The sequence below is a fragment of the Salvia miltiorrhiza genome, chromosome 4 (genome assembly GCF_028751815.1).
Source record: "Salvia miltiorrhiza cultivar Shanhuang (shh) chromosome 4, IMPLAD_Smil_shh, whole genome shotgun sequence".
NCBI lineage: Eukaryota > Viridiplantae > Streptophyta > Magnoliopsida > Lamiales > Lamiaceae > Salvia > Salvia miltiorrhiza.
In genome coordinates, this window is record NC_080390.1 from 15,135,940 (window position 1) to 15,199,898 (window position 63,959).

The window sequence follows — 63,959 nt, forward strand, 5'->3', positions numbered from 1 at the left end:
TACCAATCAAATTCGTGAGATTATTCTCTCTTGAGGATTTCGAGTTTTTCCTGAATTTTGCCCAAGCAAATTCAACTTATTGGCGTATCGGCGAGTTCATCATCCCTCGTCGTGTGTCATTCAACGTCTCCGAGTTGCTGCACCGATCACATCGTTAGGGTCTAGAGATCCGTTCTCTAGGAAACTTCGTAGATTAGGTCAGGGGTTTTGGGACAAACTTCCATCCTTTATCTTTACTTTATTTCTTGTTTCAAGTCTTCCGCGCATATTTATTTGTTCATTCTGGTGAAGTTCAAGAGGTTACAGGCGAGATTTATATCATCTGGTATCACAAGTTCTCGTTTTATATCATTTGGTATCAGTTTTCTAGGTTTCGTAAGGGTTAAAGTTTCTAGGGTTTTATCAGTTGGTGTTTGGCAGCGTTTCGTATCCAGGGAAGCTGTCCATGCCTCCATTCCAAGGGAGGAACGATCCAGACCTATATCTTGAGTGGGAGAAAAATTTTCGACGGGGTCTCATGAAAGAAGAAAAATCTTTCGGGGAAGACTTCGAGAATGCTCGTCGACAATTTTATGGCGGCAAGAGTTGGCGAGGTGGAGCAAGGGATCATGAGGATGATTGGATCTATGAGAATCGGGGCACTAGGAGGCAGTATCAACCATTTTCTAGCGGTTCCTTTGTCAAAGGGAATCAATGGAAAAAGGAGGTGCCGCCAAGTGTAGACAAGAAGCATCGAACAGAGGGTGTGAGTTCAGCACATCAGGGCACTCCGATAATTATTGATGGTTGCAATCGAGATAAGACGTGTCGTTCGTGTCAAGGGTTCAGATCCAATGAGAGTGAGCAGTGGGAAAATTTCTTTCACACGAGATGTCTTGTCCACGACAAGTTGTGCAGTGTGATCATTGATGGAGAAAGTTGCACGAATGTGGCGAGTAGGTACATGGTGGAGAAATCGGGGCTGACCGAGGTGCCACACCCCAAGCCGTATCGTTTGCAATGGCTGAATGAGACCGGCGTCGTCGAGGTTACCACGCAAGTGAAAGTGCCTTTTCGCATTGGGAAGTATGAAGATGAGGTTTTGTGCGATGTTATTCCCATGCAGGCGACCCACATTTTGTTGGGTAGACCGTGGCAGGTTGATAGACGAGCTACTCATAATGAAGTCACCAACAAGTACTCCTTCGCGTATAAGCAAAGGAATGTGGCACTTGTTTCCCTTAGTCCTAAACAAATTTATGAGGATCACGTGCAACTGCAACAACGGCACAAGGAGGCGGATGAGGTGATGTCTAGGGAGCAGCCGGTAGAGAAAAAGGAGATGCAGGTTGAAGTGGAGATTGATAGAGAGGTTGTTGCTCTCAAAGATGAGGAGACCGATCCCGATAGGCCACAATTGGAGGAGACCGACGAAGCAATGGCAGTTGTGGTGGACATCGATCGAGAGGTTGTTGCTGTTGAAGAAGAGGAGCCCAATCTTACATTGCTGAAATTGAAGGATTCACGTGAGAAAGTGCGTGAGGAATCTGTTCCATATTTTTTGGAAGCAAAGGCGTTGAATCATGATAAGAGCGTGGAACAGGAGCAGCGCTGTGATGTTGCTAATAAGTTAGGGATGTTCTTGTTACAACAACCAAAGCTAAAGTGGATGCATGGTATTGGAGATACCAAACTGCTGCGGTTGGTGAAGGTTCCGTTTCAAATAGACAAGTATAACAGTGCAGTCTTTTGTGATGAAGCGTTGATGGTTGAAACAACCATGGCTGAAGCAATTATGGCTGTTCAGAAGCAACCATGGTTGTTCGGACGCGCCCACGCTACATACAAAAGATTGAAGCCACCATAGTTGTTCGGACGAGACGTGAAGCATGGCAGTAGTTTCACCAACAAATTTTTCTAGTTCAAGGTCCAAGAACAATCAGTGTTAGCGTCGAAGCATTTGGTTTTTGATCCCGGCAAGATGAATGATGGACAAAAGAGAACAGCTAGGGTCCATCAATCATTTCTTGCAATAACCGAAGATCTGATTTTTGATCCCGGCATTGGCATTCACGACTTGGATTTGAGGACAAATCCTCTTCAAGAAGAGGAGAATGATGCAGCCCGGACTGAGCCAAGCTCGCGCTAGAGCAAAGATGAATCCCGCGCCAGACCAGAGCCAAGGATGCCAGAGCTGAAGTCGTTCCGCCAGAGCAGCGAAGTCATGCACTCGCCAGAGAAATCAAAAGGCCAGAGCAGAGAAATCAAAAGGCCAGAGCAGAGAAATCAAAAGTCCAGAGCAGCGAAGTCATGCACTCGCCAGAGAAATCAAAAGTCCAGAGCAGCGAAGTCATGCACTTGCCAGAGGAATCGTCCCGAGCAGAGGATTCGTCCCGACAGAGGAACCTCGGCTTTGCCAGAGGAATCGTCCCGAGCAGAGGAATCGTCCTGACAGAGAAACCTCGGCTTTGCCAGAGGAATTGTTCCGAGCAGAGGAATCGTCAGAGCGTACAGAGCTAGATTTCTCGCTAGGGTTATTTTAGCTTGCTGATTAAGTTTCTTTTGTTTCCTTGTTTTTAAGTTTCCTTGTTTTTACGTTTTTTCCTTTTTTAAATTAGGGTTTTATTTTGCCTATATATATGGCTGCTGTATGGAACGAAAAGAGAACTTTTATCATATATTTTACCAATCAAATTCGTGAGATTATTCTCTCTTGAGGACTTCGAGTTCTTCCTGAATTTTGCCCAAGCAAATTCAACTTATCGGCGTATCGGCGAGTTCATCATCCCTCGTCGTGTGTCATTCAACGTCTCCGAGTTGTTGCACCGATCACATCGTTGGGGTCTAGTGTCACACCCCAATTCTTAAAGGAATAAACTATAATCGAGGTGCGACTAAAATCATAGAAATAAACAAGGAAAGAGCCTTGTGAAATTCAAATAATAGGATAAAGTCGGGCAACGCCCTTTGAGTGAAGAAAGATAGAAATCAAGTGATACTAATCAATCAACAACATTCTACGTCTTAGGATCACAAGTTTTGTTTCATGCTTCTGATAACCAACGTTAAATAACATAGAGCTAGAAGTTGAGAGTCTAAGCTCGATAAGAAACATAATTCAGAATTTAACATAAAAGTCTTAAGTTGGGGAAACAAAAGACAAATAAGAGCTAGTGCAACAGCGGAAGACAAAATACGGAGTAGAACCCTAGCCTCAGCTCTGCCCCGTCAGCACCGACCAATCAACCTGAAAACATTTGAAAGTAATTTTGGGCTAAGTACTAATGTACTTAGTGGGCTAGCATTTTTATAAACATTTCATAATCATAAGAGCAGTTTATCCAATTATACTTGACATGACTTAGAAGGTTTTAAATTGAAATAACTTCTAAGCATGTTAAAACATTTTATTATGTTGCGCGCAATTGTCACACTCCCTTTCCGTTACTCGCTGTGATCCCGGACCTTTTAGCCACCGGCGGATCCATTACTCCTGCTTACTTGAACTGAGGGCGTAACCCAGCCAAGTTCCCATTTGGGACTCAATGCTCCGGAACACATCCCGTCGAGCACCCTTATAACGCCTCATACATGATTAGTGCCCGATGGAGATCAACCCACCAGGTCAGCTAATAGGTGTACACAATTCTCAAATAACGTGTTAGGTCAAGAGAGAACCTCGATCGATTCATTGTTGCGAGCCTTAAACAGAGCAGAGTGCACAAAAATATTTTATCGGATAAACAGTTTGCATTTTATTGAAACATTTAAGCTCAATAGCTAAATCATACATTTGTAAAATAAGCCCACCTGTATAGGCAATGCCTGTCGTTTATTCTTAACTCTGAATCGGTATAGCAGTGCTACTCCTCACGATCCACAAAGCCTACAAGAAATCTATAATCTTAATAGGTCTCCTGAATCTAATCTTAAGTCATGGTGTAGTGCTTATCATCCTATGATTCACTTAGCCGGGTTTTCAAAATTTAAATAAGTAAATAATTGAAAACTAAAATTTTGAGCTAAGAACACCAACAATATCCTTGCTCGATTTTCTTAAATAATTGAACTTATAAGTAAAACTAATTTAATCAAAATGATTTTATTTGCAAAATGGTTGATGCAAAATTAATTCATGCTTTAACTCATATAATTAAATAATTACACTTAATACATATACACATAATAATAATATTATGCAACTTAATCTTTAAAAATAATTAAAATAAATCAGTTTTGTCTAATTAAATCATCAATGAAATATGTAAGGCAATTCAATTAATAAAATTGCAGCCCATTTCAAAAATTAAAAGGGCCCAACTTCTTTAAAAACAAAACAGTCCAGACAAAGCCCAAACCCCCAACTCTATTTTCTCCCCTTCTTCTTTCTTAAACAACTCACGCACACACACACCTCACACAACACACGCACACCCCCACACAGTCGCCCAGCTCCCCACCCCTTCTCCCTCATCTCCGGCCAACGCCGCCCTCCTCCGGCGCAGCAGCAACCGCGGGGAACCCCGGTCAACGCCACGCCACCCTCTGACCTCTCTCTCTCGTCCCTCTCCCACGGAATACACACACGACGCACCACCTCAGGCCGCCGACTCTCTCTGAAATCCGGCGGCCGCAGCGGCATTGAAACCACCGCCACCGCCGCTCGCCCAAACCCGAAGCCCTAAATCACCTCACTTCCCTCCTAACCTTCCTCTCTCTCTAAATCCCACTGGAACCCTAGATCCCCAAAATCTAGATTGACTGCGTCCTACCTTCAATTTCCGGCAGCGACGACGCCACACACGACGCCGCCTCCGCCCCATCTCTCTCTCTCCCTCCCTCTCCCTCTCTGGCTTCGACAGACAGCAGCTGCCAGGCCGCTGCCGCCGCCGCCGAGCTCCGACCCAGCCAACAGAACACACGCACCCTCGGCTTCATTCTCTCTCTCTCTACGCGCTCCGGCCAGGCAGCAGCTCGGAGCCACCGCTGGCCGCCGCCTTCCCTCTCTCCCCTGACTCGACTCTCACCACAGCAAGCATACACTCAACATTCAACAGTCAACAATCAAGGCTCAAGTTTAGCACAGAATCAAGTTCGAATCTTTTTCCAACTTACAGGTCTTGATTTATTATGTAAAAACATTGTAAAAGCACGATTATGTAGTATACATGTTTATGCAGTTGGTACTCATGCTTGTTGGTTTGTAAAATCTTAATGGTGTTTAAATCTTGCTGCGTCAATGAAAGAGGGGTTTAAAGGCAAAACCTTGATTCAATGAGTTCTGCTATGGTGATCTTGTTTCTGCAGAAAAGATTTGCAGAAAATGGTTAAGAGCTTGTTCTTGTTGATTCAAGAGAAATAAGAGGAGAATGAGATCTTTACCTGTTTGAATTTCCTTGCTGGGGTGAGGAATAGATGAACAAGGGAGATATTTAAGGGAGTAGGATGAACAGGCTAAGGTGCTTGCTGCAGTAGAAAACATGGTAGCAAGCATGGGTGAAGGAGTGAAAAAGAGGAGCTAAGGCATGGGTGAGCTGTTGGATTTGTATACTGAAAGCAAGAACTTTATGCTTGTATACAATGATTCATGTTATTCACTATTCTTATCTCCTATCTGATTGTGTTCATGATTGCATATGTATGTTCTTTATCTCTGTATAAGTAGATTATATGGTGTGTTGTAGATCACAGAAGACCATATAATTGGAATAACCTTAAGAGATATAATATGATCACAGTCGAAATAACTCTAGGACAAGTTATTGGTTTAGGCTGCAGTATAGATGGAAGTAGTTTGTCTTGGCTACTTGTCTATACTGGTACGTCATTACGTATTGATAGGACCAACAGTTGAGATGTATTCTTCTATCTGACTTAAGTGAAGAATCAAGATCTCGGTGACTCATAAATCTTAATACTAATAAGTATTCAGATATATATGTTAATTCGTATATCACTTTGACTTACTATGGGCGAGAGTTAAATACTAACTCGAGTACTCTGTATCTTGGGTGATAGCGGTTAATATATGATATTTGATTATCTGTATTAGTACCCGTATCCGGTATAGGATAATGACATCCCCTTAAGGAGCCCAATAAGGTTTATTACGCTAAACCCTGCAGGTTGATTAAGTTCAGGCGTAATAATAAAGTTTGAGTGGTACTGCTTAAGGAATTATTAAGAGATTAATTAATTTAAGCTGTCAGAGCTTTAATTAATTAATGGATGTCGGATATTTTAAATACGGAGATTTAATAAGTCTAAATACAAGCCCCGACTCATCACCGGCAATAAAGGGGTAAGTCAGTATCGGTTCTCTAGTGGAATGAACTGATATTTATAAATTAATTATGGTCTGGGCTGACCATGGATGAATTAATTTATTTGAGGCCCATCTTTATTCCTTGTATCTGGTCCCTGGGCTGGCCCAATGTCTCCTAGCCCAAGAAGACAGATTTTCGGCCCTAGCACTTAATTGGCGCCTCCTCCCTCTTTTCTGTATTTTTAAATACAGCTGTCAGCTCTCAGGAAAATACACTGAAAAAATATTAGGGTTTGAGAGCAGAGGGAGGCGCAGAAAAACGTGAGGTGCCATTCTGTCTTGGGAGTTCTCATAGCTCGTTGTCCATCCAACGTTGGGAATTGAGCGGGATACAGTCGAGAAGATCAGAGCTGGAGTCTGAATCATTCGACGCGATTATCAACCATCTGTGCATCCGATTCTCAAGTAAGTTTTTTCCTAACACCTATGTGCAGCTGTTAAATTCATAGGAGCATGTTAGGAATTAATCGTTGTATGGCAAATTAATAATAACCAAGAAACGATCATCGGGCAAACGGAACGTTAATTCAATTTAATATTCCTTCAATTGGTATCAGAGCCCAGGATTAATTTCTTGGCTCTATTATTAATTTGTGTACGATTAATAATATGCGTTGTTTTTTAACTGCTGTTGTTCTTCGTGATTCGTTGATTCGTGGGATACGTCGTTTGACGTTGTAATCGTTTTTCACCACGAGAAAAATCCGTGGTTAGATTAGGATTTCAATTGTTTTTGTTTTTCCGTTGTAAATCTGTAAAATTGAAGAACGAGACGAGGACGACGACGAATCAACGACGAGGAAGGTGTAAGGAGGAGCAACGGGCACGGAGCGAGCAAGGCCGCCGGCGCCAAGGGCTGCGCGCGCGCTGAGCGCCGCGCGCCTGGGCAGGCGCCGTGCGTCCTTGCTGCTGCTGCTCGATGCGAGGCGAGGCGGGCTGCTGCTGTGCGGGTCGGGCAGGAAAGGAGGCTGCAGCCGGCAGGGGCTGTGCGCGCTCGGGGCCGCGCCTGCGCGCTTCGCGCGCTGCGCGCCCAGCGGGCGGCGCACTGCCGCTGCTGCCGCTGCTGCTGTCCACGCCGGGATGCCTGCTGGAGCTGCTGCCGCTGAGAGCGCCGGAGTCTGCTGCTGCTGTGCGCGCGTTGGAGGCGCGCTGGAGCCATGCGGAGGCTGCTGCCGCCGGTCTGCTCGCTCGTCGGGCGGCTGGGGCGGGGCTCGCCGATCGGCTGTGAGGCGCCAAAGGCGGCTGTGCGTGAGGAGGCAGCGGCGCCTAGGGTTCCAAACCCTAGGTGGCTGCGTTTCAAACCCTAGGGGGCCCAAACCCTAGCTTGACGGGCCCAAGTGTTCGGGCCGAGCTTTTTTTTTTCCAGTTTTTGGGCTTGTTTTTCTATTTTATTTTGTAATAGAATAGATGTTGGGTTTCCACGAATGGATCACGAAGAATTTTAATTCTTTTATTACTGTTCTTTGCATGTCGTGGTTGTTAATCCCTTATGCTCTTTACCTGCCTTTTGCACGTCTTTGCTTGTTAATATTTGTTTATTAATTGCGCTTAGACGAGCATGTTAGTAGGTTTGCCGTTTTCTTAAGCATGTTTTAGAATTCTGCGAGCATGATTTACATGTTGCGTTCTAGAGAAGCATGTTTAGGTTTATGTGCTTGAGCATGAACAAACCTTTTGAAAGAAAAAGACTAAGCAGTTTAATAATTTTTATAGTAATTAAAAATTATTTTAGACCTCCACATGCGGTCTCTAGACAAAGTGATTAGCAATATGAGTAAACGTCCACCCAACGTGGCTTACTTCATATTTGTTTTTCATAAGTTTGTCAGAAGAGGTTTCTATAAAAAATATTTAAACCATTAAAGTAGTGGGAGTTATGCAGTAAACGTCCACCCAACGTGGCTTACTTGTGTAATTTTCACAAGTACTTTGGAGAATGGAATTAAATAAGATAACCAAGAAAATTAAATTGAAAGCGGCATGGTCCTAGTGAGTATGCTAATTTCGAGAATTTAATTTTCAAGGTTAAAATGTGGTCATTGCTTAGATATCATATCAAGTACAATGTACAACTCCCAAAGGAGTCCCTTCTTGATGATGATATGGTCTAGTTAAGGTGCCAACTATTAATTTCCTTTGTCAAAAGGTTAAGTTGACATGGATGGAAATTAAATGACTAGGTAAATAGTCTGGTTGAGGAGTTCATGTGTAAACGTCCACCCAACGTGGCTTGCACATGGGATTCTTTGAGCCGTTGGAGGTTTCATTAATATTGTTTTATCAAAAGGTTACAATATTACTGTTACGAACTATATGCGTTTCATGTTCTTACATGTTTATTTGTTTACTTTCAGATATGTCTATGTCTCCGATTATTAACATTCTAGCCAACAATCCTCTCACCGGTCCAAATTACACTGAATGGAAACGCCATATTATGTATATTCTTGATGCTGATGAGCACAGCTTTGTGCTTACCACTCCACGTCCCGCGGCCTTAACTGATGAGTCGACTGATGCGGAACGTGAGGCGCATAAAAGGTGGCACAAGTCGAATAATATGGCCAAGTGCTATATTATGATGACTATGTCGCAAAATTTGCAACTCCAGCATCAGGTCATGGATGACGCAGCGACCATCATGTTAAATCTCAGTGAGGTTTATGGGGAGTCCGAGAGGTCTGCTCGTTTTAACTTGATGAGAGAAATCTTGTCTTGTAAAATGAGCGAGGGCAGCTCGGTGCACGATCATGTCATGCATATGACAAATCTGTTTGACAGGCTTGATCTGCTAGGAGGGGGGTATCGAAGGCGAAGCCAAGGTCGATATCATCCTCAATACTCTCCCCAAGACTTTTGAGCATTTCCGTCTCAATGTCATTATGAGCAAGGCCAACTATACTCTTAATGAGTTGTTGAATGCTCTAGTTTCGGCAGAGGGGGTCATGGGCACGCGCAATGGGAAAGAGGTCCTTGTTGCTGCCAAGGGATCTACTTCTTCGTCGAAAGGCGGGAAAAAGAAGTGGAAAGGTCCAAAGGGCAAGCATGACCATGAGGCTAGTGGGAGCGGTAAAGCCAAGGTTGATGGCCCTAGCGGCGGCGTGAACAAGCCGACAGCCAAGGGAAAGTGCTTCAAGTGCGGCAAGGTTGGGCATTGGAAGAAAGATTGTCCAGTGCTCAAGGCAAAGGGACAAGGTACGTCACAAGTTTTAGTAACAGAAACATGTTTAGCTTCGTTTTCTACTCATTCGTGGGTAGTGGATACGGGGGCAACTGACCATGTTTGTTACACCTTGCAGGGGTTCAACCCAACAAGGGAGCTGGCAAGTGATGAGATCACCATCTCCATGGGCAATGCGTCGAAGGTCGCAGCTGTTGCTATTGGAGATTTATCTTTATGTTTTGGTGATGACATTTTAGTTTTGAGAGATATTTTATATGTGCCGGAGTTTCGGCGGAACATAATTTCTGTTTCAAAGTTGTTTTTGAATGGATATTCTGTTACTTTTGATGGGGGTGTCTCTATCATGAGAGATAACAAGATTATTTGTTCTGGAATTTTGAACAACTCTCTCTATACTATTACATGTCCAATGAATAACTCTGTCCATGTTGCATCTACATCACAAATTCTTCCAAATCCTAATAAGAGAAAATATTACTCTCATGAACAATATACACATACTTGGCACCTAAGATTAGGCCACATCAATCTAAATAGGATCCAAAGGCTCGTTTCAAATGGAATCTTGAAAGACTTTCAAGCTGTGCCATTTAGAACCTGCGAATCCTGTATAGAGGGAAAGATGACGGCAAGGCCTTTTAAGGCAAAGGGGAATAGGGCCTCGGATGTGTTAGAATTGATTCACTCTGACTTGTGTGGACCGATGTCCACTAGAGCTCGTGGAGGATACGAGTACTTCGTCACTTTCATTGACGATTACTCAAGGTATGGGTATATTTACCTACTTCAACGCAAGTCTGAATGCTTTGAGAAATTCAAAGAATTCAAGGCGGAGGTGGAGAAGAGAACGGGTAAATCTATCAAGTCATTGCGGTCTGATCGCGGTGGCGAATACCTCGGGAACGAGTTTCTGCAATTCTTGTCAGATCTTGGGATTACATCCCAATTGACTGCACCGGGTACTCCCCAACAGAACGGTGTAGCGGAGAGAAGAAACAGAACTCTTATGGAAATGGTACGATCTATGATGAGCTATGCATCATTGCCTATTTCGTTTTGGGGATATGCCTTGGAAACAGCGGTTTATTTGCTGAATCGGGTACCGTCCAAATTGGTTCCTAAAACTCCTATTGAGTTATGGTCAGGGCGTAAGCCCAGCTTGAATCATATAAAGATATGGGGTTGTCCTGCATACGTGCTAGACAAGGAAGCGAGGAAATTGGAGCCGAGATGCGAACTAATGCTGTTTATAGGATACCCTAAGGAAACGAAAGGTGGTTACTTTTATAATCCGAAGGATCAGAAAGTGGTTGTTAGCACCAACGCACGATTCTTGGAACACGATTATGAAAGTAATCACAAGTCTAAGTCCGAGATTGTCCTTCAAGAAATCGAAGGCAATGGACAGGCGATTCCATCACCCCAGCCAAGTGTGCAAGTGAATGCACCACAAGACCCTGCACAAACCATTGTCACAACTGTACCACCACCGCTTCGTCGTAGTGGGAGGGTTGTAGTTCAACCCGATCGATTTATGTTCTTGGGAGAATCTTCGGATCTACTCCCTGTTGATGAACAGAAAGATGTCGACCCTGATAACTATAGACAAGCGATGAAAGATCAAGATGCAGATTCTTGGTACGAGGCCATGGTTTCTGAAATAGAATCCATGGGTGCTATGGATGTATACGAGAAGACCGAACTACCAGATGGCTTCCTAGCTATAGGTAGTAGGTGGGTATACAAGAGAAAGAGAGATTCGGATGGCGAAGTCGCAGCTTTTAAAGCTAGACTGGTGGCGAAAGGTTATACCCAGGAACAGGGTATAGATTATGATGAGACCTTTTCGCCGGTTACCATGCTTAAGTCTATCCGAATACTCCTTGCCATAGCAGCCCACATGAACCTTGAGATTTGGCAAATGGATGTCAAGACCGCTTTCCTAAACGGTTTCCTTGAAGAAGGAAGGGACATCTATATGCAGCAACCTGAAGGGTTTGTGAAGAAGGGCGAAGAGCATCTTGTGTGGAAGCTTAAGAAGTCCATTTATGGACTTAAGCAAGCTTCGAGGTCATGGAACAAACGTTTTGACGAGGTCATTAAATCCTATGGATTTACTCGTTGTGAGAACGAGAGTTGCGTGTACCGTTTAGATGCCAATGGTGACGTGGTTTTCCTTGCACTTTATGTAGATGATATCCTCCTCATTGGCAACAATGTTGAGCTATTATCGGACATAAAGAAGTGGTTATCCGAACAGTTTCAAATGAAAGACTTAGGAGATGCAGCGTACATCCTGGGGATCAAGGTCGTTCGTGATCGCCAGAAAAGGATGTTGAGCTTATCTCAAGCGTCTTACATTGATACTGTGATTGCTCGTTTTAGCATGCAGAATGCCAAGAAAGGCTTGCTACCTTTTAGACATGGCATTCCTCTGTCTAAGGACATGTGTCCTAAGACGCCTAGTGAGGTTGAGGAGATGAGGAAGATACCCTATGCTTCCGCCGTAGGTAGCCTCATGTATGCGATGCTCTGCACGAGACCTGATATTTGCTATGTCGTTGGCATGGTTGCAAGATATCAGTCGAACCCTGGACAAGGACACTGGACTGCGGTAAAGCATATTCTCAAGTACCTGAAGAGGACTCGAGATTATAGGCTAGTTTACCAGTCAGACAGTCTATTTCCTTTGGGTTACACCGATTCGGATTTCCAGGCTGACCGGGATGAGAAGAGATCTACCTCTGGTTATGTGTTTACCTTGGGAGGTGGAGCCGTATCATGGCGGAGTGCAAAGCAGAAGTGCATTGCAGACTCCACCATGGAAGCCGAGTATGTAGCTGCTTCGAAAGCTGCTAAGGAGGCTGTATGGTTCCGGAACTACCTCTTGGATCTAGGAGTGGTCCCTAATTTGCCTAAGAGTATCATAATTTATTGTGATAACTCGGGTGCAGTGGCAAATTCTAAGGAACCCAGGAGCCACAAGGCGTCAAAACACATAGAGAGAAAGTACCACATCATACGAGAAATCGTAAACAGAGGAGATGTGCTAGTAGAGAAGATTGATACATTGGAGAACCTAGCTGATCCTTTCACGAAAAGCTTACCGCAAAAGACCTATGAGAAGCATGCTCGAGGGATGGGATTGCGGTTGATGCCACCCACTTAGAGAAAAACTTTCAGTATAAGTGGGAGAGATGAAGTGAAGTTTTGTAATAGCTAGTATTTAGACACATTGTATACTAAAAGTTTTGCTTTAGTATAAGTGGGAGATTGTTGGATTTGTATACTGAAAGCAAGAACTTTATGCTTGTATACAATGATTCATGTTATTCACTATTCTTATCTCCTATCTGATTGTGTTCATGATTGCATATGTATGTTCTTTATCTCTGTATAAGTAGATTATATGGTGTGTTGTAGATCACAGAAGACCATATAATTGGAATAACCTTAAGAGATATAATATGATCACAGTCGAAATAACTCTAGGACAAGTTATTGGTTTAGGCTGCAGTATAGATGGAAGTAGTTTGTCTTGGCTACTTGTCTATACTGGTACGTCATTACGTATTGATAGGACCAACAGTTGAGATGTATTCTTCTATCTGACTTAAGTGAAGAATCAAGATCTCGGTGACTCATAAATCTTAATACTAATAAGTATTCAGATATATATGTTAATTCGTATATCACTTTGACTTACTATGGGCGAGAGTTAAATACTAACTCGAGTACTCTGTATCTTGGGTGATAGCGGTTAATATATGATATTTGATTATCTGTATTAGTACCCGTATCCGGTATAGGATAATGACATCCCCTTAAGGAGCCCAATAAGGTTTATTACGCTAAACCCTGCAGGTTAATTAAGTTCAGGCGTAATAATAAAGTTTGAGTGGTACTGCTTAAGGAATTATTAAGAGATTAATTAATTTAAGCTGTCAGAGCTTTAATTAATTAATGGATGTCGGATATTTTAAATACGGAGATTTAATAAGTCTAAATACAAGCCCCGACTCATCACCGGCAATAAAGGGGTAAGTCAGTATCGGTTCTCTAGTGGAATGAACTGATATTTATAAATTAATTATGGTCTGGGCTGACCATGGATGAATTAATTTATTTGAGGCCCATCTTTATTCCTTGTATCTGGTCCCTGGGCTGGCCCAATGTCTCCTAGCCCAAGAAGACAGATTTTCGGCCCTAGCACTTAATTGGCGCCTCCTCCCTCTTTTCTGTATTTTTAAATACAGCTGTCAGCTCTCAGGAAAATACACTGAAAAAATATTAGGGTTTGAGAGCAGAGGGAGGCGCAGAAAAACGTGAGGTGCCATTCTGTCTTGGGAGTTCTCATAGCTCGTTGTCCATCCAACGTTGGGAATTGAGCGGGATACAGTCGAGAAGATCAGAGCTGGAGTCTGAATCATTCGACGCGATTATCAACCATCTGTGCATCCGATTCTCAAGTAAGTTTTTTCCTAACACCTATGTGCAGCTGTTAAATTCATAGGAGCATGTTAGGAATTAATCGTTGTATGGCAAATTAATAATAACCAAGAAACGATCATCGGGCAAACGGAACGTTAATTCAATTTAATATTCCTTCATGAGCATAGGTGAATAGAGTGGCTGAGGGAGCATGGCGTGCTGGTGCTGCTGTACTTGGCAATGGTGACATGGTGACAGCAGCAAATGTGTTTTGTGGATTGGGCTTATCATGGAAGTTGATTGGACTCATTTGAAAAAACATAAAAATGGTTCTTGGGCTAGTTTATTTATCAAAATTATTCATGACTACAAGACCCAAATAAGACTTAATAAAACCCAACACATTCAAATAACATAGACTTTAATTAAATCATGTAGTATTAAAAATAATATTAGCATATAGAATTAATCACATATTCATATAATTCAATTTATGCAATGCACAAAATTTCAAAAGACTAAATTTTTATAAAGGCTTCTGAAAATAAATTTTGTTGGAATTTAAAATATAAATCATTTTTCATTTTTCCGGCGTAAATCATCCTAATCTAAGTTTAAAATAAATTCTAAACTTAATATAAATAGGCGGGGTGTTACATCCCTCCCTCCTTATAAAAATTTCGTCCTCGAAATTGCATATCTGGGTCATCTAGTTTGGATACTAGACTTCCATTCCACTCAACTCTTACACGTACTTAATTCCTAACAGCGCGACATCGTTTAGCAAACTAGAAAATTTTCCTCAAAATTTGGTACGTCGTGGAAACTTGTCTCGTCCTCTCCTAAAGATTGAAGAGGGATCTTTCTCTTGTTAAAAAGTATCGTGGCGCTGACTTGAGTAAGCCAACCAATTCGAGGATTGCGTCAAATTCTATCATAGGAATAACATGTAAATATGTCTAAATGTTTCGGCGCCTATATCGAGCTCTGAGTTCGCGGTGACGTCCTTAGCAGCAGTCTTTCATCGTCAATTGTACTAACTTCTAACGTTGTTACGGACGATTATAGCGTAAATTCTAATATCTTACAAGCAGCATATGAAATGAAAGAATAGGATACTCCAGTATTGAATAGAGCTATAATCGACATGTCGAAAACATTAATCGTACCTGCCAGGTTTCCGTGATCTCCTGCTGCTTGGTGTTGGTTAATGGCATAGGCCCTAGCATATTGTGGTTGCCCCTGATTTCCTCTAGGACCTTGGTTTTGTCGTTGTTGGTTTCCCGGATTTTGTTGTTGGGGTGCTCTTCCTCCCTTCTTTGGGCATGTCGAGACATAATGTCCGGCCTCCCCGCAGTTATAGCAGACGTTCATTCCTTTTAGACATTCTCCAGGGTGGAGTTTTTGACATTTTGGGCAAGGAGTTTGAACCATTGCTTGAGGTTGTGGATTCTGATGCTGATTCTGATTTTGATTTGCCACCCACGGCTTCTTCCCATTTCCAATGTTTCCACCGGTTCCTTCATTCCATTTTCTCTTTCCCTTACTACCATCTTGAGATGGTACAAATCCAGACTGTTCGGGGGATTTTCCTTTCTCCCTTGGCAGCAATGACTCAATAGTGAGGGCTCTGCTCAATGTTTGCGCGTAGGTGAGACCTCCTTGACTTGCTAGGGAAATTGCTATCTCGTGACGCAGTCAGTTTCTGAACTTCTCTGCGCGTTTCTCATCGCTGTCCACCAACGTCGGAGCATATCTTGATAGCTGATTGAAGGCTCTATCATACTCGGTCACAGTTCCCGCTTTCTGCTTGAGATTCCAAAACTCGTTCTGTTTCTTCTGTCGGTAACATCCCGGTATATACTTCTCGTACAATTCAGCCTTGAACTCTTCCCATGTGAAATTCTCCCACTGTTCGTCAGTCATAGTCCGCCTCACTGACTCCCACCAAAAGTCAGCTTCGTCCACCAACTGATAAGTTGCGCATGCCACTTTATCCTCATCATCACAACGGATGTAGTTGAAGATCCGTTCTATTGCTCTATCCCATTTCTCAGCATCTGTGGGTTCGCCCAACCCATCAAACGTTGGGGGTTTTTCCTTACGAAACTTTTCCTCAGCTGTGCGATTTGGTGCTACTTGTGGAACAAGTTCTTCGGGGATGAATCCCCTACCGCGCCCACGGCCACGTCCACGACCTCCACCGCGTCCTCTTGGTGCACCTTCCATTCTGATTGACGGACGAGAATCAGCAGACGAAGAGACTCATTCGGCATACACACACGCATATCGCTTCTATGGTGTAACCATGTGAAAGACTAGTAGTTCTATGTGGAAACTAATCTTAACTTAAGTGGAATAACTTAAGTGAAACCTTAATCTCATGACATTTCTTCTACGTTGTAACATATCTATGTTAAACGTTGCTATCTTATCATTCCTTACTTAAATCGATCAAGCGGAGCTTTCACGACTAACATTTCTAAAGTATCATTGGGTAGTACTCAAACGGTTTGTAAGAGGACTCATCATTCAAATCATATAGGCAGTGGACCTAAAATGATAACATAAAACTTTTCATTCATAAATCATTTGTTTCTTTTGAAACCTTAAAATATTTGGACAGTAAATGTCCCTTTCATGAAATTTTTTTCTTAAGTCGGAAAGATCAATGGAATCTAACTCGACCATAAATTCATTGTTTCGTTAAGGGCTCGGGTAGTCCCAAACACGACATACATACATACATTGGTTATATGAGTCAAAGGCTCAAAATAACAATATGAAAGCGATAAGCAATTCATATAACATCATACATTGAAAGCGCGCACTTCTTAAAAACTTTGAAAGCATTTAAAATCATTGAAATTTTTAAGTCGTACCTTTTGTTGCGGCAGTGTGACGGCGAGCTGAGGGTCAACAAATTTTCTTAGAAGCCTAGAGGTACTATTCTAGACTCGACATTAGAAGCTTACGGTTATCAGAGACATGAAAGAAAACTTATGCTCTGATACCATTCTGTCACACCCCAATTCTTAAAGGAATAAACTATAATCGAGGTGCGACTAAAATCATAGAAATAAACAAGGAAAGAGCCTTGTGAAATTCAAATAATAGGATAAAGTCGGGCAACGCCCTTTGAGTGAAGAAAGATAGAAATCAAGTGATACTAATCAATCAACAACATTCTACGTCTTAGGATCACAAGTTTTGTTTCATGCTTCTGATAACCAACGTTAAATAACATAGAGCTAGAAGTTGAGAGTCTAAGCTCGATAAGAAACATAATTCAGAATTTAACATAAAAGTCTTAAGTTGGGGAAACAAAAGACAAATAAGAGCTAGTGCAACAGCGGAAGACAAAATACGGAGTAGAACCCTAGCCTCAGCTCTGCCCCGTCAGCACCGACCAATCAACCTGAAAACATTTGAAAGTAATTTTGGGCTAAGTACTAATGTACTTAGTGGGCTAGCATTTTTATAAACATTTCATAATCATAAGAGCAGTTTATCCAATTATACTTGACATGACTTAGAAGGTTTTAAATTGAAATAACTTCTAAGCATGTTAAAACATTTTATTATGTTGCGCGCAATTGTCACACTCCCTTTCCGTTACTCGCTGTGATCCCGGACCTTTTAGCCACCGGCGGATCCATTACTCCTGCTTACTTGAACTGAGGGCGTAACCCAGCCAAGTTCCCATTTGGGACTCAATGCTCCGGAACACATCCCGTCGAGCACCCTTATAACGCCTCATACATGATTAGTGCCCGATGGAGATCAACCCACCAGGTCAGCTAATAGGTGTACACAATTCTCAAATAACGTGTTAGGTCAAGAGAGAACCTCGATCGATTCATTGTTGCGAGCCTTAAACAGAGCAGAGTGCACAAAAATATTTTATCGGATAAACAGTTTGCATTTTATTGAAACATTTAAGCTCAATAGCTAAATCATACATTTGTAAAATAAGCCCACCTGTATAGGCAATGCCTGTCGTTTATTCTTAACTCTGAATCGGTATAGCAGTGCTACTCCTCACGATCCACAAAGCCTACAAGAAATCTATAATCTTAATAGGTCTCCTGAATCTAATCTTAAGTCATGGTGTAGTGCTTATCATCCTATGATTCACTTAGCCGGGTTTTCAAAATTTAAATAAGTAAATAATTGAAAACTAAAATTTTGAGCTAAGAACACCAACAATATCCTTGCTCGATTTTCTTAAATAATTGAACTTATAAGTAAAACTAATTTAATCAAAATGATTTTATTTGCAAAATGGTTGATGCAAAATTAATTCATGCTTTAACTCATATAATTAAATAATTACACTTAATACATATACACATAATAATAATATTATGCAACTTAATCTTTAAAAATAATTAAAATAAATCAGTTTTGTCTAATTAAATCATCAATGAAATATGTAAGGCAATTCAATTAATAAAATTGCAGCCCATTTCAAAAATTAAAAGGGCCCAACTTCTTTAAAAACAAAACAGTCCAGACAAAGCCCAAACCCCCAACTCTATTTTCTCCCCTTCTTCTTTCTTAAACAACTCACGCACACACACACCTCACACAACACACGCACACCCCCACACAGTCGCCCAGCTCCCCACCCCTTCTCCCTCATCTCCGGCCAACGCCGCCCTCCTCCGGCGCAGCAGCAACCGCGGGGAACCCCGGTCAACGCCACGCCACCCTCTGACCTCTCTCTCTCGTCCCTCTCCCACGGAATACACACACGACGCACCACCTCAGGCCGCCGACTCTCTCTGAAATCCGGCGGCCGCAGCGGCATTGAAACCACCGCCACCGCCGCTCGCCCAAACCCGAAGCCCTAAATCACCTCACTTCCCTCCTAACCTTCCTCTCTCTCTAAATCCCACTGGAACCCTAGATCCCCAAAATCTAGATTGACTGCGTCCTACCTTCAATTTCCGGCAGCGACGACGCCACACACGACGCCGCCTCCGCCCCATCTCTCTCTCTCTCCCTCCCTCTCCCTCTCTGGCTTCGACAGACAGCAGCTGCCAGGCCGCTGCCGCCGCCGCCGAGCTCCGACCCAGCCAACAGAACACACGCACCCTCGGCTTCATTCTCTCTCTCTCTACGCGCTCCGGCCAGGCAGCAGCTCGGAGCCACCGCTGGCCGCCGCCTTCCCTCTCTCCCCTGACTCGACTCTCACCACAGCAAGCATACACTCAACATTCAACAGTCAACAATCAAGGCTCAAGTTTAGCACAGAATCAAGTTCGAATCTTTTTCCAACTTACAGGTCTTGATTTATTATGTAAAAACATTGTAAAAGCACGATTATGTAGTATACATGTTTGTGCAGTTGGTACTCATGCTTGTTGGTTTGTAAAATCTTAATGGTGTTTAAATCTTGCTGCGTCAATGAAAGAGGGGTTTAAAGGCAAAACCTTGATTCAATGAGTTCTGCTATGGTGATCTTGTTTCTGCAGAAAAGATTTGCAGAAAATGGTTAAGAGCTTGTTCTTGTTGATTCAAGAGAAATAAGGGGAGAATGAGATCTTTACCTGTTTGAATTTCCTTGCTGGGGTGAGGAATAGATGAACAAGGGAGATATTTAAGGGAGTAGGATGAACAGGCTAAGGTGCTTGCTGCAGTAGAAAGCATGGTAGCAAGCATGGGTGAAGGAGTGAAAAAGAGGAGCTAAGGCATGGGTGAGCATAGGTGAATAGAGTGGCTGAGGGAGCATGGCGTGCTGGTGCTGCTGTACTTGGCAATGGTGACATGGTGACAGCAGCAAATGTGTTTTGTGGATTGGGCTTATCATGGAAGTTGATTGGACTCATTTGAAAAAACATAAAAATGGTTCTTGGGCTAGTTTATTTATCAAAATTATTCATGACTACAAGACCCAAATAAGACTTAATAAAACCCAACACATTCAAATAACATAGACTTTAATTAAATCATGTAGTATTAAAAATAATATTAGCATATAGAATTAATCACATATTCATATAATTCAATTTATGCAATGCACAAAATTTCAAAAGACTAAATTTTTATAAAGGCTTCTGAAAATAAATTTTGTTGGAATTTAAAATATAAATCATTTTTCATTTTTCCGGCGTAAATCATCCTAATCTAAGTTTAAAATAAATTCTAAACTTAATATAAATAGGCGGGGTGTTACATCCCTCCCTCCTTATAAAAATTTCGTCCTCGAAATTGCATATCTGGGTCATCTAGTTTGGATACTAGACTTCCATTCCACTCAACTCTTACACGTACTTAATTCCTAACAGCGCGACATCATTTAGCAAACTAGAAAATTTTCCTCAAAATCTGGTACGTCGTGGAAACTTGTCTCGTCCTCTCCTAAAGATTGAAGAGGGATCTTTCTCTTGTTAAAAAGTATCGTGGCGCTGACTTGAGTAAGCCAACCAATTCGAGGATTGCGTCAAATTCTATCATAGGAATAACATGTAAATATGTCTAAATGTTTCGGCGCCTATATCGAGCTCTGAGTTCGCGGTGACGTCCTTAGCAGCAGTCTTTCATCGTCAATTGTACTAACTTCTAACGTTGTTACGGACGATTATAGCGTAAATTCTAATATCTTACAAGCAGCATATGAAATGAAAGAATAGGATACTCCAGTATTGAATAGAGCTATAATCGACATGTCGAAAACATTAATCGTACCTGCCAGGTTTCCGTGATCTCCTGCTGCTTGGTGTTGGTTAATGGCATAGGCCCTAGCATATTGTGGTTGCCCCTGATTTCCTCTAGGACCTTGGTTTTGTCGTTGTTGGTTTCCCGGATTTTGTTGTTGGGGTGCTCTTCCTCCCTTCTTTGGGCATGTCGAGACATAATGTCCGGCCTCCCCGCAGTTATAGCAGACGTTCATTCCTTTTAGACATTCTCCAGGGTGGAGTTTTTGACATTTTGGGCAAGGAGTTTGAACCATTGCTTGAGGTTGTGGATTCTGATGCTGATTCTGATTTTGATTTGCCACCCTCGGCTTCTTCCCATTTCCAATGTTTCCACCGGTTCCTTCATTCCATTTTCTCTTTCCCTTACTACCATCTTGAGATGGTACAAATCCAGACTGTTCGGGGGATTTTCCTTTCTCCCTTGGCAGCAATGACTCAATAGTGAGGGCTCTGCTCAATGTTTGCGCGTAGGTGAGACCTCCTTGACTTGCTAGGGAAATTGCTATCTCGTGACGCAGTCAGTTTCTGAACTTCTCTGCGCGTTTCTCATCGCTGTCCACCAACGTCGGAGCATATCTTGATAGCTGATTGAAGGCTCTATCATACTCGGTCACAGTTCCCGCTTTCTGCTTGAGATTCCAAAACTCGTTCTGTTTCTTCTGTCGGTAACATCCCGGTATATACTTCTCGTACAATTCAGCCTTGAACTCTTCCCATGTGAAATTCTCCCACTGTTCGTCAGTCATAGTCCGCCTCACTGACTCCCACCAAAAGTCAGCTTCGTCCACCAACTGATAAGTTGCGCATGCCACTTTATCCTCATCATCACAACGGATGTAGTTGAAGATCCGTTCTATTGCTCTATCCCATTTCTCAGCATCTGTGGGTTCGCCCAACCCATCAAACGTTGGGGGTTTTTCCTTACGAAACTTTTCCTCAGCTGTGTGATTTGGTGCTACTTGTGGAACAAGTTCTTCGGGGATGAATCCCCTACCGCGCCCACGGCCACGTCCACGACCTCCACCGCGTCCTCTTGGTGCACCTTCCATTCTGATTGACGGACGAGAATCAGCAGACGAAGAGACTCATTCGGCATACACACACGCATATCGCTTCTATGGTGTAACCATGTGAAAGACTAGTAGTTCTATGTGGAAACTAATCTTAACTTAAGTGGAATAACTTAAGTGAAACCTTAATCTCATGACATTTCTTCTACGTTGTAACATATCTATGTTAAACGTTGCTATCTTATCATTCCTTACTTAAATCGATCAAGCGGAGCTTTCACGACTAACATTTCTAAAGTATCATTGGGTAGTACTCAAACGGTTTGTAAGAGGACTCATCATTCAAATCATATAGGCAGTGGACCTAAAATGATAACATAAAACTTTTCATTCATAAATCATTTGTTTCTTTTGAAACCTTAAAATATTTGGACAGTAAATGTCCCTTTCATGAAATTTTTTTCTTAAGTCGGAAAGATCAATGGAATCTAACTCGACCATAAATTCATTGTTTCGTTAAGGGCTCGGGTAGTCCCAAACACGACATACATACATACATTGGTTATATGAGTCAAAGGCTCAAAATAACAATATGAAAGCGATAAGCAATTCATATAACATCATACATTGAAAGCGCGCACTTCTTAAAAACTTTGAAAGCATTTAAAATCATTGAAATTTTTAAGTCGTACCTTTTGTTGCGGCAGTGTGACGGCGAGCTGAGGGTCAACAAATTTTCTTAGAAGCCTAGAGGTACTATTCTAGACTCGACATTAGAAGCTTACGGTTATCAGAGACATGAAAGAAAACTTATGCTCTGATACCATTCTGTCACACCCCAATTCTTAAAGGAATAAACTATAATCGAGGTGCGACTAAAATCATAGAAATAAACAAGGAAAGAGCCTTGTGAAATTCAAATAATAGGATAAAGTCGGGCAACGCCCTTTGAGTGAAGAAAGATAGAAATCAAGTGATACTAATCAATCAACAACATTCTACATCTTAGGATCACAAGTTTTGTTTCATGCTTCTGATAACCAACGTTAAATAACATAGAGCTAGAAGTTGAGAGTCTAAGCTCGATAAGAAACATAATTCAGAATTTAACATAAAAGTCTTAAGTTGGGGAAACAAAAGACAAATAAGAGCTAGTGCAACAGCGGAAGACAAAATACGGAGTAGAACCCTAGCCTCAGCTCTGCCCCGTCAGCACCGACCAATCAACCTGAAAACATTTGAAAGTAATTTTGGGCTAAGTACTAATGTACTTAGTGGGCTAGCATTTTTATAAACATTTCATAATCATAAGAGCAGTTTATCCAATTATACTTGACATGACTTAGAAGGTTTTAAATTGAAATAACTTCTAAGCATGTTAAAACATTTTATTATGTTGCGCGCAATTGTCACACTCCCTTTCCGTTACTCGCTGTGATCCCGGACCTTTTAGCCACCGGCAATCTCTGAAAAAGTGGCCCTTCTGGCCACACTTAAAACAGGTATTACTGCCAGCCAAACATACGCCGCAATGTGACTTGGAGCATTTTGGGCATAAAGGTGCCCTGAGCTGGCCCTAATTGTTTCCAGCTGATCCTAGGTTAACTGGTCGTCCTTGCCATCCTTGTGGCATCATATTCCCCTGCCACGGTCTTTTATTGTCTTGGTTGTTGTAGTAGCCTCTGTTATTGTTGTTGTTGCCTTCCCATTTTCTCTTCCCACGATAGTTGTTTCCCGGAGCTTAAGTCTGTGTTGGGCGGTCTTCAAGCATGGCTGCTTCGACATCCAAAGCTCTACTAGGTGCCTCAGAATGGTTGAGATTACCATGACTAGTAAGCGCCATCTTGATCTCATGTCTAAGACCGGAACGAAACTTTTCTGTCATCTTTTCATCAGTGTCAATCAAATGAGGGGCATAACGGGACATGTCGCAGAAAGCCCAATCATATTCTGTCACGGACATCTTGTTTTGTTTCAGATTGAAAAACTCTGTCACATTCTTCTTTCTGTAGCTCTTGGGGATATATTTGTTGTAGATTTCTGTCTTGAAGTCTTCCCAAGTCAGGTTTTCCAATTGTTCGGGTGTCATTGCTCTCTTCTTGGTTTTCCACCAAAAATCTGCCGATCCAGTCAGTTGGAACGCAACACAAGAAAGTCGCTCTTGATCGGTGCAGTGAAGAAAATAAAAAATCCTTTCCATTGCTCTAATCCAGATTTCAGCGTCAGTTGGATTTCCAGTCTCGTTGAATGTTGGCGGGCTTTGTTTAAGAAAGAGTTCTTCAACCCTTCGTGGGGGTTCGTTTCCTGCTCCCACATTATTTCTTGGGGCCTTTCTAGGAGGCATTCTGCGGTTCAAGGACAGAAGCGATTATCAACAATTTTTGATCCGTGGTAAAACAGTAACGGGAATAATCTGTAAGAGTCATACTATCCTATATATATATATATATATATATATATATATATATATATATATATAGGGGAAGGCTAAAATAAGAACGCTTCTTAAAATATAAATTAGAAACCATTTTCAGCCCTTAGATCATCAAGATCTACGGTTGATTCATGACCCTGTTGGATAAATTCATGGTCCTGAGTTCGAATCACAAAGGTTGCAAAAAAATATTTTTCGCAATTCATACCTTTATATAGTTTATTCATGCGTGTTATACATAAAATTCATGCATTTTTGCTGTTCGTAATTCTTAAAATAACGGTGGTTTATTGAATAACCGCCCCCTATATATATATATATATATATATATATATATAGATATATAGATATAGGGTTCAATTCTAGTGAGAAGCTGTAAATGAGATTAATGAACTTTTCAATAAATTCTTTGAACTTTTCAATATAACTGACGAACCCACAAATCTATTTAATTTGTTAAAAAAGATGCTACAGCCAAGAATTGAACCCCAGATCAACCGCGAGTTCATAAGAATTTACAGTAAAGTTCATCAAAATGTACTAACTTGTAAATTCCTTCTCACTTCTCAACACATTTGAGCTTCTCAATTGAACTTTAGCCTATATATATATATATATATATATATATATATATATATATACCGGCAGAAAAGATGCCTCATCAAGGACTTTTATGTACAAGCCAACAGGCTCAAAAAAATAACCTATGCACAATGCTACGTCCTGCCTACCTAGCATCTCCATCGATGCCATGCTGGGTTACGGAGCAATACAAAAAGGAACCATGCTCTCGTACCTCAAAACGAATACCTCATACGGAACGATCCATAAGGGATAATTGTTTCCGTCTAACATACTAGCCAACTATGCAAAAAGAGTCACACTAGAAAACCTAGGTGCTCGAATGTCCATCGTCAGCATCATACTCGGGAACAGGCTGATGGTCGCCCTCTAAATACCGTCTCGCCTCATCCATCGCACGCTGAAGCTGCCCGATAGTATCAACGGTGCTAGTGCTCCCCCTACTCTCGTCACTAGTGAGCTGCAAGCTAGCTCTGTCTCCACCCCTCGCGGCATGCAGCAGTGTGAGTACCTCAGCACGTGTGCGAGCCCGTGGAATCTCCTGATACAACAAGTCTAGCGCCTCGCCTCGACAGGTGAAAGCCCTAGGAGGAAGGTAGGGACCCCTAGGTGCTACCCTAAAGATACAGCAAACGTGCCCTAAATGACCCGCGAACCTGAGTAAGTCACCCTCTAACTCAACAGCCCCATACTCTCGATAAATTAAGTCTCCAGAAACCTCTCGAGCATACCCTGAACAGTCAGGAGGTAGATGAACCACTAGACGCCAGATGCCCTCTAGACCTGAAATCCCAATGGCATGGGCAGCAGTCCAAAGACGGGTATACTGAGCTATGGCAACCCCTATGTCGTCGTCAGCAGCTATCCTGAAATCTCGATAGGCTCGAATAGTCGCAGGGGGTGTCAGACGCGGAGCCCTAACCACTGGAGCAAACCTGGATGTAACCATCTGTAACAGATGAGGGTAAGGGTGAATAATCTTATACGTAAGCAGACATAAAAATCTTAAAGGTAAAAATTATAAACATACTATGCATAACAAAACATAAGTTTTATTATGACAACTTATCTTAAGGTTCTCTATCCTATTGAACTCAAACCCCATACCCCACAAAGGCATACACACACATACAAATATATATATACAAATAAAACACACTATTCTTAAAATCTATCGTGTAGCAAAAGTCGATTCAATGTTCCATCGCGTGTGAACATTCGAACGTAGAGACTATGCTTAAACCCCTGATGCAACGTTTGCCTTGAATTTGTTTTGTATCGTCATTATGTGCTTTTTCTTCACCTTATACATATCTTTTTATTCGTCTCTGTGGTTCAAAAGAACCATTGTTTTCTTGAGGGAGCTGAAATCTTCTAAGTTCTCTTTCTCATTCTTCTAAATCATCACTTCAAGAATATAGATTGTAATCCAGCAGTCTATGTTCTTTTGAAATTGTGATCATGCAACTTATAGCAATCTATGTTCTCTGGGAAACATATGTCTATTTTCTATCATTCCTCTAATCATATTATCATAACTGCAAAGATATGCCATGGAAGGCAAAACATTCAACATTTCATTCATAGCATGCTCTTCACATAATCATATTCATGAAACAACTTAGAACAATAACATCTTTAAAACGTTGCAACAACATTTACATTTTTCTTGATTGAGCACGATGCAATGGAGTGTTGAGCGGTGTCGTACGAACTCATGTAAGCCTAGTGACTCGAACTAGACTTGGCTTTTAGAATAAGGTTTCTAGGGCCTGAGCAAACGAACTGCTCTGATACCATTATATCACAGCCCACTAGCCCTAACGATGGATTAACCGGGGTTGTGACTTGGGGTGGGAATTAAGAAGCGGGAAAGAAAGGGGATAGTCGAACATTTTAAGAAGACAACATTTAATCAACAACTAGTATTATATATATAACTGCTTGGGTAATTTACAAACGATCATGCCATAACGACTAGACCCAAGTGAAAGTTATTCGAAACAAAAGAGTATTAAGTTCAAGTAGAAACGATAACAAAGTTAGAGTGTTTTTAGCGGAAAAACGTGTGAGTTATGCATATGGAGATGCATACTCAAGGTTTCATTATATATCCATCAAGAGATAATCCGCTCAACACCAATCCATTCCATCGCCTGCTCAACCTGCACATTTAGAAATACATGCAGGGCTGAGTATAAAAATACTCAGTGGCATAAGCCGAAATACAAACATGCATACTTATATAAATTGAACTGTCAAACAGTAACACACAAGGGTTTTCTTGAATGACCTGTGCTTACTAAAACATTTCTTTCATTTTCAAAAAGGTGGATGTGCATCCCATTTTCGGTCTATATGATCCATATCTGTCCTTTCTATCACGCGCCGGGAAGAAGACCTCCTTCCACGGACGCCAAGACCGGTCTCAAGCGACTCGCGGTCTCCATGAGTATACACGTTAACCCGTACTAGCATACATTTGTCTAGCATAGGGTCCCAATTGGATTTCCTTTAAAGTTGGTGAACCAACACAAATATGATACATATAAAAACATAAACATTTTTTGCAGTCAATCATTTCATAAACATTTCATTTTCATAAACATTTCATTTTCATAAGAGTCATTTATCATGTGAGCATAATAATAAACTGAAATTAACAGTTAAAATCATCTCATTCATATATTCGTATAAGAGGCCTACGACACGCAAGGGGTCTCTATATACGTGGTAAAAGTAATGCCCACCTTATACGTTCTTAAAGCTGGCGTGGAGTCGTTTCTTCTTCAGCTTCACTTCATGTCGCCCGGACCTTCATTGATGAAGAGTCGGTAAGTTCGTGAAGAAATTGTCATAAGACAAAGTCTAATTCTACGTGTCTAGGGTATCCTTTAGTGTTTTAGGGTTCTAGCATCCATAAATCGTTTCGATTAAAATAATAAAAAACCAACATAACCTCGTGACTAACCAACCACATAATATCACGTAATCACATAAACAATAAAAAGAAAGAAATAATATCCTCAAACTTAGTATCATCAAAAACACAAGTTCACATAAGTATAAAAATCATGCACCATTTTTTTTATAAACATTCTATACATTTTATTTACCATGTAAATAAATAAGAAATTCCATTACTTATTTACACATAACTTAAATAAAACATTTTAAATTCCATAACAATGAAATTAATAATAAAACATTTTAATCCTTTAAGAATCCATGCTCATAAAGCCTTGAAAACAATTTATATAAATAATGAGGGCTTAATCCCAAAATATTTCATTTAAAAGTCCATCAATAATTTAAATAATAAATGGACTTCATTTAAAAAAAATATTCCCAACATCCAATATTTAAAATGTAACAAGTGATTAAAACCACTAAATAATTTAGTGAAAATTCAAACACTTTTAAAAAAAAATAAGGCCAAAAATTCGCAGCCTTATAATTAAAATAGGGGCCCAAGCAATTAAAAAAAATGAGCTCATTTATTTAAAGAGTAAAATTTTGAAGTAGCCAAAATGAAGCATAAAACACAATTTATGGTCACTCATTGAAAAAACATAAAATTTGGCCATTTTTATTGATTTCAGACGTTTTTACCCTTAATGAGGAGGACCGGGTAGGATCAGACACGCGGGTCGCGTGCCGGGCCGGGTTAGGCACTTATTAGTGTCATAAGTGTCAAGATTTTACTAATAGTGCCATAAGTGCCAACGGAAATTCAAAATAAAACCAAGTAAAATTGTCCTTTTGTCACTTATGGCACTATTAGTGCCATAAATGCCAACGAAAATTTAAAATAAAATCAAGTAAAATCTTGGCACACTATTAGTGCCATAAGTGCCAACGAAAATCCAAAATAAAACCAAGTAAAATGGTCCTCTTGGCACTTATGGCACTACTAGTGCCATAAGTGTCATACTTGCAACATAAATACAGAAACAGCAACAATAGAATCAAGAAATCATGATGTAAAGAAGATGAAGCACATGAAACAAACAAACAAATAAAAAACCTTAAATGGATCATCTAAACTCTAAATGGATAATCTAAACCCTAAATAGAATATATAAACCCTACGGGGAAGTGTTTAAAATGGTCATTTTGGCACTTATGGCACTAATAGTGCTACAAGTGTCATACGTGCAGAACAAATACAGAAACAACAGATAAATACAGACACCAAATCGCCGCCGCCGCCTTTACGCCCTCTCCCGTCCTTATCCCTACGACACCACTCCAAAACACCGCCGGCCACCGCGTCCCTCTCTCATTTCCAATCTGCTTTTCAGTAACCGCCGCCCGCATATGAGCGACGGCACCACCTCCAAACCCTAGATCCCCAAATCCAGCCCCCCATTTTCCTTTAATTTCATAACAACATCAACCCAACACCACCGGCATCGTCGCCGCCTTCTATCCCACTCGACACACACGCATCAAGATTCACGACGACCTCTGCTCCTCCGCCCCTAACGGCGTCACCTGTGACTACTTCTCCAAAACTAGACACCCAAACCAGATGTGAGAGGGAAAATCGGTGGCGGTCGCGGCGGCAAAGCCCTAGCCCCAAATTGGCGGAAAAGCTCTAGCCTCAAATTGGTTGCGGCGGCAAAGAGAAAACCCGTGCCGTCGACGAGGTGGGCGGCAGAGCCTTCAAAGAGAGAGAGAGAGAGATCTGCTTTAGTGAGGGTGTTGTGTTTTTGGAGGGAGAAGAGGTAAGAGACGAGAGAGGGAGTTGAGAGGGTGACGGGTGAGGGGTGGCCGGCGGTTGTGGCTGACGACGGTGCTCTCCACCGGGGAAGAAGGGGGCGGCGTCAGTCTTGGTGTGTGTTATGTTGTGTGTTGAGAGAGAGAGAGAGGGAGGAAGATGAGGAAAACACTAAAAGAGTAGATTATGTATGACACATAAAAGATGGCCAAATATTGTCATTTTTCATTTTGTGGCCAAAATTTAAGTTTCTATCTCCAATAGGACCATCCGGCTCTATTGTTTCTTATTTAAATAAGGCCCATCATCATTTACTAAACAAAATAGGCTCATCATATCTTTCTTTTTAAAAAAAATCGACCTAAGCAAAAGGAAGGGCTTGAGCCCATTGCCTAACCCTAATTCTCCGTACATACAAAATATCACCCACACACACAGCACTCAGCCGCTCTCTCTCTCCCTCTCCCGCCTCTCTCTCCCTCTCTGCTTGGTTGAGGGCGGCGCCGCCTCGCCGTCGTCCCTCGCTCTCCCCTATTCTCCCCTCGGTCCCCTCTTTGTTTCAGCCACTTCTCCCCCTATGTTCTCTCTGTTCCTTCGCCCTCGCCGGAATTCGATGCATGCGCCCCCTTGGATGACCACAGCCACCGTCCGGTCGCGAAAGAGCACGACCGCCATCCGCCCGGTCTTCCTCCTTCGGCCTTTGCTCGGAAAAGAGCACTGGGTAGCCTTCTCTTCATCCCCTCGTCTGGAACAAGGCATCTGCCCTCTCCGCCATAGGGAGAGCACGGCCACGGCTTGGCCGCTTCCTTCATCGCCGGACTCGCAGTAAAGAGCCGTGCATTGCCTCGTCGGAAAGGTAAGCCCTAAATCTCCCCTCATCCCTTTTTTTTAACCTTGAATCTGAGGTTTCCCATCCTTGGCTTCGTTTCAGGCGTAATTTGTCCTTCTGCTAGAGGCAGAGCTTGTCTCCGTCAAGTCGACTTCGTCGCCAGAAATAGGTAAGCTCATCTCCCTTTCTTTCTTTCTTTATCCGCCCCCCTTTTTTTAATAAAAACCCTAATCACCTCTTTCTCTCTCCTCTTCTCCTATCTCGTTTGGCAGAAAAGAAAAAGAAGGCGGCGACGTGCCGCCGCGCCGTCGCCGTCGTGAGCAGCCGCCGGCTGCTCTTACCCCTCTCTCTTTTCTGACACACACTCATAAGGCAGAGTACAAGAAATCACCCAATTTCAGTCCCGGATTCACATATTGCAAAATAGGGCTTTCAAACAAACTGTTCTTTCTCTTCTTTTTCTTTAAAAAAAAACCCCTGTAACTGTAATACACAAAAAGAATATAGTGATGATGAGTGTGTGTGTTGTTGTTCTGTATTTCTTCTTAAAAATTTAAATCTGTAATCAAACATTCATGTAATCAAAGCATATAATGAAATATAATCAACAATATGTGTTTTTGGTGGTTCTCTGATGGGGTAAGTTTGATACTTACTGGGATGGATCGAGAACTGGAATAATTTAGTTGTAATGGACTTGTTACAGAAATTTTGCAGAAATTATGGTTGGATGTAAAAACATGGTTCAATGGAAGGGCATAAAAAAAATGCTTACCTTGATCTTGATTAGGAGAGAACTTGGGGTTCTAAGGGTGGTGGCACAAAAAAACAGCTCCTTGTGTCCCATATCAGCGCCACATCAAAAGTTTAAACCTACCAACTTTTATAAAAAAAGTTTAAACCTACCAACTTTTATAAACTTATCTATGCAACAATAAATTTACAAAAGCAATTCATTTATGGGTCCTACCATATTTCTTAATATTATATATATACACATTTAAATGTATTATCATCAATTTAAATGTGTATTTCATTTAAATTATGCAAGATAATTATATATTTAATTTAATTTAATTTAATTATAATTTTATTTTATTTAATGAATAGCATATATTTGCGCATATTATTCATCAACATAACTTACAATTAAAAATTAAAGGAGAATTTTAATAATTGAAAATACATAATTCAGACGAAAATTACATAGATAAAAGTAGAAATAACAAAATAACCAATTACGTTTTGCTTTAATTTTTATTTTTTTTTGATCGGACAAAGTCATGTTAGATGTTAGTAGTTAGTTCCTCCATCCACTCCAAGAACCACCTTATCTCTCCATTCACCAAATCCACCTTATATCTCCAATCTCCAATTCGCTCCCAAGAGGGATCGAACCCAGGTCACTTCACTTAAGTGAGGACCTGGTGCCACAATCATGGAATGAATGTGGAGTTCTTCATTTGTCATTCCGCTAGTGTCCATTCTAATTGTTTCAAATTTTTTCAACATAAGCTCTCCATCTGCGCGCTCAATTTTTTTTGTTTTAATCTCCAACATTTGTTCTCACTTATTATTTGATTCTTCAACCACATTATCTTTTCCTTTTGATTTATCAAGTTTCTTTGCTCGTTGTTGCCCCATTGGACGTCTCCGAACTTCAGGCATGCCTTCTATTGACGTGTGATTTTTCGACTTAGATGTCTTAGCTTTCTTACTGGCATGACGAGCCATTTGTTGTGGAGCCCATTTTTCTAAATCTCTCATTATTTTCCATACATGCTGGTACTTGAACTCCTTTTTTGGATTTACGCTTCGCCACTTTTCTAGTGTAGCGTCTAGAACATCCTCGTCACTTTGGCCACTAGCTCGAGTTTCATAAAAGTTATTGTACCAACCTGAAAAAATATCAACATCAGGCATTATATGATAGTAATGAGATTTAATAGCTTCCCATTTTCGAGGTTCTGAGCCCTCTGGCCTTGCTCCGTTGTAATATTCGACAGTCTTCTCCCAGAATTCTTTATTTTTTTGTGCATTTCCAACTATAGAGGAATTGCTGATGGTGCCCTAAGCTTGTGCAAGACAAATCTCCTCTGAAACAGACCATTTTCTGTTTGATTTTTTTGTGCTTGTGGGAATTTCGACAACATCATCGTCATCAGTGAGGTTAATTTGTGTACAATGTGATGGAATTTGAGAGGCAAAGGGTTGAGAAGTGAAAGGTTGAGATGTGAAGGTTTGAGAGTTGAAAGAGAGATAACCAAATTGTTGAGGGTTGAAAGGTAGAGAACCAAACGATTGCTCGTTAGATGCATGTTGTGTTGTTGGGGAAGAAAAAAATTGAGATTGTGGTGGCATTCCATATTGGGGCATGAAATACGGAGGTATCATATTTGAACCAATAGAAAAATTTGGTGGATAAAGATACGGATTATATTGTGGGTTTTGTATAGAAGAAGAGTCAGAATTTTGGGAGCTTGAATTTTGAGAACTTGAATTTCCTTGCATATTGAGATGGAAGAATGAAAAGTTTGTTAGAGATAGATGTGGTGCATGGGGAATTTATAGACCTTGAATTATTGGTATCACATTCATAAATTTTCGAGTCAAATAATGGTCTATTACAATATCTTTTGCATAAGAAACACATTAATTGACTGGACTAATGCAAAGCTTTTACAGAGGTGTCATATGGTATTGTTTGAATTTGATTCAAAAGCTTTTGCAGAAGTATGACATGATATTAGCTTGACTAGTGCAAAGCTTTTGCAGAAATATGACATGATATGAGCTTGACTAGTGCAAAGCTTTTGCAGAATTAACATATGATATTGGCTTGTAGTGCAAAGCTTTTCCAGAATTAAAACATGATATTGGCTTGATTAGTGAAACGCTTTTGTAGAGGTATCACATGGTATTGCCTGAAATTCATTGTAACACCCCGTATTTAGTTACCTTACAATAGTATCAAAATACTATCGAGAGTTAAAGACTAACGGACTATAGTCGTGAGGAAATTATCGATGGATGGTGATATGAGTAAGATAGAGATGTTATGATATTTGTGAATAATGTTAGATTGAGATGGAGATGTTTGTTTTCGAGTTGAGACGAAGAACGAGAGATAGAGTAGGGATTGAGAATTTCTATAGAGAGGATTAAGTTAGAAGGACCATTAGATTAATGGCGAGTGATGATCTGTTATAATGTGATATTTTTGTGAGTTATTTGTTTGATGTTATATGATTTATATGTAATGTGCGCACTTATGTTATTGAGTCAGTATGATTTTCAAAATCTTGGCTTATATGATTTTATTGCCGTCGCACACTCCTACACTCACAATCTTATTTATATTTCTTTTTCCCACATGTGTGATTAGCCGGATGAGACTTGCTGATTAAGGGGAGACAATTCACTATTCACACATTTAATGCTTCTAATCCTTTGGGATAAGAATATTGTTAAAACCGAAGCGTCTCTCTCTCTCCGTCATTTCTCATCAGTCTCAGCCCTTCAACTTCTTCTCTCTCTCACGATCTTTCTCTCTCTCCTCCATTGGAGATTAAGCTCAAAGCTTCACCAGTCACCACTGAGACCAAATACTCCGCTAAATCTAGCCTTAAACACTTTCCACGTTTGTTTCAAGAAGATTTGTTGAATTCTAACCGGAAGAAATCGAGAAAAGACGCCCCTTTCTCTTGAAACTTTTGGAGTAAGTGTTCTGATTTTTAGAGTCTAGACTTGTTTGCGAGAAGTATGTGGTGATTTGTGTGAGTAATAAGATGTATTAAGCATGAGAAACTTCCCCTTCTTCTCTTTTCTTCATTTTCGAAAAACTTGGGTTTGTGCCCTGTAAAAATCCTTCTTTTCTTAAAACCGAGATGAAATGTGTTATATGTGTTGTTCTGTGTGTTATGTGATGTTTTGAAGTGATTAGCATGTGTTTTACAAAATTTAGTCTTGAGCATGAGTTTTTGCAAAACTGAGTCTGGAGATGGAGTTTTTACAAAATGAGTTTGATATGTGATTTTGGGAAAAATCTGTTTAGTGAAGTCTTGTATGATGTTTTGGTATGGAGTAAGGATGTATGAAGGAGTAAATGTTTTGATGATTTTGAGGTTGTAGAGTTCTTGAGTGAGTTATGTTGATGCATGCTAAGTTTTGATGTTTTTGAGTGTTTGATGATTTTTGAGGATGACAAAGTTGACGAGTTCTTCGAGTTGCTCTTTAGGGCACTGTTCTGCCTTGAGCTTTGTTCTCGAACCGAGAAGTCATTTCTCGGGCATGCCAGAGAATTCGTTTTCCCGCTGGCATGCCAGAGAAATCGTTTTCCCAAGTTTGCCAGGAAAGATGTTTTCCCGGGGTATCACAGAGAATTCTTTTCCTCGCTGCCCTGCCAGCGAGTCCTTTTCCTCAGAGTTTGATTCCTCTGAGCGTGATTCCTCTGAAGATTGAGTCCTCTGATATTCGACTCCTCTGACGATTGAGTCCTCTGATATTCGACTCCTCTGACGATTGAGTCCTCTGATATTCGACTCCTCTGACGATTGAGTCCTCTGATATTCGACTCCTCTGACGATTGAGTCCTCTGATATTCGACTCCTCTGACGATTGATTCCTCTGGCGACAGAGAGTTCGCCATTCCTCTGGCATTTCTCCATTGCTCTGCCAGAGAGTTCATGATCTCGCTGCCCGGGCAAGTTGATTCCTCTGCCCTGGCAAGCATTTCTCCGTTGTTTCGCCGAGCTACCCCGCTCTACTCGACTGGGTTTTTCCACTCTGACCACCGAGCATTCCTCTGCTCTGGTCTCCGATTCAACTTACGTTTCTTATTTGTGATATGTTTTTAAGTGAGTTATGTGCTTATGTGCTTGATTGCTTTTAATCTAGCCTTCTGAGCGTTATCTTGAGAATAAGATTAGATTTTGTTTATCTTAGAGTCGAGTGATTAGAAGGAGATAAGCTGGAGAATAGATATGAGGAGTGTTTTATAGGATTAAGGTTACGCTTTTTGTGAGAAAGTTTCTAACATATTCCTCGCAACTACAGAGACCCGTCGAGGACGCAAGTAAAGATCTCTCTGAGATACCACCTGCAACACGCCAAGTTACTACAGGTGGGCAGTATGTTGAGATTATGATGAGTATGAAAATTACCGAGTTTTCTAAAATGAATTATTGATGTTATGAGCTTATCAAATGTTGAGTTAAAATGATGCTTATGAACTGTTTGACTTGCCAATATTTCTAATGATGAACTTGTGTGTTACCCTCTACTGATGAGACGAATTCGGATCCTGCCACAAGCGGGGTTGTGTACACAGAGGTGACTGTGAGCCGTCTTCGGGTCGGCCGGTCACGGTGCTTGAGAAGGAGGCCTACTTCTCAGTACCTTGATGATGATAATTTGTAGATGCGGTACATACTTGTTGATTATTTGTCTGCAGACACTTTTATATGATGTTTGATTATGAAAACTGCATACACAGCCTCTTTGACGATTAACTTAATTTTTTTCTGTGTATTGCTGATGTTATGGCAAGCTTCAAACATATAGCTCTAAGAGCACTTTTCTTGTCTTTCGGCGCCTGCCCACTGAGTATTATGTACTCACGCCCTGCATATATTTCTAAATGTGCAGGTTAAGCATGGTCGGAGGATGGCATGGTGTTGGCAGGGATTGTTGTTTCGAGTGATCACCTTTTGATGCTTTTCCGCCTCTATGGCAGCATGATGCTTTTGAAGTCATTCTTGGCTTAATTAAGAAATATACTCTCGGCTATATGTCTCCATACATATAGTTCGATCACCTTTTGTTGTGTAACTCTGTGTATATATATATTAGAATCCTTGTACATGTATGAACTACGACCTTTTGGTTATGTTGAACCAAAGATTCCGATGCTTGACCTTTATAGAAATGCCAATGTTTATAATCTGGAAGAATGTTAAAATTGTTATGAGTTGTTTACGCTTCCGCATAAAGACGAGATTAGTTTTCCACCTTTCGTTTCCTACTTTCATTTAGTCGTATCGATACCCGGTCTACGCTATCAATGGCTAGGTAGCGGGCTGCGACATTCATTTAATAGCTTTTGCAGAAGTATCACATGATATTGTCTAGACTGGTGCAATAGCTTTTGAAATGACATAAAATATTTGAAATTACATAATTAAAATTGGAAAAACATAACTAACGTTGAAAATACACAATTAACGTTCAAAGTACATAATTAAAGTGTCCAAATATGCTCAACCAAATCAGCTCTAAGTTGGTGATGTGTTGCCCAATCTCGTAACTTGGAAAAACATAACTAACGTTGTAATTACTACCCATGGCTATTGTTGCCGAATGAGACGTGTCTCCGTCAAACCAGGTGATTGCTTCGTCTCCCTCATCCTCAATAATCATGTTGTGTAAGATAATGCATGTGAGCATAATTTTTCTCATGTCATGGACGTGATAGGAACGAGCAGGATTTCTAATTATCGCCTTTCGAGACTGGAGCACTCCAAACGCGCGCTCCACATCCTTTCTTGCAGCTTCTTGCCTTTCCTTGAATTTAATTCTTTTTGGATCCATACGGCATGGAAAACTCTTAACAAATGAAGCCCATTCGGGATAAATTCCATCTGTTAAATAATATCCAAAATTATATGACGTACCATTCACTCTGAACTGAAACTTGTGGGGAATTTTCCTGCAAAACAACATTGAACAAGGGTGAGCCATGAAGAACATTTATATCATTATTGGATCCCGCTTGCCCAAAAAATACATGTCATATCCACAAGTCTGCAGACGCCACAGCTTCAAGAATGACAGTCGGGACACCATAGTCTCCTCGAGTATATTGACCTTTCCAAGCGACGGGACGATTCCTCCATTCCCAATGCATACAGTCGAGACTCCCCAACATTCCAGGGAATCCATGCCTTTGCTCATGAAGTTGAAGCAAGCGTTGAATGTCATCTTGATTGGGACTTCTCAAGTATTGAGCTCCAAATACCTCAATGACATACTTACAAAAATTGGCTAGACAACTCGAGACAGTTCTGTCACCCATTCGTATATATTTATCGAGTGAATCACCTGGACACCCATATGCCAATTGACGGATAGCTGCCGTGCACTTTTGGAGTGGTGATAAGCCGGTTCTTCCAGTTGCATCTCGCCTCAATTTGAACTCATCTGAGTGATTTTCCAACGCATGAACAATGCGAAGGAATAACTCCCTTCTCATTCGAAATCGACGACGGAATGTATCTGCGCCAAATGTGGGAACCTCGACGAAATAATCCTTGATAAGACGCTCATGTCCGCTATCACGATATCGCTCAACATATTTTCGGCGGGCTGCTCTTCTTGACGAACTATGAGTTGTTTCTGCATCTTCTTCATCAGCAATAGCAATCATCTCTCATTCTATATCATATTTCGTTGTTTCACGAATCCAATTCTTAAGCATTTCTTTTATTTGATCTTGATTTGGTGAGTTCGACATTTTGAAAGAAAAATAGAATCAAGAAAAGAAGAGAAGATAAGTTATGGTATGCAATACTGAGAACTTGAAGTATATATAGATAAGAAAACTAAAATAAAATAATTAATAAAACTACAAATAATTTAGCAAACAAGCTTGTGTCGGTTGCTTGCAAAAAAATTACACATAATAAATAAAAGAATTACACATTAAAATAAAATAAAATAAAAAATTATATCATTATAAAGACAAAAATAGAAATGCATGCTCATTAAAAAAAATTAAATGAAATGAAAATTTTGAAACAAAAAAAAGAAGAAATTAAATGCAATTGGAGCACAAATTTGCCAACAATTTCATTAAATAAATCGAAAGTTTAAAACAAGCAAAAAACAAAAAAAAACAAAACAAAACAAAAAACTGAAACAAAAGTATAATTTGCAGCCATGGCCCACTATTTTCTTGCTTTATGTGCATGGAGTTGGGTTCTATGTGTAGGAGTTGGGTTTAGGGAGTTGAGCCAACATGGCAATTTGCAATGGAATGGAGCTAGCTCTCAACTCCTTAAAGAAGGAAATGGGCTACCTTTGCCACCACCCTAAATGAGGAAAATTGCTTTTAAATAGAGGAATTAAAGATGGCTTAATGAGGAAGTTAAAACTTGAATAGTGATGAGTAGATATTTTGGGCTTAAGTAATAAAATAAAGGCAAGTGGATAGGTTTGAGATAAAATCAATTGATAAACTCATGACCTTAATAAATAAATAAAATGATCATTAATAAAATAATTGTAATAAAACCCTTGATAAAAAAAATAGTATCCCATTTAAAAGAAAATTCAAGAGTTCATGCACAATTAAAAAAATTAATGTGATCCATATAAATATACTCGAACTTAGTAAATAAAACTTATGCAACACATTCATATTAAATCTTTAAAATTTTAAATGGGCTCAAATAAAAAAAAAATCAAGCGCATCAATCACACATATAAAATGATAAAATCACATCAGATAAATAAAATCAGTTTTATTAATGGATGTCGAACCCTAATTATTAATTATTAAGCCTTTAATCAGTGATTAAAAGTCGGGGTATGATAGTAATTTTAAATAGTACTCCCTCAGTCCACCAAAAATAATCCTAAAAGAAGACGACACATGTTTTAATGAAAATTGTTAAGATATTGTAAGTGGAGGAAAGATCCCACTTGAAAATGAGTATTAATAATAGAGCTGGCAAAACGGGCTCGGCCCGCCCGTATTTAGGGCTGGGCTGGGCTATACAAAATATAGGCTCGAAAAAATTCGGGCCTAAAAAGCCCGCCCACTCAGCCCGCCTGGCTGATCGGGGTTGGGGCTAAAAAGCCTGGGGTTTTCGGGCTAAAAAGCCCGCCCGATTGTATTTTTAAAATATATTTTTATTAGTTTAATTTTAATTAAATATTCTATTTATAATTTTAATATACTAATTCCTGACGCTATTGCTGCCATTTTTTAAATAGGCAAAGCTTTCTTTTGGTGGTTGGTGACTTTGGATTATTATATACTCCCTCCGTCCACAAAATATTGCCCTACTTACCCATTTTTTCTTGTCCACAAAGTAATGCCCTATTTTGCTAATGAGGAGTAAACTCTGCATCAATGTTGTGCTTAGCAATACCAGACACAGCTCTGCCAAGGAGCAGAGAGCAGAGCAGACCACAGCTCTGCCGAGGAGCAGAGCAGAACAGACCCAGCCCTGCCGAGGAGCAGAGCAGAGCAGACCCCAGCTCTGCCGAGGAGCAGAGCAGAGCTACCCGCCGCCAGAGCAGAGCAGACCACAGCTCTGCCGAGGAGCAGAGCAGAGCTACCCAGCCCTGCCAGAGACAGAGACAACAAGACAGAGCAGAGCTATCCGCCCTGCCAGAGCAGAGCTACTCACTGCCAGAGCAGAGCTACCCGCCGCCAGAGCCAGAGCTATCCGCCCTTGCCAGAGCAGAGCTATCCGCCCCTGCCAGAGCAGAGCTACCCGCCGCCAGAGTAGAGTTACCCCGCCCTGCCAAAGCAGAGCTACCCCGCCCTGCCAAAGCAGAGCTACCCCGCCTTGCCAGAGCAGAGCTGACCGCCCAGCTAGAGCTACCAGAGACAACTTTGCCAGAGCTAACTTTACCACCGAGTTGGGCTCCATTTCTCTATTTTGTGGGCTTTAGGGTTAGGCCCAATTAGTCATCTATAAATAGAAGGTTTAGCAAAAGCATTAGGGGGATCAATTCATTCTAGCACTTCACTTGTAATATGTAAACACTCTCAATATAGTTAAACCAACGAAGAACTCTCGTGGATGTAGGTCTTGATGACCGAACCACGTAAATCCATGTGCCGTTTATTGCTTTCTAGTTTAGGTGTTGATTTGATGCTTTATCAACTGGCGCCGTCTGTGGGAAAATCGAGTTAAGGCGTGAGATTCATTGTTTTCAAGTTACTGTTCATCAATGTTCATCGAAAATCATGTTCTCCAATTTCTGAAATCATGCAAAACCTTTCCCCAAAATAAAATCCCAGCCCAAATCGAAGCCATCTACTTGCTTCATTTTTCCAGTTTCTGGCGATATCACCTCCAGACTCCGATCACACTAGATTCACAAACCCCAAAGATTTCTCCAATCTTCACCACCAAAATCCGTGGCGAATTCCTCATTATATCTCTACAATCCAAATTTGCGGCAAGGGCGATGGGGCTGGAGTTTTTAATCTTGGTTCTCTAAATCTAAGCTAAGTCCCAACTTTCACTCGAAAAGCCGAGGTCAACCACCGTGATTCACTGCTAACGGGCGCCCACTACCTTTCTCTCTCTGAGACGCGGCTTGGCCAAGCCAACTGGCTCAATCGGTGCCGATCTTCACCGGAATCGCGCCGGCGGGGGTTCTAATTTGATAGGGAAAATTGTCATTAGCGATTATTTCCATCTATTTCATGCTGGATTCAATTCACCAAATTTTCTTAAATTAATGGGCATTTCCCAGCAATTTCGAACAAAACATAGAAAATCCTAACGATTCTCTATGTTTCTCTCATTTCTGTTGTTTTTACCGGCAAATCACCGATGGAGCTCATTTTTGCTTGGATTACCGCTTGCTCTGGCGGGATCTAGTGGGTCATTGGTTTTGATCTCGATCGGATATGGTGTTTGAAGATTTAGAGAAGGAAAAACAAAAATCAAAGCTAAGTTATCTTTGCCTATTTCTAAAATTCGATCTGTCATTGGATTAATTAGGAAATGAGGAGCATCAAAATTACGATTGCATTGATTCTTTGTTACGAACTAATTGATTTAATTTTGATGGCCTTTTTGAATACCTGAGGCGAGGGGTTTGTGGCGAAGGAACTTCAAAGAGATAGCAGGGTTCTCATTGTCAGAGCGCAAGCCGATAGGCATGGCCACCTCGAAGCTCGGGCGAACCTCGCGGCCCGACGTGAACCCAGCTTTCTGCACTAACAGCTACGCAGCCAGCTCTGGCTCATCCTTATCTTCGTCTACTTGCAAAGCTAAGTTGTCTGTCTATTTTCATCTTGTTGAAACTTTGGGGGATTAGTCATGCTTTTAATTATATTTCGCTCTGATTTTTGTATAATCTTCGAAGAAATCCTATTTTGGTGTTGGGATTAATAGTCTTTGGACTAACTTTGTCCTTATTTTTCTTTGAGGGGTCAACACTATCAAGATGGGACTGCAGCCTTGTGTGTTGCTCTTTTGAAACACCTTGTGCTGTTTACAAGGGTCAGGCGTAGGGGTGTATATGCCAGCCCTGTTCGGGTTTAGCTCAGCGCAATGGCTGACTTCCAGCTCGGCTTGGGTCTCCTCATGAAGCAGGTTTTCAGCCCTCACCCCATCTTGGGGTCAACACTTCGGCACCTCTCGGAACCAGATTTTTCAGCCTTGCTCGGGGCTTCTTGGGGCGCATTTCCAGCTCTATCGAATCTCTTCGCGAATTCAGATCGGGTTGCTCTGAAGGGTATTTTTCAGCTCTGACCGGGCTGCTCTGAAGGGTATTTTTCAGCTGTGATCGGGCTGCTCTGAAGGGTATTTTTCAGCTCTGACCGGGCTGCTCTGAAGGGTATTTTTCAGCTCTGATCGGGCTGCTCTGAAGGGTATTTTTCAGCTCTGACCGGGCTGCTCTTAAGGGTATTTTTCAGCTCTGATCGGGCTGCTCTGAAGGGTATTTTTCAGCTCTGACCGGGCTGCTCTGAAGGGTATTTTTCAGCTGTGACAAGGCTGCTCTGAAGGGTATTTTTCAGCTCTGACCGGGCTGCTCTGAAGGGTATTTTTCAGCTCTGACCGGGATGCTCTGGGCGAATATTTTCAGCTCTGCATGAGACATTTTGCTACAACAAGACAGACCAGATAACCGGGCTATATACTCTTGGATTTCTCGGTGCATCATTTTCAGCATTGATCGGGACTTTCTGACAGCCCTGCTCGGGTCTTCACTTACAAGAAGATATTCAGCTCTGTACATCGAGGAAGGGTGTTCTCTTAACCGTAAGCCACGAAAGTTAGGCGGGTCCCTCTGACCGTCTATGCTCCGTATAGGGTGTTCTCTTAACCGTAAGCCACGAAAGTTAGGCGGGTCCCTCTGACCGTCTATGTTCCGTACAGGGTGTTCTCTCAACCGTAAGCCACGAAAGTTAGGCGGGTCCATCTGACCGTTTATGCTTCGTGCAGGGTGTTCTTTTAACCGTAAGCCACGAAAGTTAGGCGGGTCCTTTTGACCGTCTATGCTCCGTGCAGGGTGTTCTCTTAACCGTAAGCCACGAAAGTTAGGCGGGTCCCTCTGACCGTCTATGCTCCGTATAGGGTGTTCTCTTAACCGTAAGCCACGAAAGTTAGGCGGGTCCCTCTGACCGTCTATGTTCCGTACAGGGTGTTCTCTCAACCGTAAGCCACGAAAGTTAGGCGGGTCCATCTGACCGTTTATGCTTCGTGCAGGGTGTTCTTTTAACCGTAAGCCACGAAAGTTAGGCGGGTCCTTTTGACCGTCTATGCTCCGTGCAGGGTGTTCTCTTAACCGTAAGCCACGAAAGTTAGGTGGGTCCCTCTGACTGTCTATGCTCCGTACAGGGTGTTCTTTTAACCATAAGCCACGAAAGTTAGGCGGGTCCCTCTGACCGTCTATGCTCCATGCAGGGTGTTCTTTTAATCGTAAGTCGCGAAAGTTAGCTGGGTCCCTATGACCAGCTATGCTCCGCGCAGAGTATTCCAGCCAGCACGAGGGAAGAGTCAGAGAAATGCATATGAAGGAAGAGTCAGAGCAACAAAAGGAAAAGTCAAAGGCTGAAGTATTTTGAATTTGCTATGTTGCTAAGTGAAGATATCTCGTCTTAAGCGAGTGAGAAGTTAAAATATCAAGGCTGACAATCAAAGGTCACAAAACAACAAAAAAATCGTCAAAAACACTCATTTATTGTTGACCAGGGGGGAGTAGTTGATGAGGAGTAAACTCTGCATCAATGTTGTGCTTAGCAATACCAGACACAGCTCTGCCGAAGAGCAGAGAGCAGAGCAGACCACAGCTCTGCTGAAGAGCAGAGCAGAGCAAACCACAGCTCTGCCGAGGAGCAGAGCAGAGCGGACCCAGCCATGCCGAGGAGTAGAGCAGAGCATACCACATCTCTGCCGAGGAGCAGAGCAGAGCAGACCACAGCTCTGCCGAGGAGCAGAGCAGAGCAGACCTCAGCTCTGCCGAGGAGCAGAGCAGAGCAGACCACAGCTCTGCTGAGGAGCAGAGCAGAGCAGACCACAGCTCTGCCGAGGAGCAGAGCAGACCACAGCTCTGCCGAGGAGCAGAGTAGAGCAGACCACAACTCTGTCGAGGAGCAGAGCAGAGCTACTCGCCGCCAGAGCAGAGCAGACCACAGCTCTGCCGAGGAGCAGAGCAGAGCTACCCAGCCCTGCCATAGACAGAGACAACATGACAGAGTAGAGCTATCCACCCTGCCAGAGCAGAGCTACCCGCTGCCAGAGCAGAGCTACCCGCCGCCAGAGCCAGAGCAATCCGCCCCTGCCAGAGCAGAGCTACCCGCCGCCAGAGCAGAGCTACCCCGCCCTGCCAGAGCAGAGCTACCCCGCCTTGCCAGAGCAGAGCTGACCGCCCAGCCAGAGCTACCAGAGACAACCTTGCCAGAGCTAACTTTACCACCGAGTTGGGCTCCATTTCTCTGTTTCGTGAGCTTTAGGGTTAGGCCCAATTAGTCATATATAAATAGAAGGTTTAGCATAAGCATTAGGGGGATCAATTCATTCTAGCACTTCACTTGTAATATGTAAACACTCTCAATATAGTGAAACCAACGAAGAACTCCCGTGGATGTAGGTCTTGACGACCGAACCACGTAAATCCATGTGCCGTTTATTGCTTTCTTTGACGACCGAATCACGTAAATCCATGTGCTGTTTATTGCTTTCTAGTTTAGGTGTTGATTTGATGCTTTATCATTTGCTTTTTGTACCACTACACCCTTTTTTCTTTCATTTATTTACCATCAATTGCCACTAATGGACCCACCATACAACAACTTATTTCATTTTTATATTCTACTTTATTACACTTTATTACTAGTGGACCCACCACACAACACCTTTAACACTTTAGTCAACTACCTTTATCACTTTAGTCAACTGCCCTTATATTTCACTCACAACCATTTTATCAGCTTTATTAAAACCTGTGCCGAACAGTAAATGGGGCAATACTTTGTGGACGGAGTGAGTATATTATTGTGAAGTTTATTGGCAAGTCTGCACAAAACAAAAGAGAATTTCCAATCATATTTAAATTTCTATAACCAGTGATTTTATGTTCTGTGATATCAACAAATTATGTCTGGGAAATGGAGTGACAATGTGACATTGAGGAATTTTCTTCATTAGAGAGAGAGAAAAAGAGAGTTGCATGTTCAGGCATATATAGAATTATGTAATTCAATTTGGGTTTGATAATTCTAAAATCACATGTTAGGACAATAATTCTAAAATCACACGATCACATCACATGTTAGGACAATAATAGAATTAATTGTTTAAACTTATGTGTTAAAATCGTTGTTTATGAGCGAATTTGTCTATAATTATTATTTGAATTTATTTGAATTTATTTAATTTTTTATTGAAAAAACAGGATTTAGCGGGAAAAAAAAATCATTGGGCAGGTTTGGCCGATCGCCCGGTGGCCCGGTCGAGGCTGGACTGGGCTTGGAATTGGCAGCCCGGTCGATTTCGGCCAGACCCGGCCCGGCCTGGTAAATCTCGAAAACCCGTTGGGTTGGGCCGGGCCGGGTTGGCCCGCCCAATTTGCCAGCTATAATTAATAATTATAATTAATTGTAGTGTGAGTGGAGAAAATGGGCCCACCACGTGAGAGAAGCATTCTAAAAATAAAAATGGACTAATTTTTGTGGACATCCTAAAATGACAAAAATTGATTATTTTTTGTGAATGGATGAAGTATAACTTTTATTGTAATTGGAACACACTTTTTCAAAGAACGTATGTTTCAACAGTAAAATGACTTCTCTTTAATACTAGTACACATCAAACAAACTTTATTGTTAAAATTAAAGATGTTGTCGTTTATTCGTTTTCTTATTGTTAAATATGGCCGGTGTGTGTTTGATGAGGAGTTATATATGCGGAACAGAGGAATGTCTTTACCAGGGGAATCACGTGGAGCAGCGAGATAGCTCTCGCCAGAGGAATCATCCTCGCCAGAGGAATCGCCAGAAACGCGGGGAAATCTCCCGCGTGAAGGTGATTTTACTATTATGCCCCCGACCACGCAAGGCGCATGCTCCAGCGTTGATTTTACTATTTTACCCTCCACATGTAATCTATAAATAGTGGCATACGTGCTCCTTTGTGGGGGATGCTATCTTTCACTATCAAGCCGCAACTTTACGATCGGATCGGATCAATTCATTCTCATCACTTGTAAGCTGTGAAATACTCTCTCAATTATAGTGGAAAACCCCCAAAAAACCACCGTGGATGTAGGTCTTCTCGACCGAACCACGTAAATCTTGTCTCCTTTATTGCTTTCTAGTTTAGGTGTTGGTTTCATGCTTTACCAACTGGCGCCGTCTGTGGGAAAAATGGGCTAGGACGTGAGTTTTGTTCGCCGGCGCATGCAGATCCGAAATATCTAGCCGATAATCCAGTTACCCAAGTGAATTCGAGCCCATAATCGTGTTTTCCGGGCTGATCTACCCATAAACCTTTGAGTTCTGCGTTTAATTGTATTTTTTGTGCGTGGGGAAAGGTGGTGGAAGTCGCGAATTGGGGGATCTGTGTTTAATTCATGCATGATCGGGATAATTGTGTGCGATTGCAGTGTTTCTTCGTAGAATTGGTGTTTTCCTTACGGATCTAACGAATTGCATCGGTAAATTGTTGGTTGACACTCTGTTATTGCTATCCTGGGTGTTTCGCTGCTGATTTACGGTTATTTTTCGTATAAGGGTGACAATTATCGGCATTTTTCATGTTTTCTCGTATAATCTTCGTTTTCTACCGTATCTAATGCGTTTTGCTAACAATCTGTTGATTGATGTGTTGTTCCTGCTGATTGTGGGTTTCATGGTCCTCTTAGTGCATAATCGTGATAAGTATGGGTTGTGATTTTCGTGTTTCCCCGCATAATCCTCATTTTCTACCATGCCTAACGTATTTCGCTAACGAATCTTTTGGTTGTTACTGTGTTTGTATCTGTCTTCGAGTTTCTTCTTAATGTGGCTCTGCTGATAACTTGTTTCTTCCGCTGGATCCTAATACGAATTCAAGGGGGCAATCTCTATCATTCGTGCTATGTTAGTTCGATCTATGCCCTGGGTTTATTTCCCAGTGTATAGAGACATTTTGAGGGGGAATTCATAACGACCTTCGCGCCGGTGCTCTGGTTTTCTTATCTTGGGAATTTCGATCATTAAAGGAGGATCGACTCATTTATTATCTGGATTTTTCTCACATCGTTTATGTGCAGGTACTATGGGTTCTTCAGACGCTCACCGCACGTTGGAGAAGGAGTTTGACTCCGCTGCTCTCACCACTGAGGTGCCTACCTCACTCTTTAACGGCTTGCAGGGCAGCCCCGCCTTTACCACGCCGCCGGGTTTTCATGCTATCTCGGCCACTCCGCTGGCCGGGCAGAATGGCAACTTCCAGAGATCTGCTCTGGTGACACCGGGTTCAGACATGCCAGGCTTGGCTCCCACGTCTGGTGGAGGGCAGCTCAACTTTGGGTTGACGGAGCAGATGATGGCCCTGCTCCATTATTCGGCCGTGCGTCAAGCACTGGGGAATCCTCTGCTGACCACCGTCCCCGCTGCCGCTCCCCTGGTAGGAGCGATCAATCCACAGGGCACTGAAACCCCACCCCCCGCTGCTCTGGAGGCAAACAATCCGATAACCAACAAACAGGTGGTGATGCCTGGGGAAATGCAGAAGCTCCCCGCTGAGAGGGCACTGGAGAGAAGGCCAGAGGGGAGTCGAGTCAGGCTCAATAGCATTGTCACGAAGGAGGGGGTTGATGAGTCTGATAGTCAATCCATCTCTCCCATGTTCGAGGAAGAAAGGCCGAGGGAGAATACCAGGCTGAAAAACCAAGTGTCGCAACTAAAACATCAGCTCAAGGATCTAGAGAACTCACTGAGGGAGAAATCCCAGAGGGACGACAGAGGGCAGGGGTCAGAGAAATCAAACAGGGCAGAGAAGTTGTATCGGTCAGAGAGATCCCGCCGTGCAGGGAAATCACATTATACAGAGAAGTCAGAGGGACGGGATCTGGAGTATTCCTCTGGCAGGCCAGGATACAAGGGTCATAAGCGCCACCACGCTCACGACTCCCCGAAGGAAAGACGGGAACATGGGAGGTACAAGGAGGACAAAAGGGCCAAGACGTCAAGGTTCCACCCCATCAACAACCGTAGTCCTTTCTCCAACGACATCCTGGCGGATATTCTGCCCAGAAGCTACAAACCTATTTCTCTGGATTACGATGGTACCACTGACCCGGAGGTACACCTCAACCGGTTTGAGGGATTGGTTACTTTGCATATGTACACTGAGGGCATCAAGTGTCGGATTTTCTCCACCACACTGACTGGACCCGCCCAGCTATGGTTTGGGACACTCGCCCCCAATTCCATCCGTTCATTTGAAGAATTGCAAATACGTTTTCTGACGTAGTTCGCAAGCTCACGAAGAGTGGGGAAGTCAGCTCTTTCCTTAATGGACATCAAGCAGGATCAGAACGAAACACTACGGGAGTATACTGCCCGGTTCAATCTCGCTGCTCTGGAAGTGCCAGAGGCGGAATCCCAAATCAAGAATTGTGCTTATGTCAGAGGGCTAAAGCCGGGGCTCTTCTTTGATGAGCTTCAAATCAGACCGGCTAGGGACTTTGACGATATCATGTCTAGACTACCAGGGTATTTACAGCTGGAGGATGCCAGGATGGCAAGAAAAGCCGAAGACAACAAACATAAGACCCCTTGCAAAGGGTTACCCCCGAGGGTACCTCCTCCCCAAGCAGAGGGACCACCTCGCCAGCAACGCACTGTGAATGAAGTTACTCGTTTCGACGAGTACACCCCTTTGAACAAGACACCGGAGGAGATCTTCCATCTAATCAAGAATCAACCGTTTTTCAAGGCGCCTGGGACTTACCGAGATGGGCAGCCCCAACAGGGACCTAACAACAAACTATGCGAGTATCACAATGCCTATGGGCATTTTACCAAACATTGCGGGCATCTGAAGTATCAGTTGGAGTTTTTGGTGCGGGCAGGTAACTTGCATCAATTTATAGTCCGAAGGAACGAAACCCAGGCACAGAGGCCACAACAGAGGAATGTTACTTAGATGACACGACAATTTGTAGACCGAATACTTTTTTTCCCTACAGGGGTTTTAACGAGGTTCGGGGCCATGATATCAATAAAATCGGATACGTGGTTCTAGGGAATTCTCTGGTGTCGACTCATTTACTTTATGCTATTTCTTTACAAATATATACTTCACTTAACATGTTCATGCAGAGCATTGCACATGCGACCAGAGGGGGGAGTAGGGTGTACACCCATAACTCACAAATTACTACTTGGCAAGCCAAAAGGGGAAACAAATTAAACAATTGCTTCTTAGCAAGTCAAGGGAAAAATAAGCAACCAGGGACAACGCTCGAACAAAAGGAAGAGCAGAGGGATCATGCCGCCACCAGACTGCCACCAGAGCAGAGGAATCATGCTCCCACCAGAGCAGAGGAATCATGTTGCCACCAGAGCAGAGGGTTACACTTAACCGTAAGCCACGAAAGTTGGTTGCACCCCCCGGGTCTTCCATGCTCCGTGTAGGGTATTATTTTTGTTCAACCGTAAGCCACGAAAGTTGGTTGCACCCCTCGGGTCTTCCATGCTCCGTGCAGGGTATTATTTCTGTTCAACCGTAAGCCACGAAAGTTGGTTGCACCCCCCGGGTCTTCCATGCTCCGTGCAGGGTATTATTTCTGTTCAACCGTAAGCCACGAAAGTTGGCTGCACCCCCCGGGTCTTCCATGCTCCGTGCAGGGTATTATTTTTGTTCAACCGTAGGCCACGAAAGTTGGTTGCACCCCCCGGGTCTTCCATGCTCCGTGCAGGGTATTACTTCTGTTCAACCGTAAGCCACGAAAGTTGGTTGCACCCCCCGGGTCTTCCATGCTCCGTGCAGGGTATTATTTCTGTTCAACCGTAAGCCACGAAAGTTGGTTGCACCCCCCGGGTCTTCCATGCTCCGTGCAGGGTATTACTTCTGTTCAACCGTAAGCCACGAAAGTTGGTTGCACCCCCCAGGTCTTCCATGCTCCGTGCAGGGTATTACTTATGTTCAACCGTAAGCCACGAAAGTTGGTTGCACCCTGATACGACGCGCGCGCCCGTCGCCCAGCGCGCGGTATCAAAAATAATTTTGTGTATGCCCCAGACAGACAGTACACGCTCCTATTGCTCGCAACCAAAGAACAGTCTTAGCAGCCAGTATAGGGATCCCACGGAGAGTGAGGAACTACTTTACTCTTCGAGTGCACAAATTGAGTTGTCACGGTCTCAACCTGTTTATCTGCACAAGTAAACTTAAACAAAGATCAAATATAACAAAGGGTAAGGTTTACGGTTAGGTCATAACTGTTGTCAATATTTATTTCGGTCATAGGCATACTGATGATCCGTCCATGATCCATATAGACTCAAGGCGTGGCCCAAAGACATTGGGGCGTTTCAAGAGGCTATACTTCACATTTAGGATGGTTGATCCCATTGTGATCACTTGGTCTGAAGGTCACACATTCCCCGGTCACAAGGCAGTGCTTCACTTCTCCTTAGATGGTAGTCATACCCGTTACTCACCAAGTATGGCCCTCATCAACCTTCTCTCCCGAGGTCCCCAACTCTGCACTTTGAGTGACACATGCCTCCTGGACACAACCATTTCCGGCTTTGTCAGCCGACCAGTCATAGACATGCTACGGCGCCGAGATTGCTTTCCTCGTTTGATAACCATGGCTTGATGCCTCGTCACAGTTGATGGATAGTCTCTAGAGAAGCCCAAGACTGAGGAAGGACAGTGTATCCCATCAATCCTTTCCCCACCTTCCGGATCTACAACGCCTTTTGTTGACGCTGCTCAGCTACTCGGTCGTGGGTATACCGGTTGTCACGCCCTGGTATGCCCTAGCCTTTGCTTAACACGAACAGCGTTTTACCGAACGGAGATCACCCGTTAGGCCCCTACTGCCCATGGTTTCGAACAGATCCTTTCGGAACCACGAGACTCAGCCGAAAGAACAAATGCCTCACGAATGTTTACATATTGACAACAATCATTTCCACCCCTTAAACCTCACCAAGGGAACTACTCACACATAAATGCAAAATAAAATAAACACATGAATGAAAGGAAATTTGAAATACTTGATATAAAAATACCTAAGGCAACAACCTTGGCTTTGTTCGTCACAACGGAATTGAAATACGAAAAGCAACTAAATTGTTTGGTGCGAAAAATATAAAAGAACTAAAAGTAAATTGTTTTCTTGGTGAACTAACAAAAGTCTAAGTCTAGAAGAGCACTAAAAACTGATGTGTAAGTGTAAAAATTCGTGCATTCCCCTCAAACTACTAAAACTCTAAAAACTGCTGTCAAACTCCTCTAACTGCCCTCTGCCAGCCACACATGCTGAAGTTTATATAGCAATTCGGTAAACCCTAGCCGGCAGACCAAATCTGGCAGATTATTTCCTTCCATATTTAGCTTGATCTTTGCTTTGATTTGATAGATAATGGATCTCCAGCGGATTTGGGGTTGATTCCACATTATTCCAGATCCTTCCATTGCTAGAATTCGCCAGAATCTTCCATGCAATCTCCTCCACACGTCTTTCCATATATAGCTCCAGCTGCTGACTGCTGTTGACGAGAATGGTCATACTAGCTTCTTTCTTCGGTTGGCCTCATACCAGGTGGTACACTTCGAACGTTCCCGCGCCTCGAATGGTTCTGAGGGGTACTTCGTCGAGCTCTCTTCCTGGTTCATGTATAGCTCATCTGTGCTGACTGCGACTGTTGTTATGGCCTTACCAACTGCTTCCTTCGGTTAGCCTTACACCAGGTGGTACACTTCGGAGATTCCCACACCTCGAATGGTTCTGAGGTGTACTTCGCCGAGCTCTCTTCCTGATAAGTTTCACTTCTGGAAGTTTGGATAGTTTTGTTCCGGTAATGCCCATTCTGACCACATTTCGTGCATATGCCCTTTTCCGAGCTTCCGCCTCCTGAATACCTGTTTCCTCCCCTAGAGGACTCAAACAAAACAAAACAAAAGAGAAAAATAGGGCCAAATGGCCCAAAAGTCGAAGACGCATCACACCTACACACTTAAACCATACTTGCCCTCAAGTATGTAGATGGATTCACAAAAGACACCAACGAAAAGAGAAGAAAGAAAAGAAATAAAGACTCAAGACACGAAACTGCACAGTTATCAGTTCAGATCAAACATGCATGCATCATCTGTAATATCATACCACAAACCATTGAGCAGAAAAATCACATGTAGAGATAGCAGTTTCTCTCACACACTCAAGTGTATGGCTAAGTGTATACTCTCATACTATGCTGCATTAGCTCACCTATAGGCTTGATCACGGATTCATAGCAAGTGTTCAAATTTGTACAATTCATCAAAGGGTCTTTTAAAGGTTGTAGTGGGGCATACGGAGTGGAGGTAAGGATTTCTGGATAAGTAGCTTAAAACTTGGTTCCAGTCATACCGACCTATCTTCTTCAGTACTGACACACCCACTTCATCTTCTCACTTTATTTTCAGTGGGGATTGATTTAACTTCTTCAATTCCAACAAATTATTTGTTTCATCATTTTGTGCCCAGACCATCATTTCTCAAGTTATGCTTTTTCACTTAGAACAATAAACTTCCCTTTATCTTTTGCATGGTGTGGAAGTCACACCTTTTCATCCATTTCAATTCAAGGGTTTACAAAAGAATTTCATTCGGCTCAAAGTGGTTTAGCAAAGGTTTATCATTTAAAGCTCAAGAAAATAATTCTGGGGCTCTAATTTGAAGAAAATTGCCCTAATCATGTAAATTATACCAACTAGCTAAAATCCATAAACAAGTTCTAGGGTTACCAAGCAACATAGTCACACAGAAAATAAATGCAATTTTGGCTCAGATCTCACAGGTGGGAGTATTCAGTATGCTCTCTACTGCTATCATGTGATCATGCTCATCATACCAACAAACCAGTCAAACCAAATAGCATGCATGAATCACCAACACCAACAACATGTGCAGACAGACTCTAACTCAAGACTCAAAAGAAAAACAAAGACTACTAGGGAGAGAAAACTTATTCATGGAGTGTGAGGACTCGGTGGAATGCATCCCGAATGTCCAACAAAATTGTCTTGGCATCAGTATAGCATTGAGATCGTGTGTAGCAGCTATGGAGTGGTGGAGAGTGGGCGAATGAATTTCCCGATCCTTCAAAATGCAAAGATCTTGCCAGTCGGGCAGACCCTGACCAATCATACTGCTGATGCGGTAATCCCTTGACCACCTACTGTATCTCCACCGGCCCCACCTACACACTTTGCTTCGCAAAGTGGGTTTTGATCTTCAATGCATAGGATCCAGCTCAACTCATCTGCATGGTTAGTCCTCCAAGAAACACAAAACACAAGAAAATAAAAGAAAAATGAAATAAATCAGTAATGGTCATACCTACGACCTTATTCTGGGTTGCCTCCCAGTCAGCGCTCTTGTTTATTGTATTGAGCTCGACGTTGTCCATTCCCTCATGCAACATAGGGTTTTACGAGAAAACCTTTCTCCATCATCGGTATGCCTGGATCAAAGACTCGCTTTCCAATTTCCTTGCTCACTCCAGCACTACCGTATGCCTTGCTCCATTCCTCATGGTCTTGTTGCATCTTTGGTTCAACTTCATCTTCAGATCGAGATGGTCCAACCTTGTTTCCTGGGGTTTCCTGGGTGAGTTCCTTCCAAGTTGGTTTTTTTTGTGGTTCTGGTTGGGAGGAGGGTGTCTGCGGTATGCCCTGTATTGGAAGCAGTTGTTGATTCTTCCATTCTCCATATCCCCATTGGGAACTTGGATCTTCACTCCATTCAACATTGTAAGAGTGAGAGAATGGATCATACTTCTCGTGCTGGTCATCATTTTCTCCCATGGCAACATCTTCAATTGGTCCACCCCCTTGGGAGAGAGGGTATCCATCAGTCTGATGCTCGGTCATATGGTCTGGGCCACACTGACGAACATTCTCCGGTGTGATCAAGACTGCTACGAGTTGTTTGAGCTCCATGATCTCCTTCTTCAACTCGTTGAGGTTGCCATTCTCCACATTCTTTGGTACTTCCAGATTGCATTCATATGCTCCCAACTCTGTGGTCATACATTCAATGACTTGCAAAACATCTTTGGGTGTCTTGTCAAACATCGAACCTCCACATGCCGCAATAACGAGTTTTCTCTCGTACTTCTTGAGTCCCGTTATGAAGTGCTCCACCAAATTATATTCAGGAATTTGATGGTGTGGGCATTCTTCCAATAACCCTTTGAATCGGCTCCAATACTCGTTCAATGATTCGAGCTCTCCTTGTGTGATGTTCTGTATGGTCCTCCTCATACTGAAGACCTTTGCTGCTGAGTAATACCTCTCCAGGAACTTTTGTTGCATCTCAGCCCATGTGGTCACACTGCCAGCGGTCAAGCCATAGTACAATTTCCTTGCACTACCTTGTAGTGTGAAAGGAAACAATAGCAACCTGATGTATTCTCCCATGGACGCCTGGTTATCCTCCGTAGAGCATATCATCTCGAAGTCTCGGAGATGTGTGATTGGATCATCTTCAAGCATGCCATGGAATTTGGACATGAGTTGGATCAGGTCTGTCTTCAGCTCATACCGGCCTTCAATGGTCGGTAAGTGGTGATGCATGAAATCTTACCCTAATTAAGAAACGATAAACGAGACAAGATGTACGTGGTTCGATCATAAATGATCTACGTCCACGGGAGTTCTTCGTTGGTTTCACTATACTTTGAGAGAGTATTTACATATTACAAGTGTTGCTTAGAAAATAATCATCCTCCAATGCTAATGTTAATCTTCTATTTATAGATGTGATAGTAAACCCTAAAGGCCTTAGGCCCATGAGCTTTGATAATTGGGTTTAGGCCCTTTAAGGCCTTAATACACTTTAGTCCTGATTTGACCCATCTGCGCTGTCCTTCGTTGCCCGTGTTGAGTAGTTCCTTGAGCTGCGCAGGCGAGTCTGCACCGCTAGGTCCCTTCGTCTACGCTGCCAAGTTCTGGCTCTTTGTCTACACTGCCGAGTTCTGGCTGTGTAGCTCTTTGTCTACGCTGCCAAGTCTGGTTCTTTGTCTACGCTGCCAAGTTCTGGCTGCGCAGCTCTTTGTCTACGCCGCCAAGTCTGGTTCTTTGTCTACGCTGCCAAGTTCTGGCTGCGCAGCTCTTTGTTTACGCTGCCAAGTCCTGGCTCTTCGTCTACGCCGCCAAGTTCTGGCTGCGCAGCTCTGCTCTGGCCACGCAGCTTTGCTGCCCGGTTTTGGTCTGCGCCGCTCTAGCTGCGCAGCTCTGCACTTTGGCCAAGACTGATTGACTCTTCGTATTCATTTGTTAGTAAGTCTTTTTAATTAGACCTGCGCTCGTTAGTTCCTTTGATAATAATAACAATAATCAGGTAAAGTAGATTTAAACTACTAAACACAGCGCTGATGAGTATTCCAGTCCTCATCAGCTACTCCCCCCCTGGTCTGGTTGAACTGTGTCTTCTTTGTTCGACCAGTGATGCGTGATATAGAGTCGGCGCTGTGCTGCTCACCCGAGTAGGGTCCAAGTGTTTTTAAGCCCTGTAATTCATCCCGAATCGAGTACTTGTAAGCTTGCAAAATAATCAATGATAGAATAGTACATCCCTGCCAATTTGTCAACATAAAAATATCCCAACTCTGTCAAAATATTTAGAATAACAACAAGAATAATAAGAGTGAAGCAACTCCCTTTCGAACGTGCTCGTTGAGCCGCTTTTTGATTATTATCATTGTGCTCGTGCTAAGGCAGCTCCGGGAGCTTTGTACTTAGGCAGCTCTAAATTTCTTAGGCGGCGAAATTCCCGGAACTTCTCAAACTTCAAAGCATAATCCCCTAATTCATCAAGAATTAACATAATGAAAGTAGATAACTTAGCTTCCTCTTGTATTAGTGTTTATCAACGCCGGAAATTCAGCGCAGGCGATGAGATGGACCGGTATATGGCATTGACCTGGTGAAGAATAAAGAATGCGCCGCAGCGCTGGTGAAGAGCAAAGCATAACATCACAGCGCTGGGAACTTCATTGTCAATAAATCCCATAGAGTTGAGACGCTAGAGTAATTTGTTTGGCTTGGTGATCATAAAAACTGAGACTTTGTCATCCCAGCTAGTTCACCTCAGTGGTGGGTGTGAGTTGCCGACGACGTGATTTAGATTTCGAAAGGCGACATCTTCGTATGTCAAGGAGCTCTGAAGCTGAGAGTGCATCTTCAATAATATCAGCCCATCTTCATCACGAGCGGCGACAAAGGAGAGAGGCGGCGCTGGCTTCGTTGCCGAGCAGCAACAAGCGAGGAAGGCGGCGCTGCTGAGCAGCATCAAGCGAAAGAGGCGGCGCTGCCGAGCAGCACCAAGCGAGAGAACAAGTGAGCGAGGCGGCGCTGCTGAGCGGCGACAAGCGAGAGAGGCGGCGCTGCCGAGCAGCGACAAGCGAGACAAGCGGGAGAGGCGGCGCTGCCGATCAGCACCAAGCGAGAGAACAAGTGAGCGAGGCGGCGTTGCCGAGCAGCACCAAGCGAAAGAGGCGGCGCTGCCGAGCAGCGACAAGCGAGAGGGGCGGCGCTGCCGAGCAGCACCAAGCGAGAGAACAAGCACGAGCCCCTTTCCCTTAGGTTTTGAATTTTTTTATCCCTAAAAAATAGGATATAAGAGGTGATGGGGGTATACACCCCCTACTCCCCCCCCCCAGTGTCGTGCGCGTACTTTAGAAGTCAAGCACGATTGTTGAAGACCTGGAAGAGCTAAGAAGGTACCCGAGTAGGGCTGAAAAGTCGATGCCGAGGAGTAAACCGAGAGAGCGATTGAGTTGCCATTTAAGGCTCATCCCTTGTCAATTAGGCATACATGATTCTCTGCACTTGTTAAATAAGAACTTGTCGATCTTTGTAAAAATAGTAAAGACAAAGTATTTCAGCGCTGCAGATGAACTAAGATAAAAGAGAGTAGTTTTTCCTTTAGATTATTTTGATGTCATCAATGATGACTAACTTAAGGCTCAAGTATCCGCAGAGCGGCTGAGTTGCCATTTAAGGCTCATCCCCAGTCTAACTTTCGCGGCTTATGATGTTTCTGCGTGGAGCATAGACATTGAGGCCTTCGTCGTGCAATTAATGCCTTGAATTGTGCAATTGATGCCCCGAAGTTTTGCAATTAATGCCCCGAAGTTTTGCAATTAATGCCTTGAATTTTTGCAATTAATGCCCCGAGTTGTGCAATTAATGCCTTGAGTTGTGCAATTAATGCCTTGAATTTTGCAATTACTGCATTGAATTGTGCAATTAATGCCTTGAATTTTGCAATTAATGCCCCTATCTAACTTTCGCGGCTTACGATATTTTTGCGCGGAGCATAGACAATCGAAGAACCCTGTCTAACTTTCGCGGCTTACAATATTTTTGCGCGGAGCATAGACATTGTGAACTGTCAACGACTCGGGCATTCTGCGCCGACCGAGATAACTGAGATAATTGTTTTCCCTGTACTTGAAATAGCTGCTCTGACTGCGCTGAGATAGTCACCCTGGCTGCGCTGACATGATCACTCTGACTGTACTAAGATAGCCACACTGGCTGCACTGAGATAGCCACACTGGCTGCGCCGACATGATCACTATGACTGTACTAAGATAGCCACACTGGCTGCACTGAGATAGCCACACTGGCTGCGCCGACATGATCACTATGACTGTACTAAGATAGCCACACTGGCTGCACTGAGATAGCCACACTGGCTGCGCCGACATGATCACTATGACTGTACTAAGATAGCCACACTGGCTGCACTGAGACAATTTATGCAATCTGCGTTGCAGATGGCTTAGATGAAGATGATTGCACAGGCTGAGCTGATTGACATAGTCACGCTGATAATTTGAGCACTGATTGTACTGAGATAACTGAGATAGTTCTCCCAGCCAAGACAACTGAAATGACTGAGATGGCTGCGCCGGCTGAAATAACTGAAAAAACTAAGATAGCTGCACAGGCTGAGATAGCCTGTCTTGACTGCGCTGAGAAAGCTCAGATACATTCTGAGGCTGATAGCTGCACAGGCTGAGATAGCCTGTCCTGACTGCGTTGAGAGAGCTCAGATACATTCTGAGGCTTACAGTTCCGGATCGTGGCTAAGTTACCATTTAAGGTTTTAATATCCGCTGCGCGGCTGAGTTGCCGTTAAGGCTCAAATATCCTGCTAAGTTTTTCGAGAAAACACACATGGTGGTATATATTCCACTCCCCCCCCCTTAGTAACATGTGCATGATTCAACTAAACATCTTATGTGTATATTTGTGTTTGGTGTCTTTACTTGTGATGCTAGTGGCAGCGCTGACGTGACTATAGTCCCGAAGTAAGTTATTCAAATTATGTTTCGAGCCCTAGGCACATATGCAGAAGGTATGTAGCTTCGTGTACTTAGTATCAAATTCCCAAGTCCCATCAAAGGTGATATAAATCACTAGTATGCCCAAGTGTTCAAGTAGAATATTTTTCAAATCCCAATCATGCTCACGTGTTTCGATAACTAAGATAATGTATGAGAAACTTTAGTTCTGCGAAGTACCTGAATCATCACTATTTAGTGGGTTTCCCGTGTTGTAATATAGCGTGTAATCACATTTGTTCAAATGTTTTTCCCAAAATATGTTTAACCTGCGCCGTAGGAATTCTTAAGCAAAAGTATTAGTAACATATGAGAGCCCTTCCCAGGGCTGTAAACTCGTTAACATATGAGCTGGTATTATCATGTCCTTGCACAAGAATTCAAACGAGATCACAAGCAAAGTTAGGGGACTGAAATAGAGGACTAAGTCCTTCTCGAAAGTAATTGAGAAAGCTCTGATAAATGGAGGTCTTCCTGTCGATTCTCTGAAATACTCGAGCTGGTATTGGCATGTCCCCTCGGTTGAGGGCTGGCTGCACTGCCAAGCAGCAACAAGAGTGAGAGGCGGCGCCGGCTACACTGCCGGGCTTCGACAAGGCCGCGAGGTGGCGCTGGCTGGCTGCCGAGCAGCAACAGAGGAGAGAGGCGGCGATGGCTGGCTGCCGAGCAGCAACAGAGGAGAGAGGTGGCGCTGGCTGGCTGCCGAGCAGCAACAGAGGAGAGAGGCGGCGCCGTTGAGAGGTGGCGATGGCTGGCTGCCGAGCAGCAACAGAGGAGAGAGGCGGCGCCGTTGAGAGGCGGCGCTGGCTGGCTGCCGAGCAGCAACAGAGGAGAGAGGCGGCGCCGTTGAGAGGTGGCGCTGGCTGGCTGCCGAGCAGCAACAGAGGAGAGAGGCGGCGCCGTTGAGAAGCGGCGCTGAAATGCTTCCCTGAACCCGGCTTTGATGGATCTCCCGGAAAGAAGGCCGATTGGGAGGTTGATTCTTGGAATTCTTTTCTGGATTCTTACGATAGAGCAGGCAACTCTATTGAAGCTCTATCAACTCTGGGCCCTTGCTTCAAATCTGATTTGAAGCACCTGACTAGCGAGTACCCATTGAAGCTCCACGGAGCAGGGGGGCTTTGGAGACGGCAAGCTCCGCTGAGCACCTTGAATTCTCGTCAATGGTCCAGTTGTGGATGGTGTTATCCACTGAGCCCTCGCGCCCAAAAATAGCAGAATCACAAGAGATTAGCAAGACAAGCAAACAGAATTTTGAGGATTCAGTTCAATATGAAACATATTGAGTTCGAATAACGTGATCAAGTTCAACTTCATAAGAAATTGAATGTAGTGCGAGCCTTTTCAACAATGTGACTCGTATCGTGCTATGTCTCATTCTTAGAATCAATCAAGTCGCAATGAAAATACACTATTAATCTTGAAATCTATGCAATAATAACCGCAGTTCATCAGTCAAACTTAGGCGAAGTCTCACGTTGTTTTAATGATTTTTCAAGTGTTCCCATAACCGAACCAATAATCGGCCCCGTGATGCACCCAAAACAATCCAATATGGGATCAAGTAATTCATGCATGAATACTTTGTACATGCTACGTGGGAAGTATATGTAACTTCATCTAGTTTAAAGCAAACAAATGCCAACATGCGAATCCAAGATTAGAAATGGTAGTTTACTCAACATGTGAATTCAAAAGACATCAAGAAAAATTGTCATATACTTATAGCATCTGGATTTTCCCTAGAAACAATCAACCATAGTAGACTGCTTTCGAAACATGATCAAGAAGGCAAAGAACAAGAAATGCAAATGTTCATATGTCGATTAGTCCCAACAGCAGCAGTCTCAAGCAAATCACAAGAAGTAGAGCAAGGTCAGAACATAATTAGAAATAAAATGAGAGTGCCAGAGCTGGCTGTGCAGCTGAGTAACCATAGAGGATAAGAGCGTGCCCGAGCTGGCTGCGTAGCTGAAGTGCTGCGCTGCTGAACCGCGACGAGGGAGAGAGGCAGCTGCGCTGCTCTGCTGAACCACGACGAGGGAGAGAGGCAGCTGCGCTGCCGAGCGGAGAGGCGGCACTGGCCGCGCTGCCGAGCAGAGAGGCGGCGCTGGCTGTACGGGCTGAGCAGAGAGGCGGCGCTGATTGCGCGGGCTGAGCAGAAAGGCGGCGCTGATTGCCCGGGCTGAGCAGAGAGGCAGCGCTGGCTGCGCGGGCTGAGCAGAGAGGCGGCGCTGATTGCGCGGGCTGAGCAGAGAGGCGGCGCTGGCTGCACCGGCTGAGCAGAGAGGCGGCGCTGGCTGCGCCGGAAGTTAGAGCTTCTCCTCCATCAACGCGGCGGAGGATGCCAGAACTAGGTTGCCCAAGGCCACCGGTGATTCGCTGAGAAACACAAGGGGAAACAAGAAATCATTAAGAGTTACCGAGATTTGTACGAAAGTTGTTGAGGGATACATATGAGTAAGAAATTTGGGGATTTTCCCCTCTTCCTAGCAAATCGAGAGGTTCGGCCCAAAATCGCAGGTGTTTATCAATCCCTAATTTGGGATTTTTGTCGTCGATCGAATCGCCAAAACTCAGGAAACGATGCTGGTAATCGTCAATGTTTTCCGGTAAATCGAATCTTTAACCGGCGATAGGTGCTTTCCCGATTGAAGATGATAAAGCTTAAAAAACATTGCGTTTCCGGCGGTGAGCGTGGTCCCCAGAAATCCCGATCTGGAACCCCCTTCTTTTTTCCTCTTTCTTCTCGGCATGGTGGAAATTCGCCGGATCTTGGAACCGCGGTGGCGGACCTCTCGGTGGGAAACCGGACGATAGAGAGAGATAATCCTGGCCCTTGATTCCAGGGCAGGAGGTAATATGAGTTTTTTTTAGTGATTTTTCAAATCGGGGAAGAACCACCCGATAACCCCCATTTTTTCTTTCTTCAATGAACAGTGATCTGATTTTCATGAACAGTAACCCCGATGAACAGTAATCTAGCGATGAACAGTAATCTAGCTTCAATGAACAGTAACCCGGAAAAAATGATGAATCTCACGTCTTAGCTCAGATTTCCCACAGACGGCGCCAGTTGGTGATGCATGAAATCTTACCCTAATTAAGAAACGATAAACGAGACAAGATGTACGTGGTTCGATCATAAATGATCTACGTCCACAGGAGTTCTTCGTTGGTTTCACTATACTTTGAGAGAGTATTTACATATTACAAGTGTTGCTTAGAAAATAATCATCCTCCAATGCTAATGTTAATCTTCTATTTATAGATGTGATAGTAAACCCTAAAGGCCTTAGGCCCATGAGCTTTGATAATTGGGTTTAGGCCCTTTAAGGCCTTAATACACTTTAGTCCTGATTTGACCTATCTGCGCTGTCCTTCGTTGCCCGTGTTGAGTAGTTCCTTGAGCTGCGCAGGCGAGTCTGGACCGCTAGGTCCCTTCGTCTACGCTGCCAAGTTCTGGCTCTTTGTCTACGCTGCCGAGTTCTGGCTGTGTAGCTCTTTGTCTACGCTGCCAAGTCTGGTTCTTTGTCTACGCTGCCAAGTTCTGGCTGCGCAGCTCTTTGTCTACGCCGCCAAGTCTGGTTCTTTGTCTACACTGCCAAGTTCTGGCTGCGCAGCTCTTTGTCTACGCTGCCAAGTCCTGGCTCTTCGTCTACGCCGCCAAGTTCTGGCTGCGCAGCTCTGCTCTGGCCACGCAGCTTTGCTGCCCGATTTTTGTCTGCGCCGCTCTAGCTGCGCAGCTCTGCACTTTGGCCAAGACTGATTGACTCTTCGTATTCATTTGTTAGTAAGTCTTTTTAATTAGACCTGCGCTCGTTAGTTCCTTTGATAATAATAACAATAATCAGGTAAAGTAGATTTAAACTACTAAGCACAGCGCTGATGAGTATTCCAGTCCTCATCAATAAGGTTATACCGCTGGTCTTCAGGTTCAGGTCAGCCGGGAATGCCAACTGACGCATGGTCTGCGGGGCAACAATTACCATCCCGCGTCTCGCCGTACCGCATTGCACAGTAAGCGGAAGATGAAAAGTGAAGAGTAAAATTGTTGCGCGTCACTCCCCGGCAACGGCGCCAATTTGATACGACGCGCGCGCCCGTCGCCCGGCGCGCGGTATCAAAAATAATTTTGTGTATGTCCCAGACGGACAGTACACGCTCCTATTGCTCGCAACCAAAGAACAGTCTTAGCAGCAAGTATAGGGTCGATCCCACGGAGAGTGAGGAACTACTTTACTCTTCGAGTGCACAAATTGAGTTGTCACGGTCTCAACCTGTTTATCTGCACAAGTAAACTTAAACAAAGATCAAATATAACAAGGGGTAAGGTTTACGGTTAGGTCATAACTGTTGTCAATATTTATTTCGGTCATAGGCATACTGATGATCCGTCCATGATCCATATAGACTCAAGGCGTGGCCCAAAGACATTGGGGCGTTTCAAGAGGCTATACTTCACATTTAGGATGGTTGATCCCATTGTGGTCACTTGGTCTGAAGGTCACACATTCCCCGGTCACAAGGCAGTGCTTCACTTCTCCTTAGATGGTAGTCATACCCGTTACTCACCAAGTATGGCCCTCATCAACCTTCTCTCCCGAGGTCCCCAACTCCGCACTTTGAGTGACACATGCCTCCTGGACACAACCATTTCTGGCTTTGTCAGCCGACCAGTCATAGACATGCTACGGCGCCGAGATTGCTTTCCTCGTTTGATAACCATGGCTTGATGCCTCGTCACAGTTGATGGATAGTCTCTAGAGAAGCCCAAGACTGAGGAAGGACAGTGTATCCCATCAATCCTTTCCCCACCTTCCGGATCTACAACGCCTTTTGTTGACGCTGCTCAGCTACTCGGTCGTAGGTATACCGGTTGTCACGCCCTGGTATGCCCTAGACTTTGCTTAACACGAACAGCGTTTTACCGAACGGAGATCACCCGTTACGCCCCTACTGCCCATGGTTTCGAACAGATCCTTCCGGAACCACGAGACTCAACCGAAAGAACAAATGCCTCACGAATGTTTACATATTGACAACAATCATTTCCACCCTTAAACCTCACCAAGGGAACTACTCACACATAAATGCAAAATAAAATAAACACATGAATGAAAGGAAATTTGAAATACTTGATATAAAAATACCTAAGGCAACAACCATGGCTTTGTTCGTCACAACGGAATTGAAATACGAAAAGCAACTAAATTGTTTGGTGCGAAAAATATAAAAGAACTAAAAGTAAATTGTTTTCTTGGTGAACTAACAAAAGTCTAAGTCTAGAAGAGCACTAAAAACTGATGTGTAAGTGTAAAAATTCGTGCATTCCCCTCAAACTACTAAAACTCTAAAAACTGCTGTCAAACTCCTCTAACTGCCCTCTGCCAGCCACACATGCTGAAGTTTATATAGCAATTCGGTAAACCCTAGCCGGCAGACCAAATCTGGCAGATTATTTCCTTCCATATTTAGCTTGATCCTTGCTTTGATTTGATAGATAATGGATCTCCAGTGGATTTGGGGTTGATTCCACATTATTCCAGATCCTTCCATTGCTAGAATTCGCCAGAATCTTCCATGCAATCTCCTCCACACGTCTTTCCATATATAGCTCCAGCTGCTGACTGCTGTTGACGAGAATGGTCATACTAGCTTCTTTCTTCGGTTGGCCTCATACCAGGTGGTACACTTCGAACGTTCCCGCGCCTCGAATGGTTCTGAGGGGTACTTCGTCGAGCTCTCTTCCTGGTTCATGTATAGCTCATCTGTGCTGACTGCGACTGTTGTTATGGCCTTACCAACTGCTTCCTTCGGTTAGCCTTACACCAGGTGGTACACTTCGGAGATTCCCGCACCTCGAATGGTTCTGAGGGGTATTTCGCCGAGCTCTCTTCCTGATAAGTTTCACTTCTGGAAGTTTGGATAGTTTTGTTCCGGT

The 63,959-nt window shown here is 43.0% G+C and overlaps 5 protein-coding genes across 5 annotated transcripts; 2 read left to right on the plus strand and 3 right to left on the minus strand.

Moving 5' to 3' along the window:
* The first annotated feature begins 9,196 nt into the window (after positions 1–9,196).
* LOC131019789 (glycine-rich RNA-binding protein RZ1C-like) lies at positions 9,197–9,813 on the plus strand. Its single transcript, XM_057948357.1, has 2 exons — positions 9,197–9,499; positions 9,604–9,813. The coding sequence occupies exons 1-2, from the start codon at positions 9,250–9,252 to the stop codon at positions 9,633–9,635; spliced, it is 282 nt and encodes a 93-aa protein (XP_057804340.1). The 5' UTR covers positions 9,197–9,249; the 3' UTR covers positions 9,636–9,813.
* Positions 9,814–15,617: 5,804 nt separating this feature from the next.
* Positions 15,618–16,148, minus strand: LOC131023052 (uncharacterized). Its single transcript, XM_057952593.1, has one exon. The coding sequence runs from the start codon at positions 16,146–16,148 to the stop codon at positions 15,618–15,620; it is 531 nt and encodes a 176-aa protein (XP_057808576.1).
* A 4,993-nt stretch (positions 16,149–21,141) lies between these two features.
* LOC131023053 (uncharacterized) lies at positions 21,142–21,672 on the minus strand. Its single transcript, XM_057952594.1, has one exon. It carries the CDS (start codon positions 21,670–21,672, stop codon positions 21,142–21,144), a length of 531 nt encoding a protein of 176 aa, XP_057808577.1.
* A 1,702-nt stretch (positions 21,673–23,374) lies between these two features.
* Positions 23,375–23,977, minus strand: LOC131023054 (uncharacterized). Its single transcript, XM_057952595.1, has one exon. It carries the CDS (start codon positions 23,975–23,977, stop codon positions 23,375–23,377), a length of 603 nt encoding a protein of 200 aa, XP_057808578.1.
* A 23,974-nt stretch (positions 23,978–47,951) lies between these two features.
* LOC131023055 (uncharacterized) lies at positions 47,952–48,584 on the plus strand. Its single transcript, XM_057952597.1, has one exon. It carries the CDS (start codon positions 47,952–47,954, stop codon positions 48,582–48,584), a length of 633 nt encoding a protein of 210 aa, XP_057808580.1.
* Positions 48,585–63,959: the final 15,375 nt, after the last annotated feature.

Bases quoted from the DNA above. Each gene is read 5' to 3' on its own strand.
- LOC131023053 (XM_057952594.1), bottom strand. From the start codon at position 21,672: ATGGAAGGTGCACCAAGAGGACGCGGTGGAGGTCGTGGACGTGGCCGT.
- LOC131023055 (XM_057952597.1), top strand. From the start codon at position 47,952: ATGGACATCAAGCAGGATCAGAACGAAACACTACGGGAGTATACTGCC.
- LOC131019789 (XM_057948357.1), top strand. From the start codon at position 9,250: ATGGGCACGCGCAATGGGAAAGAGGTCCTTGTTGCTGCCAAGGGATCT. The intron at 9,500-9,603 runs GTACGTCACAAG...TACACCTTGCAG, and splicing joins GCTCAAGGCAAAGGGACAAG to GGGTTCAACCCAACAAGGGA.
- LOC131023054 (XM_057952595.1), bottom strand. From the start codon at position 23,977: ATGCCTCCTAGAAAGGCCCCAAGAAATAATGTGGGAGCAGGAAACGAA.
- LOC131023052 (XM_057952593.1), bottom strand. From the start codon at position 16,148: ATGGAAGGTGCACCAAGAGGACGCGGTGGAGGTCGTGGACGTGGCCGT.